This window comes from Chenopodium quinoa, unplaced genomic scaffold (genome assembly GCF_001683475.1).
Source record: "Chenopodium quinoa cultivar QQ74 unplaced genomic scaffold, ASM168347v1, whole genome shotgun sequence".
Taxonomy (NCBI): domain Eukaryota; kingdom Viridiplantae; phylum Streptophyta; class Magnoliopsida; order Caryophyllales; family Amaranthaceae; genus Chenopodium; species Chenopodium quinoa.
This window is the reverse complement of record NW_018743946.1, coordinates 665878-737966: the sequence shown is the minus strand read 5'-3', so window position 1 is coordinate 737966 and position 72089 is coordinate 665878. Positions and strand designations below refer to the sequence as shown.

The following is a 72089-nucleotide window of genomic DNA, read 5'->3' as shown; positions in this document are numbered from 1 at the left end:
TATTCCCTTCATCCCTGAATTAAAAAAAGGGACAGAGGGAGTATGACTTTGAAAAAAAAAACAGAAGACCAAAAAAAAAAGACCACAAACATACAAAACTGAACCTTAGGTTATGGTTTCAAGACCATTAGTTCCTTATAGATTTTGATCTCCTGAAACCCATTGTAATCCACTTATGAATGTCTCATGTTTTGAGAAGAGAGGAGGTGATTTTACTATATATTGTAGAGGAGTTACTTCTACTATATATCAATCCCAATTGGTTTTACTTTGAGATCTATTTGGCTTTGTTTGTGGACCAAACACTCCATCTGCTTATTTGAGTTGCATAGGCTCATTTTGTTTTATCTTAAAATTTAACAAATTTTCATTTCGGATATCTTGATTTTAAGGTATATGATATGATGTACCGAATTACCAATAAAGAGGAGCAATTGGCCCAATCCGAATGGCCCGACCTGTGATCCAAAACTTGAACCAAAAACAATGACCTAAAATCGGCTCGAAACTTGAAATCTACCCGACTGAAAAGTGGAGTTCGTTGACTTGATCTTGATCTGATACTCGAAACGACTTGTCCTATTGTACCCAGCCGAGGTTGACCAGACCATACCCGAAGTTGACCCGATCTGATTTTATCGCGAATTATCTGACCCGAACAGACCCAATACATGAAGTATCTCAAACTAAAATTACCTAATACCCGAACAAAAAAAGTCTAGTGCCATAAATGGCTCAAACTATTTCATCCCCATCCATAATAAAACTTATAATTTGGATAATATTATCGATTTGATATTGATCCACAATATCGAAACAAAATGAATGATCCGAACATTACCCGACTTGAATTTAGCCCGTTCCAAGCATGACCCGAATATACTCAATCTGAAATTAATCTAACGCGAACAAATCTGATCTGAATTTGACCCAATTAAACCTCGACCCGAAACATACCAAAATCCAAACTGACTTGACCCAAATATTAGTAGACCCAAAATAATCCGACCCAAAATTGAACTAACTCATACCTGACCCGAATGTCTGCTTGTCAGGTCTATTTTGGTGTATCACACTTGGCTAATATTAACGACGAAGACCCTGTTCATTTCACCTTAAAAAAAATATTCAGTAAAAATAATTTGAGTTCAGTAAAAATAAGTTCAGTTCAACAAAAATAAGTTTAGTTCAGCAAAAATAATTTCAATTCAGTAAAATAATTTCAATTCATTAAAATTTAGTAAACTTAAAGAAGAAATATAATAGAAAATCAGTAAAAAATAATTTCAGTTCAGCAAAAATAATTTTAGTTCAGTAAAACTAATTTCAGTTTAGTAAAAATAATTTAAGTTCAGTAAATATAATTTCACAGCTTCTTTGGATGAAGAGAAATGTAGGGAAGAGAAGGGGAGGGAAAGGAAGGGACGAGTTTTCCTCCATTTGGATAGCAATAATGGGAGGTGAAGTAATTGGGAGGAAGAGAAATGGAAGGAAATTATTTCCTTCCACAATTAAGAAACAAATCTTTCCAAATCAGAGAAGATTTGGAAGGAAAACTGAACCAATCTCACTACTGTTTGTCGCCTCCACCTACCACACTCCACAGGCCACGCCAATACGCCATTTTCGTCGCCATGTTCACCACATCAATTGCCGCCATATCCAAACTTTTCTTCTTCTGAACCAATCTTTCCAAATTTGGTTTTCTGAAATTGATTTCAAAGTATAACAATTTCAAATGTTGAGATACAAAATTTCTGGTTTTGATTTACAAAAGTTGATTTTTCATGAAATTTGGTTCTTATTTTCATGAATCAAGTTTCAGAAAATTGAGTTATGGTTCTTCACAAATTGATTTTCTGGAAAATAAAAGGATTTTTGATATTACGAAAATCTTTTTTTTTTTTATTTTATTTATTTTTTTTATTTTCGAAAATCAATTTTGTTTTGATTTTCGAAAATCAATTTTCAGAAATTTTGGTTACAATTTTCAAGAATCAATTTTCTGAAAAATTCATTGGAAATCGGGTAAATGATTTTTGGAATTTTTTATTTTGGAAAATTTATAGGTAAGAATTTATATTTCCAGAATTTTATATTTTGAAATTTTGATATGTGAATTATTGATTTTTAAAAATTGAATGGGAAAAATTCACAAGAACAAGCAAATTCTCTCACTCTCTCATCTTTTCTTTTCTCTGTTATCCAAATGAAGGATTTTGTTTCCTTCACCCCTCCCCTCCCTTCATCTTCCTAACCCTCCCTTTCCTTCTAAAAGTTCTATCCAAACACGGCATCAGTTCAGCAAAATAAGGTGAAGTGAACGAGATCGAAATGAATGTTTTATGTACCCGTTACAATCAGCAAAGTTCATAATGACGGATTACAAAAAGAAACGTCGAATAATAGTTTTGGTTGTCCACATAAGTAGCTTGATGGGCCTGTTTTATCTCCAATGCTCCAATAAATTCAGTTTTTGTGAGACCAAATGCCAAAATATGGATGGGCTTTATTAAATTCTTACACACATTTATTTTTGAAAAGAATTTCTTACACACATTGACACACATAATCAGCAATTTTGTGAGGAGAAGGCCCAGCAATCTATTTATTTATTTATTCGAATCTTAAGGCAGGTGAAAGGAATTGATTTCAAAATTTTTTGAAACCGGGAGAAAAGCTCTAACTATTCGATTTATCCCTTATTCTTAAAGGTCACAAATAAATACTAATAGTATTTAGGATCTAGAGCTGATAATTTAGGTATTCGTGTTTGATCATGTCAAATTTAGGGTTATTTTTAAAGGTGATCAACATGGCCTAGCCTGCTAGCCCGGCCTAATCCGACCTGAAAATATGACGGTTTGAGTAAGCCAACAAATACTTTTTTAGTTAAAAACCCAAACTCGACCCATAAAGCCCACTTTGACCCGTCAAACCCAATACTTGTTACGTATTTAGGCATGACATTTGATGTTAAAACCCAACCCAACCCGATTTATTGACCACTTGTAGTTATTTGAATTCAATACAATCAATTTTCTCGTTCATGTTTAGTTCATTTTTAAGTTTGGAAAATTTTGAATCAAATTTTGGACAAGTTTATGGATGAAAGATTCAGGTTTGGGTTAAGTTTTGGTTAGATGTACATTGGGTTAATCGCTTGAGCCAAAACCAATTCAAATGACTGGATTGCCATATCTTATTCACCACTATTATATTACATATAATTCACCACATCTTATAAAATATGGTTATACCCACTTTATAAAATACGTCACTTAAATCGCTATTAGGATAATAATCAAACAATAAACAAACTTCTCAACCATTTTAGATGTACAAAACAACAAAATTGCTGTTGCTTCATCCATGAGCTTATAGACTTTATATTGGTGCTTATATATAATGAACTAGATAATTATCCTAAGTTGTATGTCAATTTTAAAAGGCTCTCTTAGATCTTTCGTTGTCTCCAAAGGTTGCTTTATTGGCCCAAGTGACGCATTAACAAATTTTCAACCCCATATTTCGTAGTTGCTCATTAAATTTCTTTGATTTATATAATAAATTAATTATGGTACTAATTATTTATTTGAAATTTAGGCTATAATTTTGAAACCATAGGTTTGGTAAGTTAAATTATATTATTATTAGTATATATTTGAATAAATTGCGCGGTGCTTTGGCATGCCATACAATATAGTGCAATTCATGGTGGGATTAGTGTCTTCTAACAATAATTATATTTAACAATTTTTCTTATTTTTGTGGGTTGTGTTACATCACCAAAGTCGGCTGGGATTACACGCTAGTCATCACCTTAATTCATGGAACATGAATGAGCAAGAAAATAAAATAATTAACTCAAAAGGTGACATAATTTAGGTTAAAAAAAAAAGAAAAAAAAAAGGGACATAATTTAAGTAAAATGATATTGTGATTAATGTGGAGCTACCACAAAGGATAATTAAATCTGTAGAAAGATTAGCAAAACCCGACTAAAATTGATTGTTAATTGTCCCTTCATTGCACTAAAAATGGCCTCGTACTTAAAAATTCTCTTTTGGAACCCAATTCTATCCGAGAGTCATTTCAAGCTGAAGTGTATGTTGTTTTTTTTGGCTAAACTCGTACTCTTTTACAAATCTATCAAAGATGTAATGTATTTACCTAAATTTTAATGTATTGAACTTATTAGACTAGAACTTGATCAAATCTTTTTCGCCTTATATTTTCGCCGAATTAGACTTGATTAACCACGATTAGGACTAGTTAACCTAAGAATTATTTGTAAAGTGAAGGGAGCACACCCTTAATCATATTCTATTTTTGTGCAAACAAAGTTAATTAACAAGCCATGATCACTTATTATTTGACTTGTCTTGTTGACCAATAAGAGAGCTGGGAAGTCACCTAGTACTATAGTATGGCTAGTATCATCCCTTGTTACGATTTATGATTCATTCGTGGTCTTGGGGTATCTGAAATTCTGATGCAATATAAAGGTGGTTCAAATTAAAGTTGTTCTTATAATTATATTGTTGTATTTCATTGTAAAGTTAAGGAGTCCTTAAAAAGTTAAAAAATCAGAAAATTAAAACCGCAGTTGACTAAATTAAATATTGGCACTAATAGATGACAGTAGACTTTAGAGAAAAGAAAAGGCTAAGGAATGAAAAGTTGAAATTATTGCACTACTTTCTCTTCATAACCTAATTTTTTTGCAAACAAAGGATAGATAGTTTTTCACCAATTTTTATATGCGGCTGGCCATATCGTGTAGTCGAAATTACTCGAGTTATTCGGTTAGGGGTTACTTGAGGGGTTTAGTCATGGCTTACTCGAGAGGTTAGTTACCCAGCCATGGGTTACTTGAGGGCTACGGTCAGGACTTTCACGGGTTACTCGGTCAGGGATTACTTGTGGGGTTACTCAATTAGGAGTAACTCGAGTAATCCCTGACCGAGTAACTTGAGTAACTCCGATCACACATAAAAAATTCCCTAAAATAAAAGAAAGAATTAAATATGATAGTCTGATAGTACAATAGACGATGATGAGAGCTTATAGAAATCCCTTCCATAAAGATAAATAAATAAATAAAATAACTAAATAAATAATGAGAGCTTAAAGAAATAATAGAGGAATATGTCATTTATGTCGACTATAGTGAGTAATTTAAGGCGGTTTTTAGTATAACCCTTACTAAATTAAACACCCTTTTTTAAAATTTTTTATTTTTAATAGAATAACAATATGAAACAATTCTTGACTTCCTACAAGTTGACAAACTTTTGAAGGTTAAGTCATCTGTCCTTTCTCTTTCATTAGCGATTAGCTAAGCTACAAAGTCATAACACATTTAAATTTCTTTATGCAACATCAAAGATTCCAGTTGGTTCAAGGCAAACTTAAATTTAGAGCGCTTCCCTTAGAGGATTTAACAAACTTAATAATGGATTGCTTTCTTTAACAAGGCAAAATAAGCTCTCTAAAGTCATCGATTATTTATTATTAATACTACGTAGTATTTTATTTTTATTAGAGGCGGATACATGATTATTAAATTGGAGGGATGCTACTAAATGTTACTTTATGTCTCATTTTATTTTGTAATTTTTGTTTTAAATTTGTTTATGATGGTAAACATGTCATCCTGAATCCTTACTAGATCCGTCTATGTTTGTATGGTAATGCACCTCTTTTATCCACATTTCTAGCAATTTTTATTTTTTTTAAAAGGGTTTGCTAGAAGCCGTTTTGTGACTTGTGAGGGTGCATGGCTTGAGGGATATTTTGGAACCCAAAGCTAAAGACATCATATTGGATGATTAAGAAGTTAGGTTCATTTTAAAGGATGGAGAGATTACTAAGCCGATATATCTTTAGGTCTTTGGGTTTTCTAGGTTTTAAAGATAAATTGAACAATCATACGTACCATCATTAATCTTTTCCCTAATTCACATTGTAACTAAAACGCTACAGTGTAAGATTGAGAATCTATATTTATATATTAAAAGGCGTTCCTAATCAAGGATACACGCCACGTGGCACACCTTTCTTATATTAAAAAGATGTCACGTCACCAAGAAGAATTGGAACATATCAACTTAAAAAATGTTTATGTCAAGAATTGAACTCAAGTTCATTGGTAAATGGATAAGAAGCCATACCATCTTTGCAATCTAATACTTTTGTTTATTTATTCTTCTTAAATATAGTTAATGTATGGCATGAGATTCTTTTATATACAAATTATTTTCTTCATCTAAATCTATAATAAAAGTATTTAAGATTATTATAATACAAGAAAACTACAATTCATCAATGTAAAGAATATTTAACGTATAGATCCGAAGCATCACCCGGGCTAAATACTAGTTTATGACTAAATCCTGTTTCATCATACCATCATTAATAAATTCCTTATTACTTATTCCTTAATAAATCCAGATACTAACATGATTCTTACAAATCAAATACTAAGATGGATTCTTACAAATATCTATATGCCCATGTTTCATCATATGTATAAAGCATATATAAACATTGGTCAAAGTTGTGCATATGAATATTGTAAAAATCAAATTATACATTAAAAACACAGATAGAGTATTAAGAATTAATTATTAAAAAGAACTTTAAATACCCCTCCCCCAGGCCAATTTAAGACCACCCCCTATCGGTTGGCTGACCACATGCATTCAACGCACCTCCTTGTCCACGAACCAACTTAGACCACACCACAAACCCCTCCCTTACTCTCTCTTCCCTCCCACCGCTTGTCATCCCCCTCTCTTCATACATTTCTCTTTCTTCCCTCGCAGCCGCGCGCTGACCAAATTGCCACCCCTCAACAAAATTCCCCCCCGAATGCTAGCCAAAACCCCTCGTTTTATACATATCTCTATCCCTCCCTTAACCCCATCCTGACCAATTTCTCTTCCCCCTCCACGAACGCCGACAAAACACTACCTTCCTTTTAATGCCTCCCCTTTTTCTCCCCCTTCCTCAGCTCCCTGATCGTTGACCCACCTTGCTCCTCTGTTTCTCCACCAATAACTAACTCCCCCACCTCTCCCCCCCCCCCCCACCTTGACCCGTTTCTAATCTCTCCCATCCTCGCTCATCGGCGAATTTTATGGATGGGTGGCTTAGGGTCGAGGGTGGTCATTTGGTGGCTGAATTGGGGGGAGGGGGAAATTTTGGAAGAAAAAAATTAAGATAACTTTTTGGGCAGGTTGTAGGTCATTTGAACTAAAAAATTTATTTTCTAAAAAAAAAAACCTACTCTTAGGGCTTGTTCACATTTACTTAATTTCAGTTTACTTCAGTTCAATTTATAATTTCCCTCTCACATAAAATATTCATTTAAGCTCACATCAGTTTAGTTCAACTCCAATCAGTTCAGTTCAGTTCAATTCAGCTCCAATCAGTTCAGTAAATATTAATAGGCCTTAGTTCAAATGGTTGAATATTTTTAAGCTAATTGTATACAAAATTATTATTATTTTTTTTTTCAAAATTTTATTCCATTTATTAGGTTTTCTCAAAAGATATAAATACTCCATAATCAAATAGAATTATGGGCCACTTGGGAATTTGGATCATGTTTTTATTTTAGATTATAATCTTGTTGGTGGACACCTTTTAGGTTGGATATAAAGTCAACTAAATTAGAAAGTTTTCAATTTTATTCAAGTAAAAAACAATCCGAAATAGAATTTATATGACTGTTTTTTGGTTTAATCAGTAGACAGAGCTTCATAAGACAGGGATATAGGTGAGATTTTATTTCGCGACTTAAGACTATTATACGCTTCAACCAAGTTAGTTGACATCTACTGATTTGGATTACTATTTATGCGTTTTGTTCTATTATGCTTAATTTATTTTGGATTTCAAATAATTAGTTCGATGCTAAATGGAATGCTAACTTAATTTATCTAATTCGGATAATTGGATATAATTCTATAACAGTAGATGAACTTCACCCTCCAATTATAATATACTTCTTACAAAATAATAATTTTCAAAAATAAAAAATGGGAATAAAATCATTTGAAGAAACACACTCATACACACGTAGACATGTATCAAAACTTCCAAACTCTTCATACACCGACCGACCGGGCCAATCAATATATAATAAACAAGTAAAATTTAATTTTTTAATTGAGAATTCAAACCTACACCTTATTACTTCATCCGAATCTATTTAGTTGACACGTTTGAGGAGAGAGAGTAAGATAGAATGAAAAAACAAGTGAGGTAGCTTGTAAATGCTAAGATAAAAAATTTACTGAAACGGAGGTAGTATATACCATCTCTGATCCCTTATATTTGGAATCTTGACACTATTACTAAGTTGAGATAACCCTTAAAATTATCCCGATATGTAGTCAAATAGTCATATTAAATCAACTCCGTATTAAATTTGTAATTTGTCTCAATTAATAATTTATGAAAAATGTTATACATAACCCTTAGGGGCTACATATAAGAATTAAAACATTCTTGAAATTTTTTTAAATTTAGAAAATTATGATAAAAATCACGCTAATTACACTGATCAACGTGTGTTGTTGTCATAAATTACTAATTTTATACAATTTTCAAGAGTGTTTTTAATGCTAATACATAGCCCATGTAAAACATTACCCATTATTTATTACTCAATCCGTTTCATAACATTAGTCACATATATGAAATCAATCACATAAATATAAGAAAAGAAGAATATTAAGAATCTAACATTAAAGTACAAAATAATTCATAATTCGTTTACCTTATTTAAGTGTTTTTTAATTTTTTTGGAAATCATACGTCATAATTAATCATAAGCCATAATTGCATAATTCAAGGTAAATATTTCTTATTTAGTGTCATACGATCAATCCACAACCAATTATTTCCAAAATAATTAAGTTTAGAATGAAAAATATTCAATATGAGTAGATCTTTTTAGAACACTCAAAATAATATATGTGAGTAACGTTATAAAACAAAAGGAATAATATTTAACTATTATATATATATATATATATATATATATATATATATATATATATATATATATATATATATATATATATATATATATATATATATATATATATATATATATATATATATACGGGGAGGTTCCGCTAAAAACAGAGCTTATGGTGAAAACTAAAAACAAGCAATCTTAGCCATTCATTACTAGCACAAAAGATCAGACGGTTCTAAAGCCCTAAGATCATTCCAACCTTACATATAATCAATTCAACCGTTTAAAAGGTCACTACATGCTTAAAATAAGGTAACTTCATCTAAATTGACAATATTTACATAGAGTCACTATATATAAAAATAACGTAACTATATACAAAAATAGGGTAGCTATATCAATTTTTACAATATTTACATTAAGGTCACTATATACAAAAATAGGGTAACTATTTCAATTTTGACCATATTTACATAGAGGTCACTGTATACAAAAATAGGATAACTATAACAATTTTTACAGCATTTACATAAAGGTCACTATATACAAAAATAAAGTAACTATATCGACTGAGTTTTTGACACCATTTACATAAAGGTCACTATATACAAAAATAAAGATCACTATATATAAAAATAAGGTGACTGAAACAAAATTTAAAGCATTTCCATAATTCTAAGGTCATTATATCGAAAATAAGGTAACTATATATGAACTTCGGGTAATTATATCAATTTGACACCATTTACCCAGAGGTCAATAAATATAAAAATAAGTATTAAAAAAGTCCATGTAGGATTCGAACCTACATCCCGTGATTACACGGTGCTCGACCAATTGAGCTAATAGGCTTTCAACATGCCAAAACAGCCAATAAAAGCATACCAACATCACAGACCAACATCATACAGACTTCATACAGACTAAAGCAAAACAAGCTTGACAAGATCAACGTTTTAAGGACAGAAGCAGAGGCAAATGAAAGCATACCAGGAAATCATGATACGAGCAAGCCACCTGTATATGAGGAATCCCGACAAAATGTAGATATTGAACAGGCAGGCACCAAAAATCATACAATCAAAGATAAATCTTCACAAAGGCTGAAGAAGGTTACTACACTAACTCCAGCTGACAAGGTAAGATCAGGAATGATAGAGCTCGCAATAACGCAAACTAGCATACTCGAGTTCTAGAAATAAATTTCTAAAGACACACTTCTACCATTTAACTAACATGTCCTTTACCCTGCATGTTTCAGGATGATAATAAAGTATCAACAGTTATTGAAGATCAAAGGGAAAAATTGATACCTGGTGAAGTACAAATCATGCATCAGATAACAGAAAAAGGTAAGCAATTACATGCCTAAAATTTTCAAGAGCAATTCTTAAAAAAAGACTCCAATTCCCCAATAAAAGAATATACCATCAGAGACTAGAGGATATGTATCCTCTACAAGTTTCTGATCCAAACAAATCTATTCATTTCTTGTCCATATTCTTTTTTCCATTTGATTCTTACACATATATATTACCATGTTCAAACACCATTTAAACCACAATTGCAAGAACAACCATCAATGCTCTTGGTTAAAGAAAGAAACAAACAAGCTTATCAAACATCCTATAGTTCATCAAATATTATCTTCCTAATATCTGATCAAGAAAAACAGATTTTCAAAACTAATTTATATGTTTTAACGAAAAAGAAATAGATACTAATCCTTCACATTTTACACTGCAGATGTCCAAGAGGAATGCGATAATAACTCCTGTAATCAACAACAGAAGCACCAGGAGCCTATAAAGATGGTAAAACAAGAGCCACTCACAGAAGATGAGTTGTTCTTGAAGTAGAAACTCATAAAGAGCTTATCAAATTCTTGAATATTCCTCAATGATTCCAACAAAATGCAAATACCATAGCAAATCAACGCAAAAATCACAAACAAAAACCAAATCCAAACCCTAATTAACAGATCTACCAAACAAAAAAAAGGAAAAAATTAATTAAACCTGAGCAACCTTGTAGGCTGTGAGAATACTCTCAGCGGCTTCTTTCCTCTCAGCACCAGTCTTAAACTCAGCCGCAAATACCTATGATAATCTCCCATCATCTTCAAATAAAAGACCTTAGAATCACCACTACTAGCAGGAGGAATAAGCTTAATGTCCAGAAGCTTCAAAATACCGTCACAAATATCAGAAAGCTAATTCTCAATGCGAGTGAAAAATCGTGAAAGCTGTAGATCTTCTTCTACTTAGATCTCCGTCTCATCTATCGGTGCTTCCTCTTCAATCTCCTCATACGCTTCTTCTTCCACTGCAAAAATCAATCAAATCAACAAGTTGAACTTCAAATTAGTTAACAATGGTGGAAAAACTCAACTGAACCGAACAAATCAATGAAATTAAGGAAGAAACTAAAGTTAATCGATTAGTAAAACAGGAAATCGAACTAAATTGAACAAAATCGAACAGAAAATCGCAAAATCAAACAAAATCGAACAAAATTGATGAAAATTTCAAAAACCTTAAAACCTCAAATCATGCAAAAAATAGCGAAATTAACACAAAGAACTCACCTGATAATAGATCGTAGAGCTGAAAAATTGCTGAAATCAAAGTAATTGAAGCTGAATTTGAAAAAAGTAGCGTGAAAATTGGGGAAAAAAATGTCGAGAAATTAGGAGAGAGAAAGCAGGAGAGAGGAGGGAGAGGAGGAAGAAAATAACGGAGGAGAGAGAAATTGTTTCGTGGGAGGAGAGAGAAAATTAGTATATAAACGTTAGATGTCATCCGCTAGATTATAATCTACGGCTAGGATGAATCGTTTTCAGTTTTCACCCTAACATTTGTTTTCACATGATCCATACTCTATATATATATATATATATATATATATATATATATATATATATATATATATATATATATATATATATATATATATATATATTTATGGGAACTATTATAAATATTTTTATTATTTATAGGATCGGAGGGAATACACTCGGTCTTTGGCACACAAGACCACGTCGGCAATGAGTATAAATGTGAATCACAAAAAAATTCCTTGTATTTTGTGTAGTTGGCTACTCAGCTTCAGAAGACTGCTTCTTCTACTCCTTCCTAACTCTTACTCACAGAAAATGGACCCTTCAACAACAATACCTTTCTTCATTCTTCCTTCAATCTAACAAACAAACAAATTATCCCTTATTTTCCTCTTAAACCCTGTCATACTGCAGAATACCTCCTCTTACTCTCTCTGTTTGCTGACAAGTTCTTTTCTCCCCCCTTTTTTTTTTCTCTCTTTTTATTAGGTCAAATTTCTGATTCTTCAACCCCTTTTTAATTTCCTTGTTTTTCTCACCAACATTTATACCCTTTTTTCATCAAAGTCAAAATCTTATTTGGGTATAAAGAAAAATTCAGAGGAACAATTATAAAACTTTCCCCTGTTTTTTACCTCTGTTTTTCCCCTGTTTTTTCCCCTTCTATTTTCTGTTTTTTAGATTGAATTTTGTAATGATGGGTGTTCAAAAGTTGTATTTTCCTAAATCCCAATTCATTTTTCTTTTCAGAAAAATGATTTTATTAATCAGGATTTTATGGGTGTCTTTCTTTACTCTATTTGGTATGACAAGGAAATGTATTTTTAGGTAATTTTCCTGTGCTTTGTTTTATATAATTGATTGCAATTTTGATTATATGATGATTTAAATTTTATACTTTTTTTTTGTTGCAGATTAATAAATCATCAAAAGGATTCGAATTTTAAGTTGATTCAACCACAAGAAGAACATCAAACTAATGACAAAATTGAGGTTGAAAGTAAAATTGAGGAGGAATCAGAGCCAGTTCTCAGGTTTCGTTTTCCAACTTTTGAAGAATTTCTTCAAAAAAATGATATTAATAATAATGATGCTCAATCTACAAGTTACTCAAAATTATGTGAAAATTCAGATGAAAATGTTGTTCATCACGTTGAGTCTAAAGATGATTGTGTGGAATCTGAAATCGATTCGACTGTGAAAGCTTCCCATGAATTCTTACATGTTGAAGAGATTTCCAAGCGCGGAATTGGTTCAGAAAGTGAGGTTTTTGGTAGTGAGAAAAATGGGATTATATTTGATGAATTTCTTCATGTTGAAAATGTTATGGAAAATATTTTAAATGAAATGAAAATTGAAAATGGTGAAGAATTGTGTGAAATGGTAAATGATTCGACGAATAAGATGAATGTTGTGAAAAATGGTAGTGAGGTTCCTAGTGATGCTAAGTCCTTGGTGAATGATTTGTGGAATGATGAAGATATCATGAGAAGTGGCAGTCATCTTCCTAGTGATGCTAAGTCCTTGGTGAATGATTCGACGAATGATGAAGATATCATGATAAATGGTACTGAGGTTCCTAGTGATGCTAAGTCCTTAGTGAATGGTTCGAAGAATGATGAAGATATCATGAGAAATGGTAGAGGTGATGCTAAGTCCTTAGTAAATGATTCGATGAATGATGAAGATATCATGAAAAATGGTAGTGAGGTTCCTAGTGATGCTAAGTCCTTGGTGAATAATTTGACGAATGATGAAGATATCATGAGAAATGGCAGTCACCTTCCTAGTGATGATGAGTCTCTAGTGTCGGATTTGAGCAGTGAGTCTAGCTTTAGGAGTTCGTTTATTGATTCTTTTAGTGATGAATTTTTGTCTGATATTGATTTCGAGAGGGCATTTGAGGTTGATACTTCGACGGAATTTGGTTGGAATGAGGTTAATTTAACTAAGGAAGCCTTAGAACAAGAAGATTTAGAGTTTCAAAATTTGAGCAAAGGGTATGAAGCTGATGATTTCGATGATGAGGATGATGATATACTAAACGAGCTCAAGAAATTAGAGTCCAATTTAGAAGGTGATGATAATGGTGATTCCAACAAAGAGCATCAAGCAAACATGGAAACTGAACCAGAAACCAAACAAGAGGAAGAAAAACAAAGTTCAGGAGAACAATTATCTTCAGATTCTGATGAGCAAAATGGGCTTGAAACACAATGGGAGCATCAAGATTTAGTAGAACAGTTAAAAATGGAGATTAAGAAAGTTCGAGCTATAGGTCTTCCAACTATCTTAGAAGAATCTGAGTCCCCGAAAATCATGGATGATTTAAAGCCGTGGAAGATTGAAGGGAAGTATAAACCAGGCGGTACATTGGATGAATTAAACAAGTTTTACAAGAGCTACAAAGAAAGGATGAGGAAATTGGATATCCTTAACTACCAAAAGATGTATGCAATTGGTAAGTTAATATATTATTTGTTTATCACTAAGAATTTTATTTGTCAATTAATGTACTAAGTATTACTTGTTAAATACCACTTTCAATATTTTATATACTTTCATCAACACAAGCATGAATTTAAGCATTTTTAAGGTTGCCCCTTCGAGTACTCAGCTCTTCTTAGAAGCTCTATTTTGGCCTTTTTCAAACTTACAGACAAAAAATAGAGTATTCTAAGAAGGAAACTTTCTAGATATCATTTTCTCAATGTTTGTGAAATATTACCATATGTGATCAAGAAACTGATTGAATGTCACACTTTACCTTATTTAATATTACTTAAATTTGAAGTTTTTGTTGATTAAGCAAGTTGAATTGTCTGCTGAGTATGAAATACACCTGAGATATTACGCGGTATTTGAATGTGAAGAATATTTGGGTGATGTGGAGAAATTATCCGTCTATGAAAGTTTACCAACCTATTGTTGTCATCTCATTTCTTGCTTGAGTTGAATTTTGCTAGAAAAGTGATGCTTATGTATATCTTTCATGGTTTATATCATATTCGGAAATAACTGCATTAGCTGTGTATTTCTGTACAGATGCTTGATTTCGACATGAAACCTACTGCATATGAATTTAACTTGATTGAGAAAATCTATCTGGTAGATGAGTTCAGTAAGTGCTAAGCCATATAATATACTTGTACTTAATATATAATTAACTTACTTTATCTTATCAACTTTTGAGAAAAGTTTGATCAAAGTACATGATCATAATTCCAATAATGGCTTCCTTTTCAAACAACAATTGAATGATTAATAAAGTCCATTGGACCACATATTTTTTTTAATGTTCATATGATTAATTATCTCAATGGAAAATATCAGGATTTCTTCGGCTGAAAGACCCACTTAAATCAATTTCGAAGAACAGAATTTCAACCCCGGCATTGGCAACAATTGTTTCCCTTGACTGCTGGCCTTGTAAGCCGAAAATATCAACAGAAATTAACCAGCCAGTTATGAAGAAATTCAGCAGAGAACTAGAGAGCGACTTGGAGATGGTGTATGTAGGACAGATGTGCCTGTCATGGGAGTTCCTACGATGGCAGTATGGTAAGGCATTGGATTTATGGGAGACCGATCCACATGGTATACACCGGTACAATGAAGTTGCTGATAAATTTCAGACATTCCAAGTTCTTCTGACAAGATTTTTAGAGGATGAGCGTTTTCAAGGTCCAAGGGTGCAGAATTATGTCAAAAATCGATGTGTTCAACGAAATCTTCTCCAAGTTCCTCTCATTCGAGGTCAGACTGGCCTTTTTTTCGAGTGTAGCTCATAAAGCAACAGTACTTAAACAAATTCCTAATCGAAAACAAGTAAATAATAAACATGTCTAACAGGATATAGAACAAGACTAATTCCAACTACAGTAGGACTGATGAATTGCCAACTTTGTTTTATATTGACTAGTTGATACACTGAAATGACTTCTGCTTTTGGCTATTTGCAGATGATAATGCAAGTAGAAAGAAAGAAAAAAAATACGTCAGCAGCAAAGATGCCGTAACAAGTTTACAGCTTGTTGAGGTCATTGAGGATTCAATTCGTGTATTATGGCGGTTTATCAAATCTGATAAAGACACGACCTACATAGGTCTGTTAAAATGTCGAAAAAACTCCAATGTTGAACTCCAAAATCCTGCAGATGCCAGTCTCTTAGATGAAATTCAGTCCAGTCTTCAAAAGGTTGTCGACTTTCTTAGCTGTACCTAATTTAATCACTTAACACTGTTAGTTGCGTGTTCTAAATGTTTGTCGTTGAACTTGGATTATTTTTGCAGAAAGAAAAGAAGCTCAAAGATCTAGTAAGGAGCGGGAAGTGTGTACTGAAAAAAATCCAGAAGCATCAGCAGGAAGAAGGTTCAGACCATGTTTTATATTTCTTTTCGCAGGTTGATTTGAGACTCGTTTCAAGGGTATTGAACATGCCAAGAATAACTACAGAGCAATTAGTTTGGTGCAGCGATAAGCTTAACAAGATTCGCTTGGTTGACAGAAAATTGCACGTAGATACCTCAGTAGTTTTGCTGTTTCCTTGTTAATAGTGGTAAAACCAATGATATATTAAGTGGTAAAAATAAGGATGTTGCCAAGTTAGATATATAGAGATTTTTGTATAGTTAGAATGTGAATAAAAAGAGGTTCTTTTTTAGTATACCTTTGGAATACAGAATATGAATAAAAGAGTTGATAGGAAATTAAGTAAAAGATGTATAGTTTTTTGCATCTTTGCATAAATGCATGCAGAAATTTTGGAATGCATGATAGATTGTATAAGACTTGATAATGTACATCAAATACCAAAAAAAACTGCTATAGTTGATCCTGTAACTGTACTGATTTTGCGTTCCCTTAATGATGTGTTAGAAGGCGTTGTAGGGTGATATGCAAAACAGCAAAAACATACAAAATCTATCTTACAGCGGGTGCACCCAAGGGTGTTTCTAGGTTCATTTGATCAATTTTACTATATTCAAATTGTACTCCATAAAATTAAACAATATTGATCAAATGAGCACAAACATAAAATAAAATATAATAACACCATCTGGTGAAACTTTCTCTGGGTACACTTAGGTGTGAGATAGATGTTCTTGCAAGAAATGGGACTAGGTTGCAACACAAGCATTTATACTGCTGTTTAGGGCATTTTATTATTGCAAAATCGATTGTGCAAGTTTTCAATACCAAATATACATAATGGGGAAGCTCAGCCATCCTGTCCAGATATTCAAAATCCCCATTCAGCAAATTGGACAGTATTTGTGTACAATGAATAATCTGCAAGCCACTTTGTATTCCCTGCAGGTTTGCTGCCTTCAGACTTGAAAGTATCGAATTTTGATACCCTGAAGGTTTGCCTGGCAGGAGAGGAGTGCCCTGTATTCCTTCCAATACATGACATCAAGAAATTTTCTATATGACATTTAAAAGATAGGGATGAAGGATAGTCCATCTTCAATTATACGTTGCATTACTTGCATACACAACTGCCACTTTGTTAGATCAGCAACAGAGGGGATAAGTAGTGTTCTTTCATCAACACGACGTTAGTAGATATAGTTTCATCATTCCCATTTGGACTTTCACTTGACAGAGGGGGTCTGTAGATATTACTGTGTTGCTCAAGAGGTGATTCTGCTCTAGAATGAGAGGATTTTATCACATACTCCACATTGTCTGTTTAATACGAAAATTAATTTGATAACATGTATAGAGACTGCAAGTGCTTTGCCAGAAAATAGAAAAGAGCGTATACTTAAAAATGAGAGAGAAAACTGTTGCAGGAGCAGTGGCCAGGAAAAAAATGTCAGGAACTAAAATGAGCCGCCTCTTGGAACAATGCTTGACAGTAAGAGAACTTATACAGTAAGAGACTTTATGCTACACGGTGCTGGTTTAACCAGGATAGAGTTCTTATAGCAGTTACTGTGATGCTTTTATGGTATGGTTAAAAAAACATTTTGTATAGAGGGCTTCTAATTAGTATAATAGTATGGACTAAGAACATTTTGTATTTCACAGGTAAAACCATGTTTATGTACTAGTTGCTCAGTAGAGGATATGCATGAATTGAATTATTTGGTAGAAATTTCACCGGTAGTTGAAAGACAAGAAATAGCTCTGTCTAGAAAAAATCTATAAAGATTAATTCGAAAATAAAAATGAGTTGATGTATGAATTCAGGAATGAGATCAGAGATAGTGAACCAGATACATAAATCCAGGAGAACTTTTATAAACTTTTCCTTATTTTTTTGGTTGTAAGAGACTGTCAAGAATTACTCCTATTGTAGATTTCTGACAACAGCACAATGTTGACTGCTGAAGAAAATTTTACAGCCAGCATTCCTTTGATTGCAACGTGTTGTAAACAGAATTTGATTGCAGCATAATTTTTTTTTGTTTTGTCTTTTTTTTTTTTACTAAGAACACCTTATTATGTTATGACACTAAAAAATAAGTTGTTGTCCGAGGATGAGAAAAAACACCATCATGAGAATTCAGGAGTGGAGAATTTAACCTGTTTATTAAATCTTCAAATTCTTACAATAGTTTTTGGTTAGTGTTAAGGATTATGGCATGGTAGAATGTATTTTATAAGTCATGCCGAATTAATATTCAAGAGGTTTTACACACTAACACCAACATCAATCAACAGAAACTTATGTCATTTCCCTTTCTGGACACAAATTTTACAGCTCAAAATTGAGACTCGGTAGCCTCATAGAAAACTGGTGACAAGAAAGGTAGAGCTTTTGCATATGAATTAACAACAAAAAAATTTAACTTTTAACTAAATAACTAAACTGCACTCTAAAAACTACTTCCTCCTACAGCTGATCTAACTTAAGCACCTAAATGACACTAAAAAAAACTAACTAGATCTCCTACATTCAAATCCATCTCTAATCTACCTATAGCATTTGTTTGAGGAATAACTTGTTGACAACTCGCTAGGGCAAGGAGCTGAGTCCCATGATAAAGTACCGGAGTTTGAGACAGAAGACGGCAAACTGAAAGGAAAACCAATTGATCTGATGCTGTTCCACTGCTGATTTTGGTTCTTCCTGTACCCTAACTGATCATCTGCTTCAATAATATTCTGTGATAAATTCATAGGAAGACCATTAAAAAGCTGTTGTGACCCACCAAAGTCTATAATATCTGAGATTTTACCAACTTCTGAGGTGAAAGCAGGGGTGAGGTTCAGGAACATGGCAGAAACTTCACCTGATGGGAAGATCAAGTTATTTTGGAGGTCTGCAAAGGAGGTTGGGATCACGGATACTTTAGAGACCGTTGGATTAGTAATCGGCTTGTATTGATCAAGGGTGGAGAAACTGACAGGGGAAGAAGTAGTGTTCTGCAGGTTATTGTTGTTGCAGGGTTGTATGGATGAATTCGCTCCTTCGGTTGTGCATGATATATTATCTGGACTAAAGTGAGAGCCTATAAGATTCGAAGCTTGATTGAACATATCACATGCTGCAGTAGTTTCTGTTAATGGAGATACCCAAGAGTGTGTAATAGCTCTTTGTGCCATGGTGTTTATCTTCTTGAATATTCGACAGATTGCCCATGCATCCTGTAAGTCACAGAAAATATTACAAACTTTAGGGTCACCTTTCATGAAATATTATAACTTATGTTAGGTTCTGCGACCTGGAAAGTCCTCATGTTGGTTCATGTAGCCGACCCCACTTATGGGATTAAGGCGTTCAAGTAGAAGAGGATTTGTTCAAAGGAAAATATAATAGAAAGCTAACCAAGTCTTTTTCATCATGCAAGAAGCAATACAAGAAAGAAAAGACAGGAGGGGCTTACATTAGCAGGAAAACTTCTGTCGAAAAGCTTCTTAGGAGGGGCAGAATCATGCAGAGAAGGTAACCGGAACTCATGCATCATCCAATCAGTCTTCATCCCTTTAGCAGCTCTGCCTCTGTAGAACACAAGAGACTTCTTCAAGCCTATGCACTTAGCACCATCAGAGGAATATATCGGCCTGTCAGTCCCAGTCGCCTTCCAAAAACCAGCACAGGTTACTCTATTAGGCCTCGAGCTGTTTCTGTATTTCCGGTCTCTTGGACAGTAGAAATACCACTCTTTTTCTCCAGTAGACGCCAACTCTATACATATATTTATACACATACATGGTTAGTATGTGAAATCAATATACAAGCAATATCAAAATAAGCCGAAGATAATAGAGTTTATACTTACTAGGAAGATCCCAAGGATCGTATTTGTAGATGTCAACTTGCTTAATAAGCTCAATAGGTAAAGATTGCTGAAGTATCTTCCTTTTGAGGTAGAACCCAACAAGCTCTTCATCAGTTGGGTGAAACCGAAAACCCGGCAAAATAACATCATCAACCTTATCAACCTCATGTTTCTCCTCCATTTTCTCTACTCAGTGTGCTTAGTTATAGAAATATGATTAGCAACTCAATGACAGAAAAGTGGTTTTAACCAGAAATAGCATTGTTTGGAAGAGCTAAAGTGAAGCCATAAGTAGAAATTATTACAAAAAACTGTTCAACTCTTAGAAGTGCACAAGTTTGTGGAAAGATTAGTGTGTCGTACGATTTACACACCATTCAAAGCCATTGAAATGGTTGCTGGAAGGGGGCTCTGAATGCGAAGCCCTCGGCCGCGGTTTGTGGTTAAGTCTTCACTGAAAACTGTGTTTATGTGTTACTTACGACAACGCACGAGGAAGAGAGTTTAATTACACTCAACTCAAGTGAAATAGAGAGTTTAAATAAGCTTAGCTCTACTGAAGCAGGAGCACTATTTCTTCAGTTTGCTGGTTTTTGTTATCAGCAATTATTTATATTTTCAAGAGTAAATATTTAAAAGGATAATTTTCAAAAAACCACCCAAAAATGTGTTGAATTTCTAACTAACCACCAAAAAAAAAATTATTTTAAAATACCACCCATTAAATTAATTTTTTGCTCAGATTCCCACCCAATTTGAAAATCCGGTGGTTTTTTAGCTTGTGGGGCCCACATAACGGCTAGTTTATGCTTTTATTTGTTTTCTTCCCCCGATTTTTCCTATAAAAGTGTATTCCTTATTCAATTTTTGCAATTAGAAGCAAGCTTTTGCAAAAATTGAATAAGGAATACACTTTTATAGGAAAAATCGGGGGAAGAAAACAAATAAAAGCATAAACTAGCCGTTATGTGGGCCCCACAAGCTAAAAAACCACCGGATTTTCAAATTGGGTGGGAATCTGAGCAAAAAATTAATTTAATGGGTGGTATTTTAAAATAAATTTTTTTTGGGTGGTTAGTTAGAAATTCAACACATTTTTGGGTGGTTTTTTGAAAATTATCCTATTTAAAACCACCCAAACCAATTGAATTGAACCCGAATATGTTTGGACCCGAAAGCTATACGTATTATTATGTTTTGACTATACATTATTTTTTAAGTTACAAGAGGGCGAATGATACTTTTCAGTCGTAAAATCCAATTCAATAAAATTAGAGTTAACAAAATGACCTTTGATACGTCAATATATCATCACAATAGCTAGACACAAGTCGCACAACCAAAAAGCAAGAAAAAGGCTTATGGTGTTCGTTTGTTACATACTTACATTAATGATGATGATAAAGTGAAAAAGAATAATGCTCGACCAAGATAAACAAATAGCTAAGTCTCGATAATCCTCAATAATCAGCAAATTAATTTTTAAGTCAAATTAGTATCATAGACTCGGATAATTATATATGACCGATTAAATTAAGTATGAAACCGAATAAGATGCTCGCCAACTAGACTAAAAATAGGAAAATGGGAACAAGTTGTGATGAAATTTTCAATTCAAATTGCTTTGACATCTCCTTTTCTAGGCTCATAAGAAATAATAAAACCAAATTTTTTTGTTAAATTTTTTTCTTATTGGGGAAACAAGCTTGAATTAATGACAATTAATTGTTTATTATATAGGAATGCAAAGGATTCAGTGCAAATACCATAAAGACCCTTTTCCTTTGAAAACAGTAAGTAATGATATAAAAAACAGTTTAGGCTTAGGGATTCCTTGATCCAAAATTTCTATTCCATTCTTTAGAATTAGAAAGCTTCTATTCCTCTTTCATTCCTTTTTCCCAGATAGTTTTTAAGTTTGACTTGTCAGAGAAAAACAACTTGCTTAATACGGGGACTTCTATCTAATTTCTACGAGTAATTTTTATTGGATTTGTTAAGTTATTGGTGGCGTTGATTATTATATTTAGAACCACTTAATAATTAATTTCTTACCTCTATTTCAGGGCTTTCCAAAATTTGGTAGTATTGTTGTCCTTTATTGCCTTAAAAATATAGGTGCTCATTTTTTCCCCTTGTGTAACTTTTAAAGGCGATATCAGATATTTGATTTCATGTCTTGAAGTTCTAAAGTTCTAAGCAAGGATGTGTTTTATGTATATGGGGTGATATCCAACACATGGAATCGAATCCTTTTTATAGTAGGCTTTCTTTACACCAAAAAAAAAAAAATGTGTTACTCCATAAATATTTGAAATATTTTTAATTTGATATGTTGTTCACCTTTTTATTCATAGCTCTGGGTGCATGTCGAATGTTTTTATCTCGATCTCAAGAGTTGTTCACCTTATTTTTACTTATTTTAATTCTAATAAGTTTAGATAAATTTAGATAAGATATGTTTGGAAAAAATAAATTATGATAAGCTTATCCAAATTACTCTGTATTATAACTCACATAAGTTTTAATAGGATTAAATTAATAAGTTAGATAAGTTTGATTGGTGTAAATAAAGAAGATCACAAACTTTCATATGTGGCTAGCTACATTGTGTGACCAATTATTATGGGGGTACTTTGCTAGTGTTATAGGGGTTACTCACTCGATGTGGGGTTACTAAGTTGCGGTCAAGGGTTACTTGGTCGGTTAGGGGTTACTCGGTCAAAGATTACTCACTCAGTCAGTGGTTACTAAACCGGCCAAGGGTTATTAAGTCGGTTAGGGGTTACTTGGTGTGTGTCAGCTGGGCACACGGTGTGCCAACCACACACAAAAGTTCTTGAAATATCATTAACTTTAGATGATTGAAAATCGAAATAGAACATACCTCACATTTAGAATTAAACAATATAGGAAAGTATGCGGCATGTCTTTCAATCAATGAATTAAGGCCCTGTTCACTTCACTTTAAAAAAAAATATTAAGTAAAAATAATTTCAGTTTAGTAAAAATAAGTTCAGTTCAGTAAAATTAATTTTAGTTTTGTAAAAATAATTTCAGTTTAATAAAATTCAGGTTTTTTTAAGAAAAATTATAATACAAAATTAGTAAAAAGAATTTCAGTTCAGCAAAAATAATTTCAGTTCAGTAAATAATTTAAGTTAAACAAATATAATTTTGTTTCAGTAAAAATAATTTCAGTTCAGCAAAAATAAGGTGAAGTGAACGGGGCGTAAATAGAGAGAAAATGTTCAAGAATGTACCTTGATCGATTTCCTAATATATTTTTCTTACCTTTACAAAAAAAAAAAACAAAACAAAATGATCCATGAAATTGAAAAATACTGAAAATCTAAGCCCCAAATAAATGCAAATTAATTTAATCCCTTCTCAATGCAATTAAAATTTTTTAGGCATCCCCTATTATTATAGCCCTTCTTATGGGGAAATGTTTTGGACCATCATGGCGGATTTTAGTTACAAAAATATTTGAAGTTTTAAACTTGATTAGGGTACCAAATCTAATTGACTTGTGTAGATTGAAAGTTAAATGGGAATAAATAAATATAATTTGCATGATGAAAGAGTGGTGATTTCAGAATTCGAAATTCATGTTTTTAGTAAGAAGAGCAGTTGAACAAATTAGTTGACTGTTTGACTATTGATGTACGGTTACTTCAAATGTGTCAACCAACATGTAAAAAGATGTTCAAGTATTTGGCACTCCATTACTCTTTTGCTTAGAAATTAGGTCTTTCAAAACTTGTGCAGAAATGAAATAACATAACATAATTTTGTAACTGACTCGACTTGACTTGTGTATACAATATGATAAAAAATTTATCTACTAGTAGTTATTTTGATGAAAATTTAGACATATCTTACCAAATTCAAAATGAAATGAATCAAACCAAAGCTAATTGAAAGGATTCGTATTTTCGGTCACTAACTTTATAAACATAAAAACTTAGATGTGCAGGAAAAAAAAAGGTTTCATAATCCTCGTCAAATTCAACATTTTTCCATGAAGTTTAGATAAAGCTTACACAAGTTCAACATACAAGAGTTAATAAATGTTTGAATAAACTCATCCTAATTTCAAAAAGTTCATGTGAATTACTGTATATCTTAAATTTAGATAATTCAATTTTCATGTTTATAAAATGTAACTTCAATTTAAACTGCGTACGTTTTTCATTATTGTCATCACTACTTAATACCCCCATCAAATATAAAAATTTGTTTTCTATCTATGCGGTGAATTAAGAAAAATGATATTGTTGATGAAACATCTGTGTTAACTAAATGTAACACCTCCTTTTATGCTACCATTAGTTACATCTCTAATGTAGTAACTAGTAACACACATCCATTATGCCAAGTGATGTTATATTAATTTATTTATACTAATATAAATAGTTAGTCTTGCAAGAAGATGTATCAAAGTAACAATATAAGGGCTGGATCTCTATGCATCTTGTGTGTTCTTAGTTTTTTCCTCATGTTGTTCTTTACATCTTGCAATCAATACTATATCAGATAATGAATTTTTGTCAATTTAATGTGAAAATATCATGTCATAATTCTTGATAATGCAATTTGATCTTGCATTGGTGCGCTTATAATTTATTTTAAAGTAGAAACACACAAATTATGCAAAAAGCTAGCATTCAAAAGTTGGCCTAACTCAAACCTGAGAAAGAATGACCCAAAAGGGTCCCAACCAACTTGACTCAAAATCAACCCAACACTCAAGTTGATTTGAGGATTCAAACCAAACTAGTATGCATCCTAACCAATCATAATTCGACCCAAATATGATGCGACCTATTATAAATTCAAACCTAATAATAATTAAACCATAACCACTATTTATAAATGTATATTCCACACAATTTTGGAACACCATAGTAAATGGAAAATATTAAAAGGAAATTTATAAAGCTCTTCTTTTTTTGATTTAGATTAGTTAACTATGGAGATATTTTCTTTTTATTTGCTAGGAATAATTTGATCGATAAATCTTTTAAATGTTATTATGTGTTCTTGTTCACATGTTTTAAAAATAACATGAATTTTCTTATAAAATAAACAGAATTCGACATGTCACCCTTTTATAAATCGCAAAGTAAATCCAATATATTTGCCTAAAACATATTAGAAACATTTATGTAAGGCCGCCTTATCATCATAAAACGACTTTTGAGAGTCATTGCAGACATGTGATCTTACATATATCTTCCATGTTCTCTCTTCCCTTGCCCCATTGGTAATACCAAAGTATAATAAAAATCACTTACAAGGTGGTCTTACCTTAAGAAGATCTTATTTTAAAATTAAAGTAAACACAAATTATTTCCTTATATATATGTTATATACACAAATTTCACACATATTATTGTTCACATAGGATCCTTTGGAGACCCTTATTTATTCCTCTTTTGAGGCTTAAAAGTTAAAACCTCTAATGACATTAGTGGTTTTAAATGAAAAGCCATTGGTTGTTTTTATTCAAATATCTTTTAATATACATAGATATGCGATAGTCTGCTTTCATCCATAACTTTTGTAAGCAACTCCACTTATTAATATCGCTAATATATTTGACAGTTTTAACAGTATAATTGCTGAACACTATTGTGTTAATTCAATAAGATGTCTCATATCGGTAATAGTTTTAAAACCAATGCAAAATAGAGATATATACTTGGTAGTTTTAGTACTACAATTGCACACAATACATCATTGTACAAGGACATTGCTTAAGCTAGCAACTAATGTTTGCTACATAGTTGACAAATGAAATTATGAAACTAATGATATAGGATGATCTTGGAGTCAGAGAAACTGAAAACAAACAAAAATAGTGTGGTAAACTTCAAAATATTGCAGAAATTAAAGCTCCTCGTTTAAACACAAATTTTGTCAATTTGCAATCCTTGACCTTTGGATTAGCACCAAATCGTGCATAACCTCAGTCAATATCTTCAAACTAAAGTTTAATCTTCCTTCTTTCAGTGTATTAATTGATTAATTAAGTAAATTACTAGCTCCAATGTGTAGCAAATCCACATTAAAGTCATTAATCCAACTTACTCTCTCTAATCCACATTCCACATTGGTGTCACTAGCTAAATTAATTGATATTTTAATTACTCATGTCCCAAAGAACTTGGTTCAATTTAATTTTATTTCTAGAAATTATGCTGTCAACAATGTTAACTTAATTAGTGGAGTAGTAATTTGGCAGAGACATATATTGTGATGATAATTTGGACGTCAAAAACTTTGAATCTTTGTACTCCCTCCGTCCCTAAATTACATTCCTCTTTCTAGCATTTATTCCTCACATAATAGAGAGAAAGAAGAATGTAATTTAGGGACGGAGGGAGTAATTTATTTTTATTATTCCCTCCGTCCCTTAATACAATGCCTTTTTTGAGCATTTATTCCTCACATAATAAAGAGAAAGAGGCATTGTATTAAGGGACGGAGGGAGTATTATTCATAAACTCTTATCTATTGATTTTATTAATCAAATGTATGTCTAGTAAGACACTCTTATAAGTACTCCCTCTGTCTCCTAAATTAAAAGCCTATTTTTCTTTATTATGTGAGTAATAATTTTAGAAATATAATAGGGTTATTTGTTTCAAAATAATATATAATAGGCTTATAATAGAGAGACGGAGGGAGTACTCAAAGAGTGAATTATATATATATATATATATATATATATATATATATATATATATATATATATATATATATATATATATATATATATATATATATATATATATATAAAGCTAAACTTTTAGCCATGTGACGAGACAGCGACACTTGGCGTTTCAATTTTTCGCCAAGTGTCACGCCACACAGGATAGAGTTATATAAAATTAAATTTGTAGGATAAAAAAGTTAGTTTAGAATTCTATTTTAAATCAAATTTGTATAGAATTTTAAGATAAAATTGTTAATTTAGAGTTTTATTTTAGATAAAGTACCAATATTTCATATGTACAAATCTAATATATATTATATATATAAAGGGGAGTTTTTTCCCGAGTTTTTAAAGAGCCACGTAAGATTTAATTTTCTTAGAACAACACGTAGGATTATAAATTTTTGTTGTAGCCAATCAAATAAGAGATTATTAAATTCTTTTATAATTAAATAATTCAAATGCCACGTAAACAAAATTGGCGAATGAAATTTTTAAGTTTAAACTAATTAAATATTATTTTTTGATATTAAGAATTTTATCCAAATATATAACAAATTTTAGCACATTAATACAAAAAAAAAATCAAACAAAGATGCACGAGCTTCATCTAGTTGAATTATAATTTTATTCAAAAAATATATATATTATATATAAAGCTAAACTTTTAGCCATGTGACGAGACAACAACACTTGGCATTTCAATTTTTCGCCAAGTGTCACGCTACGTAGGATAGAGTTATATAAAATTAAATTTGTAGGATAAAAAAGTTAGTTTAGAATTTTATTTTCAATCAAATTTGTATAGAATTTTAAGATAAAATTGTTAATTTAGAGTTTTATTTTAGATAAAGTACCAATATTTCATATGTATCATAATATTTTTTTGGAGTGAAGGAATTAGTACAAAATGTACTACATCCATCATTTATAATATATTCTAATCAATTAAAATAATATACTTCACAATCTAATGTAATTTTATTACTGTGTGTAGACCTATCAATCAGGTCGGGTCACGAGTCATTTCGGACATGGTCATTATTTCAAGTTACGGGTCAAAAAATGTTTTTCACCAATATTATTATTATTAGTCCCACTACATTATATATCAACTAGATGAAGCCCATGCGATGCACGGTTTGTTTGAATTTTTTAAAATAATTTTTATATATATATATTTATGTGCTAAAATTTGTTATATATTTAGATAAAATTCCTGATATCAAAAGATAATATTTTATATTTAATTAATTTAAACTTTAAAATCTCATTCGTCAATTTTGCTTACGTGTCAGTTAAATTATTTAATTCTAAAAGAAATTAATAATCTCGTATTTAATTGGCTACCACTAAAATTTATTATCCTACGTGGCGCGTTGAAAAAATTAAATCCTACGTGGCTCTCTAAAAACTCGGGGAAAAACTCCCCTTTATATATATACTAGTTTGGTGTCTCGTGCGATGTAAGAATTGTTTATTGAATTTTAAGATAATATTTGTATTTATGTATCAAGTTTTAAAATATATCATTGATACAAAATTAGTTAGGAATTGTTGTGATTTTGTGCCAATTTAAATTATATAATAGGCATGTAATAACTAATAATAATATTGCTGAAAATGTTTGCTTTTTTTTAAAAAAAAATAATAAAAAAATTGAAATATTAGAATTTCTAATAATTAGCCAAAAATAAAGTAAGCAAAAAAAATTATTCTAAGCCTATTGGGTTGAACCGAACCCGAAACTTTGTGCTAGTGTATGTAAACATTTCTTAACCCGAGTCCTGAAGTGACTCGACCAGAAATGACCTGTGACTCAACCTGATTGACAATTCTACATAAAGTAATAAACTCATATTAGATTGTGAAGTATTTTATTTCAATCTATTAGGATATATCATAAATGAATGTTGCTCCAAAAAACTTATAATATTAAAATAAATATATATGATAAATTATCTAATTGTTGTGGTGTCGTTGTGATCTGCTAATTGTACCTATGAAATATGGGTAAATTATTGGAAAAAAAAACTCTAAATCAACAATTTTATCCTATAAATTTATCTAAATTTTATTGAAAATAAAATTTTAAACTAACATTTTTATCCTAAAATATCTATTCTAGTTTTATCCTATTAAAAAATACAAATTTTTTATTCATAAAAAATATATCCAAATAAATCATACATGTCATACTAATATTTAATTATTGCTTACGTGGCATAGTGACACTTGGCGAAAAACTAAAGCGCCAAGTGTTGCTGTCTCCTGACCTGGCTAAAAGTTTAGCTTTATATATTAGTTATATGATATTAGATTCCTAAGTAATTTTGTATCAATGATATGTTTTAAAATTTGACATATAGATTAAAAATTTATCATAAAATTCAATAAACAACCCGGGCACAAAACTAGTATATATATAATTATGAAAATCGGAAAATGATATCTCATTAAATATTGGATAACCTACAAATCTACGATATCATATGAGAAAATCCAATTATAACCGGATGCAAATCAGGTGACAATTATGGGATTAAGTCAACAAAAATTCACAGTTAATTTATAACTTGGCACTTGATACAAATTTCAAAATTTGCCATCTAATTTGCAATTTTTGTTTCAATTTGTTTATTATGGTGGTAATTTAAAGCTTAGCTTGCTCTAATAACATACTCCATTAAGTATACTTTTTTTTTTTTTTAGTGTTTATTACATATACTTTGTGAAGACAAAAGGTTACTTTTTTTCTAATATATAATGAGTAAAGGATCTTGCTCACAAACATTCCGGACGTTGAATAAGCATTTAAAATATGGCTATTTTACCAAATGCCACTAAGCAATTTAAAAATTCGCCAAATGCCATCGGACTTTTCAAAATTCAGCAAATGCCACCGAGTTTTAAAAAAATTCACAAAGTGCCATTATTGTCTAACGGAGTTAACTCCGTTAATAACCAGGGCTTAATCATGACACATGTGGACACGTGTCAGTCAGCTATTGGTTTCAAAAAAAGTACATAAAAATAAAATTAAAAATTTTAAATCTTAACCCTAACCAACCCCCACTACAATAACCACCACCCAAAGCCAACCGCCATAATCCCCTAACCTCCCGTCGAAATCCGCCGGAACCCCCTAACCTCCCTCTTGAACCCATTGACCCCACCAAAACCATTGACTGCACTTAATCCCCCTTTCCTCCTCCCGATAAATCACCCCAGCCACCGCAACCGTCTCACACAATGCCCACAATTCCGCTTGCCCGACTCTAGCATCTTGACGACGACCTACAGAATTTCGCCTACCCGACACCCCCGCTGTGATCCCCACCCCAGTCCCCGCAACCACCTCACGCGCCAACATGATGCATCACCATAGCCACCGAAATCGACCATGGAAACCCAAAATAGAACCCGACTATGGAAACCCTTCACCCTCAAACGGCCGAAATCGACCATGGAAATTCAAAATGGCCGATTTCGTCGTTTCAAGGGTGGAGGATATGAGTGGTTTTGCGCGGTAGTCATGTTGTTGTCAAAGCTCGTGCTCGCTGTTGGATTTTGGGGTCGGGGCAGTTTGTGTGGGTGATTTTGGGGTCGGCGGTGGGTCGGGTGGGGTGTTAAAGGGCCGGCCGACCGATTTTTGGTGGTTAATGTGGTGGCCGACCGTTTTCCGACAAGATAAGGGGAGGAGCTAGGGTTTGGCGGTGGTGGGGGTGATTGGGAAAATTTTGGGTTTTTTTTTTGTTTTAATTTTTATGAATTAAGATAAATGGACCAATTATATCATGACATGTGTCATGATTAACCCTAATGACTAACGGAGTTAACGGCCGTGGGTCATCAATGACACTCGGCGAATTTTTATAAAACTGGGTGGCATATGGTGAATTCTGAAAATTCTGATGGCATTTGGTGAATTTTTAAAGTGCTCAGTGGCATTTGGTGAAATAGCCGTTTAAAATATATTCCATTTTCCCTAATATATATAAGTTCCATTTTTCCTAATATATAATGAATATGTTCAGTTTAATTTAATCTTTCTACTTTTAGTTAACTTATCCAACGCCTCAAAGACATTCGTTACTTTTGCCACGAGTAAATTGCTGTTGATTTTTTTTTTCCAAATTTAGCAAGATACTTCCGTTCTTTCTAACTCATCCAATGTGATTATACGGTTTTACATCTCTCTCTTCTTAAGGCCCTTAGCCAGTTAGCCCTATTTTCTCTTATTGATAAACAAATATGTTTCTCAAATGACAAAGTTGTAAAGTAAAGCAACTATTTGCACTGTTTATCGATATACAACTGCTACTTGAATTAGCATATTTACCCCAACACCGGTACTAATTATACCAAATACCCAAATTAGCAATTATACTGTCTCACCTATAATATTGCACTTTTAGTCCCTTGATAAATGAGCATTGTTTCACAAAATGAGAAACTCGGGCAGCCTCCATGTAATTTCTATAGGTCAAATTGCCCAAATGTATTATTCGTAAATATCAAAAATTAAAATTCGCTACAATAATTACGGTCTTGCAAAAAGAAAGAAAACAGAGGAACTATCAATAGATTCATATAATTTACATTATTTGATTATAAGGTTTACAACTCAATCTAAACTCACAATGCTATAAGAAAACAAAGAAAAGAAAAAAAAAAGGAATATTAACTTATTCAGGAGTTTGTTTCCTCCAATTTAAGTGGTACCTCTAAGGTTTCACTATCCCTTACAATCTTCAAGATCACTTCATCTCCAATATTGTAGTCATCAAGTACTCTCACTAAATCAGCTTTACTTCTTACCTGCCCATTCAGAGAATAAATTACACACAAAGTACTACATTATTTTGTTCTACTGCATGAACCATGCGACATACCAAATATTCCTTTACATTCCTTTCACCTAATGAACTATTCCTTTACCAGAACTTTGCTTTCACTTCTTTTCACTGATATAGTTGGTATCGTAGAAATTGTGGTCTAATTCTTCATTGAACTACATAGGTTCACATCTTACAACAATGGTGATGATGGTCACAATTAAACAGCAACTTGAACACCTGAACTATACATAACTAACAGATAATAGGACCAAGGGACTTAGCAAGGAGTCAAGGAGATACTTCAGTTTGGTAATGATAGCCTTCATAATATTTAGGTATATCTGGAAAACATTTGCGTCTGAAAATAGCTAGTAAGATTACATTTTCAAAATATTGCTGTCAAAATTGAGTGATAAAGAGATAACGCAGAAACACATTGGCATATGGACTACATATTGCCATATTGGTGAAATTTTGTATTTCTTAATTTTAAGTGTATGGGACGATAATACAACTTTGGAGATACATTGTAAACTTCATAACATCTATTACTTCAAAGGAACATATCTAAACAGAAAACGGCTTTTAAACTTCATTACTGGTAAATAAGACTATAAGGTCTGTAACTTCCATTGTTATGGTAATTAGCTAGTAACATATAGCATTTCATTCTCAGATAAATATTAATCTGTTCCTTCCTTAGCCAAAGTACTTTCTAGCTAGTAAAATATATATATCCCCAACTGACAGCTGTAAGGGCGGGCTTCTATCCCTTTTCTTTAAGTTGTTTCAGTTAAAATAGCCCAATCAATTTACAATCTGAGACCTTCATAGGCTGTGTTCCGTAACATAATATCCTTTTGGGAAATTATCAATGGTACACCCAAAGTTCGGGCTTTTATCAATGGTACACCTACTTAACTTTTGTTTATTATTGGTACACCCAAGGTTTCCCACACTCATCTACAGTAACCCTAACGTTAATCAAATGTTAATTTTAGGTTAGTTTTAACAAAATGGAATTAAATTACTAAATTGCCCCCTACCCCACATACATTAAATCTCTCCCTCCAAATTCCAACTACCTAAATTAAAAACACCCTAATTCAGAAGATCGTTCGTCTTTTTCTTCCTTCTCAGTCTCTCCTCTATTTATGCTTCTGTGAGGTGCCTAAATTGACTTACGTTTGGAACAAAATTCCTGGGAACTCTGCACTTCATTGTTGATTGTTAAAGGTAAGTGTTGATCTGAGCCTTTAAATTTTTGAATTTCGCTTAAAATTGTTTGGTTTGTGGAAGTATATGAAATTTTGTCTAAATGGTTGAAATATGGTTACAATTGCAAGTAACTGATTTGAACCACAAACCCCTACCAATCCTGTTGCTAGAAGACCCCATGCCAGAAGAAGCCATTCAGATTCAAAAAAAAAAAAAAAAAAAAAGAAGAAAGTAACGACGGAAATTCGCGTGAAGAGGGAAAAAAGTGAAGAGGGAAAAAAATGAGGGAGGGAAACAATATATACAATTAGAGGGGGTGGGTGGGTTAGTTTAAATAAAAAAGGGAAAGTGAAGAGGGAAAAAAAGAAGGGAGTTTTTCAAGTTAAGAAAATCGAGAAAGCCAAAATTAACGTTTAATTAACGTTAGGGTTATTGTAGATGAGTGTATGAAATCTTGGGTGTACCGCTGATAAACAAAAGTTAAGTGGGTGTACCATTGATAAAAGCCCGAACCTTGGGTGTACCATTGATAATTTCTCTATCCTTTTTATTTCCAGATGGTTCTTTGCATTATGGACTAGATTAAATTTCCTTAAACTCCAGTATCATGAAACTGCAAAGGATATGAAGTTAATGGGAAAAGGTATACAAACTTACAGGCTTATTGTCCACCGCAGCAATTATATCTCCCAGAATAATTTTCCCAGCAAAGCCCCTTGTGGTGGGACGTAGTCCTGCCTTTGCTGCTATACTGTTCACCGGAACCTACAAGTAGATTTAAAAATTATTAACTCATTTATTCATTTGATGAATTAAAGAGATAATGATAATTCTTTTTCAATAAGTAACTTGGAAAGTGCTGAATTGATGACACTCAAACAGTTATCTGTAAGGGGAAAATAAACTCGATGCACAAACCTGCAACACAAGAGCTCCATTCCGAACGTTTAGCTGACTTGCTACCAAATCTGGAGCAATCTCAATGTTTAGACCAGCTCGAACAACCTTCAACAGCACATCATCAGCATGTAGAAGTTCTATATACAGGCAACTGACAGTTGAGTAATTACAAGTTTATTTATCTTTCTATTACTTTATTTTTAAAAGTAAGAATACCTCCTTTCTCTCACTCACATTCCTATATTAAAATATATCCAACTCAATTATCATGAGACGTCTGAGAAAAAGTCACTTACTTTGCCAAGCTGAATTAACTGAGGTATTATCTTGAGTAGAGTTGAAGAAGGAATAGCAAACCCCACCCCAGCTGATGTACCTGCAACCAAAAACTCCTATTAGGTTCAAATAATTTTTCTAGGTATATCTCTTAATCATCCATTAATTCAAGGTACAAAATTTTTTGGGCATGTCCCTAAATTATCTGGGTATGTAGTCTTTCAACTTGAGCAAGGATGATTTTGTTAGGTTTTGCTGATTTTCTATTTCCCTGGTGTTGATTAAGGCCTGCTACTTGAAACTTTGTAGAGTGATGTTAATTAAGTCATCAGTGAAGATCAATCAAATCATTTTCCTATAAACAGTCCCTTTGTCGAAAACATGCCAAGGAAGTATATTAATTTACTTTTAGAAAATGAACAAATTTGATAAAATATTTTTTTTACTCCCTCTACCCCACTAAGATTGCCCCATATACTAAAAATGGATTTCCTAATGAGTTAACCCCATTCCATTTAGTATAATTTCACAACCCATGTGCAACCACAAAAGTACAAAAATACAACCTCACATGCTTTTAATAAAACCAACTCTTAAGAAAGTGAACTAAAGGATATGGGGCATTTTGAGTAGGACGGAGGGAGTATTAATCTTTAAACTAAACACATCCAAAGAAAATGGATTAATCATGGGAGATGTATAGATTAAGCTAAAAGATAATTTACATACGTAGTACATTAAAAAGATTCAAGCACATTCTGCAAATAAATCACTTCGCATATTTTTTTTTTTAAATAAATTTTTTAATAACCATTAAAAACTCTTCACAGATTAACATAATAAAACGGTTGGACCTCATATTTAGTTCACTCTACTTAACATCTTTCCATAGAGAGTTCATTGAAACTGACAGAAAGTTCATGACGACTAAAAAGGTAGCTTAATGCTGAAAATTTTGGTAGCCAACATTAATAAGTTCTGGCAAACTAGTTGGAAAAAGATTAGGGGAAAATACAAACTTGAATCCCTATCCAGTGTAGTGTCCCTTCACGAAATTATCATATTCCATTTAGGTAAAGTCCCATTGGAATTCCAATTTTCTTTTTAGGTATGGTGTCACTCTCATCATACAAAGAACTATAAACCCTTCTTTCCCTAACAATAAAAAGGAATATTACTCTTTCATTTATTATGGGTCCCCAATTTCTATTTTCTCCATTAGAAAACGATAAAATACTTCCTTTGACTCAATTTCTTAATCATTCTTACTCTCTTAAAACTGTGTACCCAAAAGTTTAAGGGATGCAGTACTCAAAAGTGGTAGGAAGATTAGCTGAAGAAGTAGCTCAATTCATAAGCTACATTCACAGATTCAGTAGTTAACAGTACTATAGCTTCAAGGCTTGAAGCTTAAAGATAATTAATGACTAAATAAAAATATTTAAATGCCATCCGTTAATCAGAATGAAAAGCTCACCAGTCTGAGTAAATATAGCTGTATTAATCCCAATCAAATTGCCCTTTGAATCTAGCAGAGGTCCTCCACTGTTGTCATATACACAAAAAAAAAATGAAAAAAAAATTAGAAACCAGTTAACAGTTCAACAGAACTGATGGGAAATTGAAAAATATATATAGATAACCAAACAAACAAAGATAACTGTAAATTAAAAAAGAGAAACTGTAGTAACTATAAGTCGTGTGACCTAGCATTTAATCAGACTTTAGGATCTTCAAGTAACGTGGTAAAACAAAAAAAAACAAAAAAAAAAAAAAAAAAAAAAAAAAAAAAAAAAAAAAAGATAACCAAACAAACAAAGATAACTGTAAATTAAAAAAGAGAAACTGTAGTAACTATAAGTCGTGTGACCTAGCACTTAATCAGACTTTAGGATCTTCAAGTAACGTGGTAAAACAAAAAAAAAAAAAATCATCAATCGGTTAGATGGAGTTAGAAATCAGACATACCTATTCCCAGGATTAATTGCTGCATCTGTTTGGATGGCTCCACCAATTGTAACTCCTGTCTGACTAAAGATATCACGATTTAATCCACTTATAACACCAACAGTGAGTGTGTGATCAAAACCAAAAGGATTTCCAATTGCCAAACACTGTTGGCCAACTTTAAGGGAGGATGATGGCCCCACATTGATGGGTTTCAACAGATCTGCAGCTGCTTCTACCTGAAAGTATATAGATTGATCATCATTCAACAAACATTCGTAAATGTAATGAATCATTTGTAATCAATGTATATGAAACTGCTAAAACAGGATTTCAGGCATTCTGTACTGCTGTTAAGTCCGTACATTCCAAAGAGATGGTACACACCAAATTAATAATCCGAGATTAAGAAACAAATCTAGACAACATTATTATAAGAAAATACATATAATTTAAAATGTTGGGCAGCTACCATAGAGAAGCAACATTATAAAGCCAATATTATTACTACTAACTAGTTATGTGTAATAGTGTGTACATACTAAACTCCTAAACCTTTTCCAAGTTTATTTAAAGAAATATCATTTGTGGTGAGAAAATGAGAACGAAGACAAGAGCTTATATTAGGATATTTGAGAATTACATAACTCCTAGATGTACTGTATCTCTAATGCGTTGTTTAGTACACTAATCTTCTACTTCCATTTTTCTTAAAGTTGCAAAATTTTGATTTTCATGTTTTACAACAATTAGTAATAATTCCTCCGTTTCATATTATTTGTAACAATTACCAAAATTGGTTGCTAACATTATATGCTACAAATGTTTTCTTTCCTTTTTAAGTTGTCAATTCACTTTATCTCTCTTCTAATCACATGCATCTCTAACTTTCTCTCACCATTTAACAGTCACAAACAAATTTCACATAGGAGTCTGTATTAAGGTCTTTGTTGCACATAATATGAAACAGAGGTAGTATCTATATTCATATTAATGAAAGTTAATATAAGTTGACATTTAGAGAATTTACTTTTAGATTAATCTAGAAACAAATTACATAATAACATTTGTTTTTAACAATAGGTAAAATAGTAAAATATATGGTTAAATTTAGTACACGAATAGTTCAAAAACAAATTGTTGCAACAATAGGGAGAAGAAGACATATTATTCATATTTAAATTACAAAAATGAGATAAATTGAGGCTTATGTTACCAAGACTTGGTAACAATTCTATTCAAGATTCATAAGAGATATTCCTATGATTGAGCTAGAACAGCTCCAAGTGGGCCTTGATCAATGAACAACCAAAATTCAATTTACACTAAATATTCAATAGCTCGTATGCACTGTAGAGTATATAGAATAATGATTTGAACTTACGATAAAAACAATTAAATAAAAAAAGCATCAAATTTGTAACAGATGGAGACATCATGATGTGTGCAAAAGAAACCAACTATATTCTACATATGAAGATTACTAGTGACAACTACGGAAAGCATAAACACATGGTGTTAGTCTGTTAGATGATATAAAATATTAAAAGAAAGCCAATTATCATTATCAAAAGAGTAAACCTTCAAGACAGCAAGATCCTTTGCACGATCAGCTCCGATTAACCTACCCTCAAAGCTCTTTTGAACCCTGAAAGAAGGTCATCCACATTAAGAAGCCATGTAATTCAGTCATTCTACTCTAGATAAATAAATAAATATAGTAGCATTTATGGTAAAAGTGGGTATAGTAATTTTACCCATCAGAAGCTAAGACATTAACACGTGCAACAACTTGTCCTGGGCTAGGATTATTTGAAAGCGAGTTACCTATCACTGGATATCACCACAAAAGTAAACATTATTTTATATCTTTCTTTTATCCCCCCCTTCCTTGTATTCTTTCTAATTGCTCTCATGGGATTTGTAATATAACTACATGGTTTTAAAGCCAAAAGGAAAAATACCAAAAGCAATCCAGCATTGCAAATTTGCAAGAGGAAAAGATTTAGCATTGTCAACATTTTTGTCTACCAACATTATATAGTGAATATGTCAATCATAACTACTGTACAAGTTAACATAAACACTTCTTTGGAAGTTTATTACTTGTTACTTATGGATGTAAATACGTAATCATACAACATCTATCAAACAAACAAACAAAAACAGAAATTTATCTACCAGCTTGACAGAATAGGTTAGTATAGTGGCCACAGCCCCACACCACACTTACCAACTAGGTTGCACGAATATGGGATACAAGGACGTATATGAGTACGAGGAAGGAAAACAGCAAATCCAAAATTTTCAGGATATGGGTACGGAAAATTTGTTTACCATAAATTATTAAAAAAAAAATCTGAAAAAAAAGTACCAAAACAAACATATGATAAATTAAAGATTTAGCATTGTCAACATTTTTGACACCATATTCGGCGTACTAGTTAGGGGTCTGATTGAATTAGCCAAAACACCACGACGGTCGGCTACTCTGATGATACAGCTCTACTTACTCCTAGACACAGAAACACCACTAGGAATAATTGAGAGAAACCTTGGATACAGAAACACCACCACGGGATTAGGGAGGATGGTTAACCTAAGAACACTCAAAGTGTAATATATTTCATATGCAAAGCTTGAGTTTACGGGTTACAACTATGGCTATTTATAGCCTTGATTCAGTACTATTACAATTGTCAAAGTTGAACTAATTAATGCAAGAACCTAGCTATTGTTGAGTTGGGATATTGCCGACATGAGCTAGCTATTGCCGACACGAGCTTCTAGCAGTGGTCAAATTGGATGGAGGGGCCGGCTTCTAGAAAGAGTATATGAACCTTAACGGGCTGCCGGCTTCTAGAAAGAGTACTTTAACCTTAACCTTGTCAAACTCCCCTTATTGGAGAAGACTCAACCTCGAGTCTTTGCTCTTCCTCATCCTCGTAATATGGGGATAAATCAGCGACATTAAATGTAGCGGAAACATTGTATTCCCCCGAAAGCTCAATCTTGTATGCATTTTCCCCGATTTGTTCTAGGACCTTGAATGGTCTATTATCTCGGGCTTGAGTTTACCATGTGTTCCTTTGGGAAACCTTTCTTTCCTTAAGTGGATCCAAACAAGATCTCCTTCCTTAAAACTAGCCGATTTACAGAACTTGTTCGCTTGTGATTAATAGCGTTGATTTTGCCTTGTAATTTGAGCTCGAACCTTCTCATACAACTTCTTGATTTCTCTAGCTCGTTCATCAGCATCATTGCTAAAGTGGTCAGGAGAGGGTAGTGGAACAAGATCAATTGGCGTAGTTGGATTTTTACCATAAATGATCTTCACCAATGGTTTGGCTCGGAGAACAATTGTAGGCGAACTCGGCTTAAGTTAACAACACATCCCACCGTCGGATGTTCTTGCTTACAAGACTTCTCATCATATTCCCAAGAGTCCTATTGACAACTTCAGTTTAACCATGAGTTTGAGGATGTGCGGCTGAGCAAAATTGCAACTATGTTCCCAACTTTCGCCATAAAGTTCGCCAAAAATGACGCATGAACTTAGACATCTCAATCAGAAGTGATAATCTTTGGTATTCCATGTAGCCGTACAATTTCTCGAAAATAAGATCAGCAATCTGCGTGGCATCATTAGTTTTATTGCATGGAACAAAATGAGCCATCTTCAAGAATTGATCAACAACCATGATGGAATCTTTGTTGCGTTGGGTACGAGGTAACCTAACAACAAAATCCATACTAACATCTTCATGAGCATCAGGCACCACCGACAATGGTGGGTGGGTAAAGACAGGTGTTTTGACCTCGGGCTTTGGCAATATGACACGCTCGGCATCGCTTGACATATCCATCGATGTCACGAACCATGTGGGGCCAATAGAAATTTTCTTTAACAATGCCTAATATCTTATCACGACCAAAATGACCAGCAAGACCACCGGCATGACACTCATGTAGTATCACCTCACGTAGTAAACATCTTAGCAAGCACAATTGATTTCCCTTAAATAAGTAGCCATCTTGTTGATGAAAATGGCGGTGAAGGCCTCCTGACCAATTATTAATTATGTTATTAATATGTTAAAAATATTATATTTAAGTGCATACCACAAGCTTTAATTAATTTTTTTTTAAAAAATATATAAAATACTCAAAGAAAAAACTCAATAAAATACTCAAAGAATATATGCAATGCAACTATTACACGTACCTTCTGGAGACAAAAAGCCTTCCAAATTTTTCCATAATCTTCATCATCTTCATATAAGTATTTGAGAACCTCGAAACCAATGACTTTGACTTGGAGAGTGGAAAACAAGGCACGTCTTCTACTTAGGACATCAGCAACCTTGTTTTGTGTCCAAGATTTGTGCCTGAGGACAAAGTGGAAAGGAGAGAAGAACTCGCTCTATCTTGCATGACGATGTTGGAGTTTGGCTATGAAGATGCTCAGTGATTCGTGATCTGAGTAGAGCACAAACTCTTTAGCTAAAAGATAGTGACTCCAATGATCTAAGGTACAACTGTATAGAGCTCCTTCTCATACGTAGAGTACTTGCGCCTTGATTCATTGAGCTTTTCACTAAAGAAAGCAATCAGTCGTCCCTCTTGGACGAGGACTGCACCTATACCAACTCCCGAAGCATCACAATCTACCTCGAAAAGCTTATCAAAATCCAGCAAGGCGAGAATTGGTGCATGGGTGATCATGATCTTCAATTTCCAAAGCTTTGTTGAGCGGTTGAGGTCCACTCAAACTTCTCCTTCTTCATTACTTCAGTGAGCGGGCAGCAATAGTGTTGAAATTTTTGATGACTAGGCGGTAGAAAGCTGCTAGACCATGAAAGCTGCGAACACCATGTATTGATGGAGGAATTGATGGCTTTAATCTTGCTAGGATCCATCTCGATCCCATTGCCAGCGATAACATATCCAAGGAATACCACTTTATCGGTGAGAAAGTGACATTTCTTCAGATTGGCATACAACTTTTGTTCACGAAGAACTTGGAAAATTTGTTGTAGATGATCCATATGCTCTTCTGAACTTCGAACGTACACAAGGATATCATCAAAGTAAATAACTACGAACTTGCCAATGAAAGGGCGGAATACCTAATTCATCAATCGCATAAAGGTTCTAGGAGCATTGGAAAGACCGAACGACATGACCAATAACTCATACAATTCATCTCTAGTCTTGAAGGTAGTCTTTCATTCATCTCCAGGTCGCATCATTCGGATTTGATGATATCCGCTTCGTAGATCAATCTTCGAGAATACAACAGCACCATATAATTGATCAAGTAGATCATCGAGGCGCGGAATGGGAAAGGATACTTGATAGTGATTCGATTGACGGCACAAGTATCAATGCACATGAACCACAATCCGTCTTTCTTTGGGACAAGGAGTGATGGAATTGAGCATGGACTCACACTTTCACGTACCAATCCTTTTTGCATGAGATCGATGAGTTATCGTTGGAGCTCTTCATGCTCTTTTGGACTCATTCGATAGGCAACCTTGTATGGAATGAGTGCTCTAGGAACAAAGTCGATGCAATGTTGAATATAACGCATTGGAGGTAAACCATCAAGGAATTTCTTTCGACACAATGTCACTGAATTCGCTAAGTAAAGGTTGGATCTCGTCCGCCATTCCTAGATCTTCTTGATTTTCCTCGAGCATGACTAAAACACAAGCAACAACGGATTCTTCCAAGGCCATTGTAAACATTGATTCTGACACAACAGAGCTCTTCTCTTGGCTTAGCCTTGTCAACAAATCCCTTTTTAGTGGTGTTAAAACAATTTTGACACCATCCTTTTCAAAGGAATAAGTATTATGAAAGCCATCATGAATTGCACGACGATCATACTTCCATGGGCGATCCAAAAGTAGGTGACAAGCTTCCATAAGGATGACATCACACCATACCTTATCTTGATATTTCTTCCCAATGGAGAAACAAACGAGGCATCTCTTAGAGACCTTGACATCATTCCCCTTCTTCAACCATGTAAGCTTGTAGGGATAAGGGTGATCCTTCGTAGGCAGCTTCAATTTTTAGACCATGGTGACGACAATCACATTCTCACAACTACCACTATCGACGATGACATCACATATTTTGCCATGATATGTACCTCGAATATGGAAAATGTTGCGTAACCATTCATCTTCTTTTACTGGGGTGGCATTAAGGATACAACGAATGACTAACGATTCGTCTTTGTTAGCGTGCAACTGTGCAAGACCTCTTCATTGTTGTCATTCTCAAGGTTATCTTCAACATGTTCTTCTTCTAATAATTCCTCTTCAACAAGAGACATCATTCGAGAATTTGGACATTCAGAAGCAATGGGCCCAAATCCTTGACATTTAAAACATCTTCTTAAAGTGGAATTATTGTTACCTTGCCTTTGCGATTTACTTGTTGCAATTGGATTCTCAATCTTCTTCGTTGATGTGCTAGAGTTCGCCTTCAATGGAAACTTTGTTGAAGTATTTCCACGATAAGAGCTCTCCTTAGAGACAAACTTGAATCCAGTTTTCTCCTTTGCTTGCTGGCTTTCAACTTTCAAAGCAAGCTTGGTGACGTCGTTGAACGACCAATATTGTTGGAGTTGTACGACTTTAAATTTTTTTTGACAAGGTTAAGGTTCAAGTACTCTTTCTAGAAGCCATCCCCGTTAAGGTTCAAGTTTTTTTTTGTAGAAGCCAGCCCTCCACCATCCAGTTTGACCACTTCTAGAAGCTCATGTCGACAATATCCCAACTCAACAATAGTTAGGTTTTTGCACTAATTAGTTCAATTTTGACAGTTGTAATAGTACTGAATCAAAGCTATAAATAGCCATAGTTGTAACCCGTAAAACACAAGCTTTGCATATGAAATATATTACACTTTGAGTGTTCTTAGGTTGAGCATCCTCCCTAATCCTTGGTGTTGTTTCTGTATCCAAGGTTTCTCTCAATTATTCCTAGGGGTGTTTCTTTATCTAGGAGTAAGTAGAGCTATATCGTCGGAGTAGCCAAACGACGTGGTGTTTTGGCTATCAGACCTCTAACTAGTTTCATACACCAAAACGAAAATGGTTCAGACCCTTGTAGCAATCCAATTGTAATAGAAAAATCTTTTATCAACCCATCACATGTCCTCACATTTGTTGACAAATCCCAATACATGTTCTTCTAGGCCCACGTACCTTTGCGGTATACCTTATCATAGGCCTTCTCAAAATCAATAAAACCATATAAATGTCCTTCTTTACCCTATAAAACTCCATCATTAGCCTTATCAAATGGATCCCTTCAATAGTAGAACTCCCAGGCATAAAACCAAATTGGTTATCCGAAATGCTTATACAAGCCCTCAACCTATGTGCAATCACCCTTTCCTAGTTTCCCACAACTTCATAGTGTATCTCATAAGCTTGGTCCCTAGATAGTTAGATTAATCTTGAATGTCTCCTTTGTTTTTATAGATTGGGACCAAGGTGTTCTTCCTCCAATCTTGCGGGATTCTTGTAGCTATCCATATCTTGTTAATGAGATTTGTTAAGCAATCAATACCAATTTTACCCAAGCACATCCACACTTCTTCCGATATACCATCAGGACAAACTGTTTTTTTAAGTGATTCTAAGACAAATTCAAGAAAATTCTCATTGATCATAATTGGAAAGTGGAGAATAAATTGGAATTACAGCTGTGTCAAAAGATTAGTGTGAGAAAGCAAACCCAAAAACATGCATTAACTTAAACTTCTTTGTTAAATACATAAATTAATTTCTCCTGAAATTTTTGATGTTCCATTCTTTAGAGACAAAGGTTAGAAACTTATGAACCCAGCACCTAGTTTCTTTTTACTCGTCCACAAATCTTAAATTGTTGCTTAAAGTGTGACAGCCCTTGTGTCAAAAAAAATTGCACTTTCCAACATTTTTTACTTAGTTTTATCTGATGTAACCATTTTCAATTGGTCAGAGAAGATGTAGGTGAAGAGTCACATATTCATAATAATGAATTCATTTCTTATCGAACATCATCCTTAAAGAAAGACGGACAAAAAAAAAATTATAATAATGTATGCAAAAAACATGGCAAGGACCATTAACTTTCTCAAACATACCGTTGGAAGTTGATACAAAGAAGGATAAATTATAACCTGGATAATTATCTAAATAATTTCTCAAACCTTACCATGATAGTTCGTGACAATGTGGCCCTGTCCATCCCAAACTACTCCTGAACCGTTTCCTTCAGGAACCTGTTCAACAATTATAACCATGTTAAAACTGCATCACTAGAGAGTCAAAACTCAAAGAATGCCAAAGTTGAAAAAGCAGAAAGCTGATTAGACTGCACATTTATTGAATAGCAACAGCTAATCACGTACACATGATGGAACTAATCAGTAATCACATAACCCTGAGTAATACCAATATTTGCTATGAGTAATTACCTCAACCACACCTGTAATATTGAGCTGGGGACGCAATGTTACATCAAAGATGTTCACCACAGAGTACGTATTCTTCTCAAATAGCTGAACAACTCTTTCCTGTCAAGTACATAGATATCAATTCACCTGCCATGAACATTCAGTAAATAAAGTGTAGAAGTCACCACTAAGAACATAATTAAACTAGAGAGACAGTAGTTGAATTGCTAAGGAAAGCAAACCTCAGCGGGTAATAGAGGCCCAGAAGGGGAAACTGAAGGTGTTACTTCTTCAATTGTGACAGATGGATCCCCTAGTGCAAAAGCTGTAAATCCATATGCAGTCAAGGCAATTAGAAGCATAAGAAAATATTTCACAAAACATTTCTTAAAAATTGCAATAAACGATACATTCAGGTTTTACACAAACATTTGAAAATCTGGGTTAGAGTTGTGTAAAAGGAAAGTTCAGGTGAGAGCACTAAGTTAAGTGCAAACATATCTATGACTATGCAAGTGAGGCAGCACCCTCATAGGTTCAAGGGACTGATGATGCACAAAATTGACTGAGGCAAGAGCTGATCAGAAACACAAGGTACAGCAGGTAGAAGAAAATCAGTAGAGCTTTGATCAAGAATCTCAAATAAACTCCATTATACAAGACCCTATCCAACTTCGAAACACCCTATAAGGAACATCTTGCCAATATCACAATGTAACCCCACCACCCACCCCTTTTCCCTCAATACATAGGAAGTACTGTAAGGCAGTTTCATCAACACTCAATTCACAATCTTGAAGCTCATGCAGGACAGGTGGAGACGAAGAAATTTTGTCATCATGTTTTAGCAAAACATGAATCCCAGTAGAATCCATTATTTTTCCAAATTATGACCTTGAAATCCACCCATAATTTTAATCCTTTTGGACAAAGGTACAAAACAATTAAGTTCCAGATCTTGAGAAGAACATCCAAGCATTGTCTCTAAAGATCCCCTTCTCCAAACACCTCATTCTCTCATCCTATTATTCACCATATATCATTGCAACCTTCAATCTCTTATACAAATAAACATACTTCTTACAAATTGGTTTACACGAGCAATGAAAATTGTGTTTTCATCAATGACCCATTTATATTCAAATGATACTTTTTGCTAGACTAGAGTTTAGTGATGATTTTTTTTTTTTTTTTTTTGGTGAAGAGAGTTTAGTGATGATGATGTATTGACACGCTTCCAAAGTATGAAAACTCCAAGAATGCTTAACCTATTGTAACCCCTTAATTGTAAATTGACCTTATCTTTCACAATTTATCTTATTAACCCTTATTTGAAATTTTGAACCTTTTTTGTTTCCAATGTTGAAATTGGTGTCGCAACTTGTATCAAAATCCCAAGCAAAAATACTTCAATAAAACAAAATCAACATATTCTCAATTTACAATAAAATAAAATCAACACATTGCCGCACTTCAATTATCATCAACCTCATATTTAAATGGAAAATTCTCAATGCAAATAACATTAAAAAAAAAACAAAAAAAAAACAAAAATCACCATAAAATTTCAGCAACAAACCTGGAAAATAGGTAGAAAGATAATAACAAGAACAAAACCCCAAACTCCGAATCAAAGCCCGCCTAGTTGAAAAGGGAAAATTTGACCGAATTTCATCATCAACTAAATTATTACTTCCGCAATCATCAATTCTGCAAGAATACAAACAAAAGTCGTAAGAAATTCAAACCCATTGAAATTTCACGAAATTGGAAGAGAGATAAAAAGGAATAACCTTTGGGAAGAAGAAGAACAAATGGAGGAGACCCCATCGAAGAAAAGGTCTCTGCGACTAAGGCATTTGGTGACATTGGTTGTTGGGGAAGAAGGAATGGTGCAACAACCTGAAATTGAGAGCACCTGCATTTGTAATTTATGTTGTGGTATGATAAGTCTGTTGCTCTTCTAGTAGGGGCATCAACCATTGGAAGCCAAAGAGGCAAAGACATTATCATCAATTCATTTATCGATGTTGTTTTCATTTTGTGGAAAGTGCACTCACAAGTCTCAACACTCGTAACACATATTGAGGTGTCAATTCGGATAAATGAGTTGGATTTAGTAAAATCGAGTTAAATTATTTATTTTCAAGTTTGATTATGTTAAAAAGAATTAAATAAATAATTAAATAAAAGTCAAAAAAAAAATAATTAAATCATTTATTTTCAAGTTTGATTATGTTAAAAAGAATTAATTAAATCATTCAATCATGTTAAAAAAAAGTAAAAAAAAAATTGAATTATAATAACGACAGCCAAGTACGTTAAGTTGCAAATGAATAAATACCCAAATTTTCAATTCACGAAATTTTGGTTTTTAAATACTTGTCAACTATTTAGGATGTACAAATATACAACGGTCTTGGTACGTTAGGAATGTCTTATCAGGATCTTGTCTCATTATACAAGTACATGGATATGATTTGCTTGTTGATTATGGTCCAATCATGGATTAAGATATCAGGTGATCCTAATTACGAAGTATCTTTTTACCATCGTATAAGGTAATTGATAGAGAGGGAATACTTTTAACCAAAAAAAAAAATAAAGAGGGAATACTTTGTATTTTTTTGGTGTTCCACCCAGTTCACAATTTGAGTTAATTCACATTCGGTTCTCATCAATTCTCAGTAGTTATTATTGTTTTATGAGAAAAAATATGAGGTCCTCTTTACCAAGTGTAGCTCAATCACCACTATACCAATAACCAATTTGGTAATTTATAACTAGGGAAATCCTATATGGTATCCTCTCAGTTTCAAAAATTTCCATATGGTTGCATTACAAAACTTTTGTTCCACAAAGTGACACCCTACTTTGTAATAATGCACCTAATGACCTTGTTAAGCAAATTTTATGGTTATTTCATCATTAAACACTTACGGGGTAATTACTAACCATATTATGTTACTTTACTAACGAGCCCCTTTAATTAGGCCCTATTTGATTCACCTTAAAAAATATTATTAAGTAAAAATAATTTCACTTCAATAAAAATAAGTTCAATTCAGTAAAATTAATTTTAGTTCAGTAAAAATAATTTGAGTTCACTAAAAATAAGTTCAGTTCAGTAAAATTCAGTTTTCTTAAAGAAGAATTATAATAGAAAATCAGTAAAAATAATTTCAGTTCAGTAAAAATAATTTCAGTTCAGTAAAATTAAGTTCAGTTTAGTAAAATTAAGTTCAGTTCAGTAAAAATAAGCTCAGTTCAATAAAAATAATTTCATATCAGCAAAATTAAGGTAAATTAAACAGGGCCTTAATATTCCCTTTTCAAAATGCAACTTCTAATACTCATAACATTCTACCATAACAATACATATGAACTAGAAATTTACAAAAAAAAAAAATCTAATGAGAAGTTGAGCAATGAGTCGGATCATGAAAATGAGCTTCAAGTTAATCAAATCAATATATTATGGCTTAGATCTTGTTCCATTCCTATTGACTTGGAACTTATTTGGTTGACTTTATTTAATATTATCTGATCTGGTCTGATCTGATTTGGCCTGAATGTCAGGTCGACCAAATTTTGACTTAAATATACGATAACATATGCGGAAAAAATATATCAATCGGGGTCTTCTTAGATTCGGAATAATGTGTATTTTATTAATATGTGAATTTCATAATTTTTTCATTACAAAATTAAAAATATTTATCGATAAAAACTGCACATAAAACAATGATCTAATCTGATTTTTTTTTATCTGATTTGAACTTATTTATTCTGAAATAAGTATAAATATGGTGAATTAAACAAGACCTAAGGTAGTAAATTTCACGTAGATTCCCAAATATTCGTAATCAAAATAAGAAGTGGGGTTGGTAAAAGAATAAAGTACTAGCTCTGTTTCTTATAACACAAAAGTTCAAAAAAAGCCGGTTTACAATAATAGTTATTGAATGGCGATATTGTAGCCATTACCTCTGTTATTTTTCCTGCATTTATTTTGCCTCCTGCCTTCAAGCGATAGTGATGATTTTAGTAGGAGATTTGTTACCTCCCTTTAATTTCTTTTAATTTTGTTTTTTTCTATCTCCTTTGTTCTTCAATTTCACTCTCCATTCTCTTTCCTCTTTATTTCTCACCCAACTTTCTCTCTCTTCTGCTCTCAATTTCTCTTTTTTGTTCCCAGTTTCTTTCTCTTTTGGGATCAATTTTTCACCATTACAAATCCTCTCAATTTTCTAGGTTATACTCTACTTTTCGATTCCTAATTTTAATTTTTTGCATTTTTCTTTTGATTATGAATTTCCAAACGTATCAATGAAGAAGATTAGTACAAATCCATCACATGCAAATATGTTTTTTGAATTACTTTACGGTATATCAATATGATTTATATGGTTTTGCTATTGTTGAATTTTGATTTCAATTTTTAATTGCATTACTTTCGTTGTTTTTCTATACATTTTTACTTGTAAATTGTGGAATGAAGAAGACTAGTAATCTAGCTTCAAATAAATGAGGGAGATCTATCGTGTATTAAGTTTTGTGAAAATAAAAGGGTCACTTTTGTGAAATAAAAAGAGTAAAAAAGGGTCACTTTTGTTGAAAAAAATGTCACTTTTGTAAAAAAAAAGGTCACTTTTGTGTAAAAAAAAAGGTTTATTTTGTTGAAAAAAATGTCACTTTTGTAAAAAAAAAGTCACTTTTGTGAATAAAAAAGGGTCACTTTTGTGAATAAAATGGGTCACTTTTGTGAAAAAAAAGGTCACTTTTGTGAAAAAAAGGGTCACTTTTGTAAATAAAAGGGGTCACTTTTGTGAAAAAAATGGGTCACTTTTGTGAAAAAAAAGGTCACTTTTGTAAAAAAAAGTCACTTTTGTGAATAAAAAAGGGTCACTTTTGTGAATAAAATGGGTCACTTTTGTGAAAAAAAAGGTCACTTTTGTGAATAAAAGGGTCACTTTTGTGAAAAAAATGGGTCACTTTTGTGAAAAAAAGGTCACTTTTGTGAAAAAAATGGTCACTTTTGTAAATAAAAGGGGTCATTTTTGTGAAACAAAAGGGTCACTTTTGTGAAAAAAATGGTTACTTTTGTAGAAGAAAAAGGGTCACTTTTATACGAAAAAGGGTCACTTCTCGCAAAATGTTCGATGTACAATAAAATTATTGTAAACCAGGGGCATGCAAAAGGGATTGTTCTTATTATGTGCAATAAAGGGATATTATTTGTGAGATATAAAATATTTCTTTGTTACACATAATAAGTAATGGAAGTAGTATAATAGTTGGGAGAAGAGATGATCCAAAAATATCAAAATATTCTTGTAAAAAAAATATATCAAAATATTAAAGTATGATAGTTTGGGGTCCACTAAGAGAGAAGAACTTTGTAAAATATTGTGAAAATTTTTCAAAAAAGAAAATTGAGCAAGTAATTAAATACGGTCGCTAAATGTTAAAAGTTTCTAACAAAAGAAATTGTGTAAGTAAAAATTACTGCGCAAAACAAAAGTAGAACAAGTAATAAAATACGGTGGGAATATTTGATTGCTTGCTTAGTTACTTCCGATTTGAGATCCTAAGTCGAATCGGATTGTCACTTGGGCTTATTAATTTCACCTTATTTTTTGCTTATCTGAACTTATTTGATTTGGTCTGATTTTATTGTCTAATTTTACCAAACATAGACTTAAGTGTACGATAATATATAAGATAAAAATATATCAAGGTTTTGTTAGATTCATAATAATGTGTATTTTATTAATATGTAATTTTCATAAATTTTTTTCATTACAAATTTAAAGATATCTAACAATAAAAAATTACAGATAAAACGATGATCTCTAAACTTATTTTTTCCGATTGAATATGATCTGAACTAATTTTTTATAAAATAAGGAAAAATAAAGTGAACTAAACAAGGCCTAAATCAATCGGAATGGTTTTTGCGGGAAATGTTAGAGAGAACTTGGGGTGAAGGCTAAGAGTTTGTTAATATGTTCAATTTACAGGCAGCAAAAAGCTGCATTTGCATAGAACAAGTCTGTTTGGCCTTGGCAAAATCAATTGCAACTTCTAGGAGAAATAAGGGAAATTTATTTACTCCAATGCTAAGAAGCAACTTCATTTACATTGATTTTCCAAGAAGTAGGAATTTTGCTACCTATTTTCAGAGTACTAACCATGCTAACTGCAGTAAGGATACTCACTGCTTTACTACTGCCTATACACCCCGTAATATGCCAGGGTGTTTCCTGCTACTTTTGATTTTTCTACTTCCAACCTCCCATACATCACCTTACCAAACTGTAAATGTGTTTCAGAAACTCGTTAAAGCAAAAAGGGAGGAGTAAATGTTAGTCTTAAGAGCCAAAAATTATACATCAGAAAACAAACTTGTGCACCTCCTGTCAGCATCCAAAAGAAGAATCCTTTACAGTGTCTACACAGCTTGTTGAATGAACTCGAAAAATTCTCTTCAAGCTTGAAGTCTTTGACTGTGCAACGAAAGAACAAACATATATCAGTATCACAGGGAACTTTATAAGCATAATCAACAAAAGCATTGTCTGAATAATGTTTAATCTGTTGTGCAAACAATATACTAAATCTCATTTTTAGAGCTGAGACACTTCCACGACTATAAAGGTTTTATCGAGGTTAGTTGATGCATTGATGCAAGATGCAGAAAGTTCATTGTTGGCTTGCAAAGTTGATACATTTCTCATGCTGAACCCTCACACTTTCTGTGGCCTGGAGGGGAAGTGTGTTTGTGTTCAGATTAAATGGATGCAAAAAATGATTTTAAATAATAGGTAAAATGTATGGAAGCCACAATTTAACCTTCTCAGATAAGCAGCATGAACGGGAGGGAATTCCATGTCCTCGTAGCTGTGATGTTGCCTTCTAGTCCAGGGTATCAAATCAATCTTTTCCACCATCTCGTCACAAACTACACATTTGTGAGTTGAAGTACCGACTGCAGCAATCCTCATAGCTACAACCTTGCAGTCACCGCACCACAACAGATGCTGGCATGGGTAATTAGCCCACATCATCTTCTTTTTTTCACAAGCAAAGCAGTTGCCTTGCTTGAGGCTATTTGCATAGTCCTGGAACCATAAATAAGGAGATATTTAAAAGGTTGAATTGAAGAGAGCTGTTAATGCTACGAAAGGTCAGAAAAATTGTCAGATCTTACATCGTAGAACTTTAGGCTCTTGAGGAAGTAGACTTGTTTCCTCTTCCGAGCAAGGGCCTCCAAAATCAAATGCTTTCGCCTGCATTGCTCGTCGGGAACCTTGAAGCCACCAGTCCCAAGCCATGTTCGAGCAAGAAACACAGGGTCTGGTTCCAAAAACTGCAGTAGCCTGGAATGCTCCAGAGGCAATGTAACACTACGATTAACTTTTTCTGTCTTTCCACAAACTTCTTTCACAGCAGTAACATCAAGATTTTTCTCAGAAGATTTGTCAGATTGAGTATCACAGTCAGATTCTTTTTTGGTTGGACCAACAGTCCCACAATTAGATGCAGCATCATCATGTACAGAGGCTGGCGTGACTGGGCGGGACACACAGAAGTTTTTCCTTGGTACAAGCAGGGGTGGAGGTCGGGCCACATTAGGCAAGAGGATCATGTGATTAGGAACCTGACCACCTGTGTGGACAATCTTAACCCTGCATAATTCAGGGTAAGACTTTATAAAATCACTCAATTTAGAGTATCCAAGAGAGGCATGGTCAAGCTCCAGCCCAAATATTGCCTTAAAATCGGCTTTCAAAGATGACAGGGAATAGAATTCTCCTTCTGAATTCCTTGACATCTTTCTTAAAAACTGAGGAAGCCATTTCTTCAAAGTAGCAAACCATCCAGGCATATTTTGGCCAGAAAGTTGTGGTCTGTGGACCTTGAGCTCATTTCTTGAATCTTCTGGTTTTTCTTGACCCACTCGATCAGCCCAAGACATCTTCCCAGGTATGCCCGCAACTAAACTTTGATCACTTTGGCTTTGAGCTTGACACTGGTTTTGGTTGCTTTCTTGTTGCACTGGCTCTTGCTTAGGTTCATCTCCACGCTCTTCTTGGGATGATAGCCATTTTGGAACTGCACTTTTCATTTCAACTTTCTTGCCCCAGATATAGGTATAATGGACCTCCAAAGCTGCAGCTACAGATTTCTCTTGGTGGAAGGTAATAAAGCCAAAACCCCGGGACATTACTTGATCTTCAATTTCCGTTTGTAATACTTTGGCATCTGCCACGGGACCAAATTGCTCTTCCATAATATCAGCTAATGATTCTGCCTCGCAAAATCAGCATAAGATCAAATGAGTACCACTACATGCCATCTCCTTTTCAAATTAGTTGTCAGAAAGTGTAAATTACAATATCAATGTGGCAATTATTTCAGAACATAGAGAAGGATGTTTTAATTGACTGAAAAATTGAAGGGTTAGTCTTTCATGGATCACACAAATTTCTTACCAGAGTCCAAGCTAGGTGGTAGTCCTCCTACAAAAATCTTTCTCTTGAATTCTGCTAAAACAGTAGAACGAGCAATGCCAAGTTTTGACTTTGGATTTCCAATGTCCCCTTCACCATGGCGGTAGAAGCATGCAGACCCTCTAGCACACCCTGTTGGTGATGCATAGTATTTGCAAATATCACTATCTGCACTTGAGTCGACACTGGATTTCACAAACATGAAACATAATTTTTGGTTCAGTACTAGGAATAATAAAAGGACATTACTACACATGGTGCCTAGGTCAAACCTAAATACCTCTCAGAAGTAGAGCATGCTTCCTTCCAAAGCGCTTCACAGGATTCTGAGACCACTTGATCATTGTGAATGCATGCTGTGTATTTCTGTTTGGATGCCCTATTGGCTGTGTAAACGGTGGAAGGAATGCGATTATTGATTAGTCTAGCTTATGTTTGAGTAAGAATCAATTTGTGCCACACCTAATATAAATAAGTAGGGCGAACTTACTTATGACTATACTGGTTCGGGTTAAAGTAGAGCGCATGTCCTGTGATTTTGCCAAGTCTATAGGTCTTTCTCGACTGAAATTCACAGATAAAACAAGGGAGAAAGAAGCCTTAGACAATAACATCTAGTTTAGCTGAGCTTTTGGCAATGATTTACAAAAATTGGAAGTATATGAGCTTCAAGTTCAAAGATAGGACAAAGCAAGCTAAATCACCAAATTGATCACTAAAGATATACAGTGAAATAATAAGAGTAGAATAGGAAGGAGTAATGTGAAGCAAGATTTGTACTGCTAACCGCAAATTATGGACGTCTGTGGTTGCTCCATAACTCAGCAAGAGTTGAGCACAGTCTATGAAGTCATTTTTTGCAGCTAAAAACAAAGGAGTTTCCTTCAATTCAGATGTAACATAAACGCTGTCAGGATCGTGAATTAGCAGGATCTGTAATAACCATTGCAAAGAAAAGATACAGTCACCAGTCATACATCAAAATACCAAATTGAGTCTGAATATCTTAGCATTATAAAGCAAGCACTTCTAATGTACCTTAAGAGCTTCAAGGTTCCCATTTGCAGAAGCAATGTGAACTGCAGTCAATCCCAGCTGATCTTTTTGCCTAACTCGAGCACCATGCTTCAGAAGAAGCTCCAAGATTCTAGATAGAATCCAAATTTTCACATCTCAGTGATCAACTTCTGAGAAAGTCGCAAAAATCTCTGGTATCTAAGAAATATAAAATACCTGATATGCTCAGGGCTTGACACTTTTGACGCTTTAAGAGACCAATGCAGGGCTGAGTTACCTTCTGCATCAGCCTCACTCACATTTATGCCTGTCTGCAGAAGCAACTTCATTACAGTTTCATCTCCGGCCTTCAGAAAGAAAAGAGAAAGAAGAATGAGAGAGGAGTCCACAGGAAATTTGGGGGGGGGGGGGGGAAGGCAAGTCTCATTCTAAACAATTACTGTTCTGCTGATTAACTTTGGCAGCATATCTTATCTTCTTAGGTTCTAATAATTTTGTATTTCAGTTATTATCACTGAATTTTGGTACACAGAAATCCCATGTTGAGATTGCAGCCTCATCTTATTGGTATCAAAAAAACACTTAAGGATCACCCTCTGTCTAATTGGGTAGCCTGCCTATTTTTGTCAAAGGAAGAAACTAAATCTACTCTTATTATTGTAGTCCGGATAAACCCAATGGAGAATATGTGATTAAAGAATGATAAGTGCTTCACAAAATAGCACTACATGGAAAAATAATATACAAAGTACCATCTATATTTTGTAAGATAGTAGCATAGCAAGGCTCAACGTGGATTTTAATACAACTAGAACCCAAACATCTTTAAAGGTGGTATTGGGAGGATATGATTACTTAACTAAAAAATAAGAGACGATCAGGGAGAAGACTAACACTAACACTGCATGGATATTGGCATGTGATTTTCCTTACAAAATAATACACAATGTCATTGCATTACCATGAACCAGGAAATCAAACTGCCCTTCCAAAATCACATACTTCATCCGTTTTTAATAATCTCAACGTTACAAATTTCACGCTTGCCAATGCAAATTTTATACGTTTTACATCTTAAGTTATATTTTAGTTAGAATTATAAGAAGTTTATATTATGAAAGTATATATCAAGACGGATATAATAAAATTTAAAAATTAGAGGATGAAGCCACGAGGGAGAGAAAACGGGGAGATGAACTTAGTGAGGACAGCAAGGTTACCTTAGAAGCAATTATAAGAGGAGATGTGGCTTTTTTGTCCACACACCTATTATGAGGAGAAGCCCCAAAGAAACGGAGCAGCTCCATCTCCCTAAGTAGTATTTTCCTCCTTTCCAACTCACCACTATAAGAGCCATTCTTGCTTTCTTCTGATAGTTTAAGCTTGCCCTTACTGCCCATATAAATTGATACAGCTTCCCTGATCACACCACTATACACCGTTGTCTTCTCCGCCAATATATCTGTGTGGGTTCGGACTTCCAGCACCGACCCGTTAACCTTCTCTGCAGCCACCATCAACAGCGCAGCCAGTGCTGTCACCCGTCCTTCTATTGCTATACTGTACGCTACCTCTCCTATGTCCTTTGTCTTTTCAGAAAGCACTCTTATGGCTCCCAAATCCTGCATTCATGCAACTCTTGAAATCAGTCAAAACATGACAATAGAGACAGCTAATTTTTACTTGTGTGAATACATATGTGAATGGTGATTCATCATCTAATCTAGTGTCTGATAAACTTTTTACTACCAAATATTTATTTTCATATATTTTCAAAATACTCCCTCCGTCCGTTATTGATAGTTCCTTATGGGTAATTTTCACGAGAATTAATAAACATAAATAAAATTAGTAAAAGTAAATTAAAAAGGTAATAGGTATGCAAAAAAATAGAGAGAGAAAGTAATAAAAGCATATGAAAAAGCAAGATTTGCATGAGAAACTTGAATTTTCAAATGAAACTATCATTTTGGGACTATAAAATTGTTATTAATGGTACCTTGAAAAAAGCAAATAAAACTACTCCCTCTGTCCCCGATTGATAATCACTTTTTGAAGAAAAATCACGGGAATTAAGGAGAATTAAAGAAAATACATTGAAAAAGTAAATTTACATTGAGTATGTAAAAAAGTAGAGAGATAAAGTAATTAAAATATATGGAAAAGTAAAATTTACATGGAAAAAGTTCAATTTGCACAAATATTTTTGTAAATATTAGAGAATTTTAGTAAAAAAAATAATATTAATGGTACTTGAAAAAAGTAAATGTGACTAACATTTTGAGTCATCAAAAATGGCAAAAGTGACTATCAATCGGGGACAGATGGAGTATCATTTTGGGACTAAAAAATGGCCATAAGGACTATCAATAAGGGACAGAAGGAGTGAGTAATTTTAGTGGATAATGATATATATTTATGTTCATATATTTCCAAGATTTTGGAAAAAAAAAAATGTAATTATAATAGATAAAGGTGTTTACAATGATGTGAATTCCACTTCGGCAATTTAATGATCATTTACTAGTGTTGTTATAAATTATTCGGACTTAAGGATACACATATTTAAAAATCTTAATCCAAGTGATTATATATTTATGATAGTGATTGACAAGAAAGTCTAGGTGTTGTACAATCAAATGTTTACTTTCATATATTTCCAAGATTATGATAAATGATAAATTTATATGATTAAAATACTATTCATAAAGCTGGCTACTCTAGTTTACGAAGTATTAAGAAAAATTCGCATATTACAAAAGAAATATAATTTGATTAGATTAATTAGGAGTACTAGTACTCAATTATTACAAATATTGTGATTTGTATATAAATGGCCGTATATCTCATGTATTTGAGTAAGGCTGGGCATGTATTTGAGTAAGATTAGTGGAATCATTGTTATCATATAATCCCAAGATTAATAATAGTTCAAACATATCCAATTCTGGTTTCAAAAAAAAAAACATATCCAATTCTATTTATGAATATAATTTTATTAATTTTGCATTATAACATAACATGTGATAATAAAGTTAAAGTTTTTTTTAAAAAAGCTGCCATACCTTTTCACTGAGCAGCAGCAACAGCTCGTCTAGAGGCTGATCTGGTTCCCAGTCCACTTCCATCCTTCAAAATTAATAGAAATGATAAGGCCTTCAAAACTAACAAGACCCACACACAAAAATTAAAATTAAAAAAAAAAGGTTTTAACAAAAAAAAGTTGAAAATTTATTAATATAATCTAGATGCATTTAACACAAAACCTCAATAAAAACCAATATATCAAGTGTTGTAGCCAAGCCTAACAACTTGGTTATGGACATTTCGTTGGTTCAAGATGTAGCATCATGTTTTGATGCTATGTATTCTATCCTTGGGCAGCAAGATATTCAACCCCTTGAATATCTTGTTGTTCTTATTAACTAAGTTTATTTTAGTTCTTTTATGCTTTGAATAACTTGTAAACTTTAGTCTTATTTTAAGTTTGCAAATTAGTTGTGTTTCTTTAGTTCTTTTTAGCTGATTAAGGTTCGAAAGTGTAATGTCACATTCACATAAAGTTCAAGTACAAAATACATTACAAAGGCAGCCATTTAAGCTTGGGAAAGAAGCCTAGATTCCGAAACTAATTTGGAGGAATTTCAAGGCTTTAACTTGGGTGTTACAATCAGCATCAATGAGGAGTTACAAGCTTTCAATTGAGTCTTCAAGTGGCCGTTTACTTCAGCCAGCAACTGGTACATTCAAGAGGCGTCCAAGTACATCCTTGACCACATACATTCAAGCTTAATTCAAGGCTTGAAACAAGGAGGAGTTACACTTCACTTGCTGTTTGAATTGGGCGTGAAAAGGGGAGCTGTTTCATCTCCAAGCTGCTGCTTTGTGGGCGTGAATCAAGGGGGTGTTATACTCTCTTGTTTCTGATTTTATTTCACTCATAACTTGGAGGTTACAAACCGCCATTTGCTCTTGATGTATCTAGTTAAGTAAAGCTTCTTTTATTAATGTATCTAGGCTACAAAAAACTGATATGTACTTAGTTTGGACGTGTAACAAGTGAGCTAAAAACCACTTAATTCAGCTTGTACTTAAGATGTTTGCTCACTATAAATAGCAAGCAAATGTGAATGAAAAATCAGATTATTTCGAACAAACAACTTTGTCTTTACATTCGTTTCTTGGATTAGAAACAAACCTGAAATTCTTGGATTTAGGATTTCGTTCCTTTGCTTAGTTAGCTAGTTTAGGCTACTAGTTGGCTTGTGATCTTAGGAATCCAAACGTTTCTTAGTGGTGTGACTTTATCTAAGAAGCCTTTGGTTCCTTAGCCTTATCTATCCCTTGGTTTATCCCTTGTGTATTTCGAGTGTTACTCCAAATATACAACATTTGGCGCTAGAAGGAGGGGGGTCTAGCAAACAAATACCCAAACACAATACCCCAAACACATACCCAAACACAAACCATGGCCGACATCCCACCCCCTAATTGGCAAGAATATGTCAATAAGGTTGCACAAGAGAAAGAAGATATGGAGCAACGAATGCAATATTTGCAAGGTCAGTTAAGAGACCTTTCTATTAAGTTGCGCCATCAAAAAGAGGGTTTACCCAATCATAGTGATGAAGAAGTGAATGAATCTAATTTCAATCACAATGATAGACCTTATCATGAAAGAGAAAGGTCACGGCCTAACAATGACATTAAGGCTGACATTCCGGAGTATGATGGCAAACTCGATGCTGATGAGTTTGTAGAATGGCTTAGAACGGTGGAGAGAGTGTTTGATTACAAGCAAACACCGGAAGAAAAGAAGGTGAAAATTGTAGCCTTGAAGTTGAGAAAATATGCCTCAACTTGGTGGGCTAGCGTGTGTGCCAAAAGGGAAAGGCAAGACAAAGAGAAAGTGAGATCGTGGATCAAGATGAAGAAGTTGCTGAAACAAAAGTTTCTTCCCACATACTATGTGCAAGAAAACTTTTCCAAGTTCCACAACCTCGAACAAGGTACAAAATCAGTAGAAGAATATGCTAGGGAGTTTGAAGGGTTTGTCATGAAATGTGGAGTAGAGGAAGATGAACCTCAAACATTGGTGCGCTTTTTGGGAGGGCTTGACCCAAAAATAGCCAATGTGGCCGAACTACATCCTTACTCTACCCTTGAAGAGCTCATTATCTTAGCACATAAGATTGAGCAGCAACAAAAAGCAAGAGGCAAAAGTGAATCATCACGTTTTGCATCTCAAAACTCATTTCCCAAAAAAAAGCAAACATCCAATTTCCCACCTTTCAAACCCACGTCCAATCAGCCTACTTCTAAACCACCTTCACAAAACACCCAAAATTCCAACCCAAAACCAGCCCCAAGAAGATGTTTTCGGTGTCAAGGCCTTGGACATTTGGCTAGTGATTGTCCAAATAAAAGGATTGTCACTTTGATTGAGCATGAAGAGGAGGATGAATTAGAAAATGAAGTGGACAGCAACCTTGAGGAGAATGATGAGTATGCGTGTCTTGGACCAGACGAAGGAGAATGCTTGGTGGTTCGACGCACACTAAGCAATATGGTTGGCAAAGAAGGAAGTTTGCAACGTGAGTCAATCTTTCACACTCGTTGCACCATTGGTGGAAAGGTATGTACATTGATTATTGATGGAGGTAGTTGTACCAATGTAGCTTCACAAGTAATGATAGACAAACTGAAACTTAAAACCGTTCCTCACCCTAAACCTTATGTGATTCAATGGCTAAATCATGGTAAAGGGATTCAAGTAACACAACAAGTCTTGTTATCATTTAGCATTGGTAAAACTTATGAAGAAGAATTGTGGTGTGATGTTATACCTATGGATGCATGTCATATTTTACTTGGTAGACCTTGGTTGTTTGATAGGCGCGTGATGCATGATGGGTATAAGAACACCTATTCCTTCACTAAGGATGGACGGAAAATACTTCTTACCCCCCTAAACCTCAAAAACGGTCACCCCATATCCACACCCCCTACTTCCCTTACCACTCTCATAAAATCAGAATTGCATGAGTATAAAGCTCACAAACAATTCATTTTAAGCCAACTTGATGCCCCTTCCAAACCGTCACAAGAAGAGCCACACCCACTCCTCACCCCTCTTCTCAAAACCTTTTCCCATGTTTTCCCCGAAGACATTCCCCATGGCTTACCCCCAAAACGTGACATACAACACAAAATTGATCTTGTTCCCGGATCAATGCTCCCAAACAAACCAGCCTATAGAACCACCCCAAAAGAAACCGAAGAGATTAGGAGGCAAGTGGAAGAATTACTATCCAAGGGTCTTATTCGTAAGTCTCTTAGTCCATGTGCTTGTCCTACTTTGATTGTGCCTAAGAAGAATGGAGAATGGAGAATGTGTGTTGATAGTAGGTCAATCAATAAAATCACTATCAAGTACCGGTTTCCTATTCCAAGGTTGAATGATTTACTTGATGATTTGCATGGTTCTAAAGTGTTCTCTAAAATTGATTTGAGAAGTGGCTATCATCAAATTCGAATTTTCGAAGGAGATGAATGGAAAACCGCTTTCAAGACAAAGGAGGGCCTCTATGAATGGCTTGTGATGCCATTTGGTTTGTCTAATGCACCATCTACATTTATGCGCCTTATGAATCAGGTTATGCAACCTTTCATGGGTAAATTTGTTGTAGTTTATTTTGATGATATCTTGGTGTATAGTAGGGAGGAAGAAGAGCATTCTATGCATTTGCAACAGGTTTTTGAAGCCCTTGAACGTGAAAAGTTGTATGGTAACTTAGAGAAGTGTCATTTCTTCACTTCCCAAGTTATTTTTCTTGGCTTTAAAGTTTCATCACAAGGCATTGAAGTTGATGAAAAGAAAGTTGCTGCAATTCGTGAGTGGCCTACACCACAAACCGTCCAACAAGTTCGAAGCTTTCATGGACTTGCTTCTTTCTATAGAAGATTTGTGCGGAACTTTAGCACTCTCATGGCACCTATCACGGAACTAACTAAAAATCAGAAGTTAGTTTGGAATGATAAGGCTCAAAAGGCCTTTGATGAGGTAAAACATCAACTTACTAGTGCACCTATTCTTGCTTTGCCTAACTTTGATGAAGTTTTTGAAGTTGAGTGCGATGCTAGTGGAGTTGGTATTGGTGCTGTTTTGTCACAAGTTGGGCGTCCCCTTGCCTACTTTAGTGAAAAACTCAATGAAGCACAACGGAAGTATAGCACCTATGATAAGGAGTTCTTTGCTCTTGTTCGTGCTTTGGACCATTGGAGACATTACCTCATTTCCAAGGAGTTCATCCTTCATTCAGATCATGAAGCCCTCAAATATCTTCAAAGCCAACAAAAACTCCAACCTCGCCATGCCAAATGGGTGGAGTATTTGCAAGCTTTTCATTTCGTGATCAAGCATAGGAGAGGCGCCATGAACAAAGGAGCTGATGCGCTTTCAAGGAGATATACACTCTTGAATTCTTTCAAAGCAAGGGTGATTAGTGTTGAGGATGTAAAAGCAAGTTACCAAAATGATCATGACTTTGGTGATTTGTTTTTAAAATGTTCTAATCATGCTTACAAAGATTATTACATTTTAGATGGCTATTTGTTCAAAGGAAACAGGTTGTGCATTCCAAGATCAAGCCTAAGAGAATCTCTTATCAAAGAGTTTCATGAAGGAGGAATGGCGGGACACTTTGGCGTAGAGAAGACTACTCTTCTTGTCCAAGAATACTTTCATTGGCCTAGGTTGGTCCGTGATGTGGAGTTCATTGTGAAAAGATGCGTGATATGTCAAAAGGCCAAGAGTCATAGTCTACCTCAAGGCTATCTTTTGCCCTTACCTATTCCACAAGCACCATGGGAGGATATTAGTCTTGATTTCGTTGTGGGACTTCCTACCACCCAACGAAAGAAAGATTCTATAATGGTTGTTGTGGATCGATTTTCTAAAATGGCCCATTTTATTGCTTGTCATACAACTTATGATGCTACTCATGTTGCTAACTTGTTTTTCAATGAGATTGTTCGTTTACATGGTGTACCTAAATCCATGGTGAGTGATCGTGATCCAAAATTTCTAAGTCATTTTTGGCTTACATTATGGAGGAAGATGGGCACGAAATTGAACTTTAGCACTTCAAGTCATCCTCAAACAGATGGTCAAACCGAAGTGACTAATAGAACTTTGGGATCCTTGCTGCGGTCTTTGGCTACTAAACGTCCCAAGCAATGGGAAGAGATGCTTCCTCATGCGGAGTTTGCTTACAATCGTGTGCCTAGCAAGACAACAGGTTTGAGTCCTTTTGAGGTGGTGTATGGATTCAATCCGTGCACTCCTATTGATCTCACTCCCATTCCCTCACCAAACAAGTTCAGCAATGATGCCGAGGTGCGCGCAAAAGAAATCAAGTCTATGCATGAACAAGTTCGTTCCAAAATTGAACAAACTAATGCAAAGACTAAGGCATACTATGACAAGAAAAGAAAGGAGGTCCGTTTTCAGCCCGGTGACTTAGTTTGGATTCATCTTCGAAAGGAAAGATTTCCTTCCAAAAGACGGTCCAAGGTTAGTCCTCGTAGTGATGGTCCTTTTGCTATTGTTGAAAAGGTGAATGATAATGCTTACAAGGTTGAGTTGCCCGGAGACTATGGTGTTTCTAGCACCTTTAATGTGGCTGATTTATCACCTTACTATGATGAGTTTGAAGAGTTGCCGAGTTTGAGGGCAAACTCTTTTCAAGAAGGGGGGAATGTTGTAGCCAAGCCTAACAACTTGGTTATGGACATTTCGTTGGTTCAAGATGTAGCATCATGTTTTGATGCTATGTATTCTATCCTTGGGCAGCAAGATATTCAACCCCTTGAATATCTTGTTGTTCTTATTAACTAAGTTTATTTTAGTTCTTTTATGCTTTGAATAACTTGTAAACTTTAGTCTTATTTTAAGTTTGCAAATTAGTTGTGTTTCTTTAGTTCTTTTTAGCTGATTAAGGTTCGAAAGTGTAATGTCACATTCACATAAAGTTCAAGTACAAAATACATTACAAAGGCAGCCATTTAAGCTTGGGAAAGAAGCCTAGATTCCGAAACTAATTTGGAGGAATTTCAAGGCTTTAACTTGGGTGTTACAATCAGCATCAATGAGGAGTTACAAGCTTTCAATTGAGTCTTCAAGTGGCCGTTTACTTCAGCCAGCAACTGGTACATTCAAGAGGCGTCCAAGTACATCCTTGACCACATACATTCAAGCTTAATTCAAGGCTTGAAACAAGGAGGAGTTACACTTCACTTGCTGTTTGAATTGGGCGTGAAAAGGGGAGCTGTTTCATCTCCAAGCTGCTGCTTTGTGGGCGTGAATCAAGGGGGTGTTATACTCTCTTGTTTCTGATTTTATTTCACTCATAACTTGGAGGTTACAAACCGCCATTTGCTCTTGATGTATCTAGTTAAGTAAAGCTTCTTTTATTAATGTATCTAGGCTACAAAAAACTGATATGTACTTAGTTTGGACGTGTAACAAGTGAGCTAAAAACCACTTAATTCAGCTTGTACTTAAGATGTTTGCTCACTATAAATAGCAAGCAAATGTGAATGAAAAATCAGATTATTTCGAACAAACAACTTTGTCTTTACATTCGTTTCTTGGATTAGAAACAAACCTGAAATTCTTGGATTTAGGATTTCGTTCCTTTGCTTAGTTAGCTAGTTTAGGCTACTAGTTGGCTTGTGATCTTAGGAATCCAAACGTTTCTTAGTGGTGTGACTTTATCTAAGAAGCCTTTGGTTCCTTAGCCTTATCTATCCCTTGGTTTATCCCTTGTGTATTTCGAGTGTTACTCCAAATATACAACATCAAGTCATCATCAACAGAAAAAATGCATTCAGAAACAACCAAGAAAGTTACACTCATCCAAGAATGGAAATATTGGTACATGAAGTTTAATAAATACTCATACTTTTACCATCCACGAACATATTACTAAAATAATACAATTTCCGCCAAAGCATCTTCAAATATCTCCACATCAGTCAACAGAAAATAATGCATAAGGAAATAACCAAGAAAATGATACATTTCTAAAATTGGAAATATTTAGCCACAAAGTAAAAATAGACACTCATACCATAATTTATTTAGCTACTGAAGTTTCCATGAAATTACATGCATTAATACTGAAAAAATATTTCACCTAAAAGAAAAAAAAAAATAAAAAAAAAATCATGAAATCTTTACTCTATCAAGAAGCACATTAAGAAAAGAGAACACACGCAAAAGAAACAACAAAAGAAGAAGCAGAGGTTTCCAAAAATAGAAAGTTTCCATTCTTTTGTTCGTTTTCTCGATCAATTCAATAGCAAACAAAAAGAACAACATATTTTTATTTTTCAAAATTTACAAAAAAAGTATTCCGTACTAAAAGGAGAAATACTATTAAAATAAAACACAAAAAGCAATAGAATAGTACAAAAAAGTTTAAAAGTTTTTGGACGGACCTGCTACTGCGCAGAGCCAACTCTAGGGGGAGCAGACGTCTGGCACCACAACAATGTCCACTACCACTTCCTTCACCTGGCACTGCACCTGCTACAGCTGCAGCACCAGCACCAGCACTCGCACCAATCGTAGCAGCAGTTTTACGCTTGGTTTTCACATCCGTACGTGCTCGTTTACGGAGGAGAAGCTCAATGCAGCGATGAGCGTGGTTTTCAGCGGCGGTGTGTATCGGAGCGAAGCCGGAACCACCGTCGATTTCGTTAACCGAAGGAACTACGCTGCTGCTTGTTATTTCGCCGCTGATTATGACTTCGGCCGAGTTTACCGAGTCGAACTCGCAGCATAAATGGAGGAGTTTCGACATTGTTGCTCGATCGAATGGTTCGGAATCGTTGTTGATTGAGGAGGTGATGATTTGCTTTGCTTGTTCGATGAGTTTTGCTTTGTCGTCTCGGATTATCGCCTTCATCAGTGCGTTTTCGACGCTTGGAACGGTTGTTTTTCCGGCGATTGGTGATGGATAGATGTTTTCCGGCAGTTTTTCTTCAATCCTCTGCAATTTTACCTCCATTTTCAGTCAAAAAATTACGAGAAAAAAATTTGATCATTTTTTATTTCAAAATTTTCTTCGATTTTGAGCTTAATCTTTGAAAGAATATATATTAGATTAGATGATTTTCTTGAAACTTAATACAAAATCAAGAGTTGAAACCCTAGCATTTGAACTAAAACAACTCAAAAATCGACTGAAATGAAAGCTGTTAAGCTCAAGATTTAAGAGAGAGAAAGTTAGAGAGAGAATACAGTTACTGTTTTGTTGCCGAAAGGTGAAGAGTAGAGACTGTCAGGAAGAGAATGAAGAAGCTGAGAAACGTCGAATCTCTGCATTTGAACCTCCATTTTTCTGCAGAAAATCAAGTTTAAGGCAAAAACGAACTCTTTTTTACTATTTTAGGACAGAAACAGCGAGTGAAATTCTCAAGAATCGAGATAATCGAAGCTTTTAGTGAGGTTCATCAATGGCGGAAACCCTAAATAAGTTGTACTGCATTTGAGGTTGTGAGAAATGCAACAATGGCGGTTGAATTGAGAGAAAGAAGAAGTTGAGGAGAGAGAAAGAAAATGGAAGGAAAGTAGAGAGAGAAAAATGCGAAAGGCAGGAAGAAAGGATAGTATTTATAGTCCTAGATAATAGGGTCCCTGATAATATCTCTTATCCCCACACAGCAGGGGAGTATAAAATTGATGGTAAGTTGATGTACTTGATGCTGATTGTGACTATTATGCCCTTTGTAACAAGTGTTTTTTTATTGGGTAATGTTATATGTAGCCCCAAGGGCTATATATAAGCATTAAATATACTCTTGGAAATTGTATAAAATTAGGAATTTATGACAAAAACACGCGTAAATCAGTTATAAGTGTTTATATTTTGATGATTTCTTAACTTTTTACGATTTTCAAGTGTAAAGTTAATGCTTATATGTAGCCCTAAGGGCTAAGTATAACATTTTCATTTTTATTTTATGAATTTTTTTTATAAGGATCTTGTTAACGAATGCTCCCCGGGCGTTGGATAAGCATTTAAAATCTTACCTAAAGTGGTATTAATTTGGGAAAGTGTTATGGGTAAAAACCGCAAGAGATAGTCAATGAAGGTCAATGACGAAGACTCCCCTTGACGAAGCCGCAAGCTCGGCGACGCATTGTCAGAATCGACGGAAGACAATGTCAAGTAACGACTCCCTATTTTTTAGGAAGAAGATAAGCAAGGACTTAGTCCAAACTCAGCCAAATCAGTCCGGTAGAATTCAAAACAGAAGAAGAATATTTTCAGCAACTAGAGTCCGAAAATCATGGGCATAATCCTATCTCCTTGCAACAGCTAGGGTTCAACCTAGCAAATCATCTATATAAAGGGTTGGACAATGACGAGTAAAGGACATTCTCACCCAACGATATACATCCTACATCACGTCTTGTAAACTGATATTATTATTTTTTGCATAGTGAAAGTTTGGTAGATCCTCATTCTACCCGCGGTTTTTTACCTTCATTGGGTTTTCCGCGTCACCAATTCCTCGTGTCATTTATTCCCTTTTTAGTCTTGTCTTACTTTTGATTTTGCTTAGTTGATCCGTAGCCTAGATTTTAATACTCAATCCCACCTAACAAAAATTAGCATAAACAATTTGGCGCCCACCGTGGGGCTACAACTAGGTAAAATCTAAAAAATCCTTCGTTAAACCCTCTAATATGTCAGCTGACGAAATGACCCCAGAACAGCTAAATGCTGCTTATGAGAAAATTCAAGCCGATCTTAAAGCAGCTAGGGAATCCAACGAGCGTCTCAGCAAGGAAAAAGAAGCGTCAGATTCTGATGCAGCTACTCTCCGTCAGCAATTGGAGTCCGCCCAGAGCAATCGTCGTCGCCGGCCAAGGCAGTTAGACCTAATCCCTAGAATGCCGTCGCTGGATGTCATTGAGTCTCCACATGACACTGATATTGAATCCAGTGAAGGAAATATGAATTTGGACCCCCTAATCAGGAACGCCGGGCAAGGGTTCATTCGGACTTTAGGAGACGACCAAGGCTACCCGCAGCCGGACCAAACGGAAATCCTGCTCCGGAGGTTGGCTGCCTCAGAAAAGCAGAACTCCAGGGTGTTGTCGATGATGAAGAAGATGCCCGGCGTGCCGATCTCCGTCCAGCGAGAAGCTCCAGATGGATTCGCAGCGACCCCATTTTGCGACGAGTTGGCCCTGGCCCGGATTCCCAGGAGATTGTCGCTCCCGACGTTTACGTCGCTCTACGACGGAACGACCTGTCCCGAGAAGCATGTCGAGTACTACAAGCAGCGGATGTGGCAAGCTTCGATCCCATTCGAGTGTTGGGAAGCGTGCATGTGCAAGTCGTTCGGTGCGACGCTGACAGGCCCCGCCCTCAAATGGCTCGGCAAACTCGAACCAGGTAGTATAACTAGTTTTGCTATGTTAGTTAACAAATTATATTCCCATTTTGAAAGTAGCAGGCAGTTCGACAAGCAGACGAGCGATCTGTATCGGATCGTCCAGGGTCCCAAGGAGACCATCAGAACTTATTGGTCTCGATTCAACAAGGAGAAAGTCTCAATCAAGAATGTCGACAATAGGACTGCCATTGAAGCCTTCTTCCGCGGATTGCATACGGACTCGGACCTGTACAAAGATATGGTCAAATATCCTTGCTCAACATTTGAAGAAGTCCGGACCAAAGCCGTGGCTCAAATGCGCTTTGACGAAGATATTGCCAATCGCAACTCCTACCCAAGTTCCAAAAGTTCATCCGATCGGAAGGCCCCAAGCAACCCAAGGGGATCGTGGCGACATCAGTCTTACGAGGCAGCAGGTAGATCACGCTCTGTTAATGCTGTGCAGGTCGAAGATATCCTCGACGCCCCGCAATACCCCGAAATATCGGAGTATGGCTTCGATGTGAATATCGTAGCAGTAGTAAAAGAGTTGGAGCCCTTGGGAAGCAAAGTGCGCTGGCCGTCAAAGAGCAACAAGCCGGAATCGGAGAAAGATATGAGCAAATGGTGCGAGTTCCATAGCGATCATGGCCATAAGACGGAAGATTGCTACGCCCTGCGAAGAGAGGTCGCCTTCCAGCTAAAGAGAGGCAACCTCAAGCATCTGTTGGGGAAAAAGAAAAGCAATGACGCAAGTCGCCATCAGCCAGAAACGTCGACGACAGTCGGACCTCCAAAGCCCCCTGTACCTAAGGTAATAGTTAATGTTATCACTAGTGGTTCCGATATTTGTGGACTAACCTATTCTGCAGCAAAGAGGATCACAAAGTCGACGATAGATAATGCAGATGTCCCGGACGAAATCAGAGACCCCTTGGAAAAGAAGCTGGATGCGATGTCAATTACCTTCGATGATGACGACGTCAACAACATCAATAAAGAGCATGAAGACTCTTTGGTAATTTCTTTAGTCGTCGGGAATTGTCTGCTTCGAAGGGTGCTGGTCGACGGAGGGAGCTCCGCAAATTTCCTGTTCAGGAGAGCCATGGAAGACATGGGATTGAAGGATAGCGACATCACCAGAAGTTCGACGACTCTGGTCGGTTTCAGTGGAGAAATCATGTCAACTCTCGGAGACATAACCCTTCCAACCTATGCAGGAGGCCTAAACCCTCAAACCAAATTCAACATCGTCGACTGCTCGTCAGCCTATAATGCCATACTAGGACGGCCCTGGATTCACCGATCGAAAGCCATTCCTTCCACCTACCACCAATCAATCAAATTTCCCACCCCATGGGGAGTCCAAGAAATTAAAGGAGAACCCCGCAAAGCCAAACACTGCTACAAAACAACCCTTAAACTAACCATGAGGACCGCATAGCAATTACAACATGGCCCGACACCAAACAATCCTAACGACCTCGAAATTGACGAAATACCTTTAGACCCCGAAAAGCCTGATCAAACCGTCCGTGCCGCAGCCAACTTAACACCTGAAATAAAAAACAACATCCTAGCCTTTCTCCGAAAGAACAAAGATTGTTTCGCCCGGTCTCACAAGGACATGACTGGTATAGACCCGAGCATCATCTCGCATAAACTGAACGTCGACCCAAATTATAAGCCCGTCAAGCAGAAGCGTCGAAAGTTTGCTCCGGAAAGAAATAAAATCATCAACGACGAAGTGCAGCAGCTGATCGACATGGGAAAAAATAAGAGAAGTCAAGTATCCGGATTGGCTCGCAAATGTTGTCGTCATTATTAAAAAGAACGACAAATGGAGAGTATGCATTGACTTCACCGATCTCAACAAAGCATGCCCTAAGGATCCGTTCCTTCTCCCGCACATCGACGCCATGGTAGACGCAACAGCAGGTCACGACCTCTTAACATTCATGGACGCCTACTCCGGATACAACCAGATCCTAATGCATCTCGACAATTAAGAGAAGATGACCTTTATGACCAACAAAGGTATATACTCTTATAAAGTCATGCCATTTGGACTAAAAAATGCAGGTTCGACGTCCAGAGGCTATTTAACAAGATGTTCAAAGACCAGCTAGGAGATACGATGAAGGTATACATTGACGATATGCTGGTGAAATCTAAGAAGTCGAAGGACCACGTCGATCACCTCAGAAAAACCTTTGAGGTATTGCGAAAATATGGTATGAAACTTAACCCTACTAAATGCTCATTTGGAGTGTCCGCTGGAAGATTCTTGGGCTATGTAGTAACACAAAGGGGAATTGAAGCCATCCCTGACCAAGTCAGAGCCCTAATAAATATTCAATCCCCCCGAAATGTTAAAGAAACCCAAAAATTGACAGGACGAGTGGCATAATTAAATCGCTTCATCTCTCGATCGTCAGATAAATGTCATCTATTTTACAAAGTTTTGAGAAAAAATAAAGGATTTGAATGGACTGACGATCATGAGAAAGCTCTGCAAGATTTAAAGAAATACCTAATGACGCCACCCCTCCTATCGAAACCCAAAACTAACGAGCCTTTGCAGCTTTATATTGCCGTCAGCACTGTGGCCGTCAGCGCAGTCCTAACGAGGGAAGACGACGAAGCAAGGAAGCTCCCGGTTTACTATGTAAGTAAAACCCTACTCCCAGCTGAGGTAAGATACACTTCCCTAGAATAATTAGCCCTTGCTTTAATCACTGCTGTTAAAAAGCTAAGGCACTATCCACGTAGTGGTGATGACTAATTATCCGCTTAAGTCTGTTTTGAGAAAACCAAATCTGACAGGACGTTTTGGGTAAGTGGAGCATTTCGTTGAGCACGATGGACATCGAGTATCAACCCAGAAAAGCAATAAAATCCCAAGCCCTAGCAGATTTTGTGGCTCACTTCAGCCCCGACTTACAGGCTATAGCTGACAAAGAGGTAGGAGAAATCAACAACGTCCATAGCGAAAGCAAATGGATCTTGTTCGTCGATGGCTCGTCCAACCAACGAGGAGCTGGCCTGGGAATGGTGCTAAAGTCACCACAAGGGGACATGATAGTAAGGTCTGTATCTTGTGATTTTAAAGCAACTAACAATGAAGCAGAATATGAAGCTTTGATTGTAGGAATGACCGTTGCGAAAGACCTAGGCGCCACAACCTTGGATGTATACAACGACTCCCTCCTCGTCGTCAGCCAGATAACAAGTGACTTTGCAGCAAAAGACTCCAAAATGTCAGCGTACCTCGACATAGCCAAAGAAAAAGCCAAACATTTTGATCCTTTTACCATCTCTCAAATTCCAAGAGACCAAAATGCCCAAGCCGACGCATTGGCAAACCTAGCCTCCGCCCTCAAAAAGACCACCTTCACAAACATCCCCTTAGTCCATTTGCAAAAGCCATCCGTATCCTTTAAAGAAATCCTACCAGTCGACGACGTCAACAACGACGACGACTGGACCAGACCCATCATAGACTACCTAACCAAAAATATCCTACCCAGTGACAAAGCAGAATCACGAAAACTAAAATACAAAGCCTCCCGATAACACATCATTGACGGAGTCCTGTTCCACAAATCAGCGTCGGGGTTATCCCAATGATGCATCCAAAAACATGAACAACAGTCCATCCTTAGCCACTTGCACGATGGGATATGCAGTAGTCACGTCGGAGGGAGAAGATTAGCTAAAATCGCGAAACGACAAGGATACTTTTGGCCAACGCTTCATGAAGATGCAGTGAAATACGTGACCAAATGCGACAGCTGTCAGCGGTTCACCAATACCGTCCATAAGCCGTCGGAGCCCCTCCACCAGACATTATCTCCATGGCCCTTCATGAGGTGGGGAATGGACATCTTCGGGAAGCTACTTGCGGTACCAGGACAAAGAGTCTATATATTAGCACTAACCGATTATTTTTCTAAATGGATTGAGGCAGTTGCTTTGAAACAGGTGACGGATAAGGAGGTCATTACATTTATATGGACTATTATTATATGCAGATTTGGAATCCCGTCGGTGATCTTCTGTGACAACGGGTCACAGTTTATTAGCGACAAAACTCGTTCTTTTTTGCATAAATTCCGTATAGAGTTGAGGACGTCGACACCAAGGTACCCACAAGCCAATGGACAGGCCGAGTCCAGCAACAAAGTCTTCATGGAAGCCATCAAGAAAAGACTAAAAGCAGCAAAAGGAAAGTGGGCCGACGAGCTCCCATCAGTCCTATGGGCCAATCGGACGACGCCAAGAGAAGTAACGGGGCAAACACCCTTCTCCCTCGTATATGGATCCAAAGCCGTTCTCCCAGTAGAGGCCGACTTTCCAACGTCAAGATTCGGTCTCATGACGGAGGAAAGAAATCAAGAGGAAATGGAAGATAGCTTAGACGCAATTGAAGAATTAAGAGAAACAAGGCTAATAAGAATGGCAGCACAACAAAAAATCATCGCAAGAAGTTTCAACAAAAACGTCAAAGCCAAGACATTTCAATTAGGAGACTGGGTACTAAGGAAAGCATTCCAGAATACAAAGAATCCGGCCGACGGAAAGCTCGCTCCCCCATGGGAAGGACCATACGAAATTACCCAAGTCTTCGGCAACGGTGCTTATCGATTAACCGACCAGCAAG

At 34.8% G+C, this 72089-nt stretch overlaps 4 protein-coding genes across 4 annotated transcripts; 1 reads left to right on the top strand and 3 right to left on the bottom strand.

The window, feature by feature from the left end:
• Positions 1-12040: 12040 nt before the first annotated feature.
• On the top strand, positions 12041-16499 carry LOC110688950. The gene is made up of 5 exons (XM_021865697.1): positions 12041-12662; positions 12749-14295; positions 15168-15590; positions 15797-16032; positions 16128-16499. The coding sequence occupies exons 1-5, from the start codon at positions 12529-12531 to the stop codon at positions 16386-16388; spliced, it is 2601 nt and encodes an 866-aa protein (XP_021721389.1). The 5' UTR covers positions 12041-12528; the 3' UTR covers positions 16389-16499.
• A 1709-nt stretch (positions 16500-18208) lies between these two features.
• On the bottom strand, positions 18209-20643 carry LOC110689062 (putative NAC domain-containing protein 94). Its single transcript, XM_021865807.1, has 3 exons — positions 20070-20643; positions 19674-19975; positions 18209-19434 (listed from the first exon to the last, which is right to left on the bottom strand). The coding sequence occupies exons 1-3, from the start codon at positions 20248-20250 to the stop codon at positions 18760-18762; spliced, it is 1158 nt and encodes a 385-aa protein (XP_021721499.1). The 5' UTR covers positions 20251-20643; the 3' UTR covers positions 18209-18759.
• Positions 20644-30543: 9900 nt separating this feature from the next.
• On the bottom strand, positions 30544-46503 carry LOC110688948 (protease Do-like 8, chloroplastic). The gene is made up of 13 exons (XM_021865696.1): positions 46232-46503; positions 46018-46148; positions 44681-44763; positions 44460-44558; positions 44198-44264; positions 37733-37808; positions 37557-37623; positions 35997-36214; positions 35506-35573; positions 34049-34128; positions 33771-33857; positions 33510-33617; positions 30544-31614 (listed from the first exon to the last, which is right to left on the bottom strand). The coding sequence occupies exons 1-13, from the start codon at positions 46360-46362 to the stop codon at positions 31486-31488; spliced, it is 1344 nt and encodes a 447-aa protein (XP_021721388.1). The 5' UTR covers positions 46363-46503; the 3' UTR covers positions 30544-31485.
• Positions 46504-51618: 5115 nt separating this feature from the next.
• Positions 51619-57255, bottom strand: LOC110689032. Its single transcript, XM_021865782.1, has 9 exons — positions 57037-57255; positions 55192-55593; positions 54188-54318; positions 53993-54101; positions 53742-53887; positions 53445-53518; positions 53235-53340; positions 52937-53139; positions 51619-52751 (listed from the first exon to the last, which is right to left on the bottom strand). The coding sequence occupies exons 1-9, from the start codon at positions 57097-57099 to the stop codon at positions 51619-51621; spliced, it is 2367 nt and encodes a 788-aa protein (XP_021721474.1). The 5' UTR covers positions 57100-57255.
• Positions 57256-72089: the final 14834 nt, after the last annotated feature.

What these genes read in the sequence shown, in the direction of transcription:
- LOC110688950 (XM_021865697.1), top strand. Translation starts at nt 12,529, where the DNA reads ATGATGGGTGTTCAAAAGTTGTATTTTCCTAAATCCCAATTCATTTTT. An exon ending in ACAAGGAAATGTATTTTTAG is followed by an intron (nt 12,663 to 12,748) that starts GTAATTTTCCTG and finishes TTTTTGTTGCAG; the next exon opens with ATTAATAAATCATCAAAAGG. An exon ending in TTCAGTCCAGTCTTCAAAAG is followed by an intron (nt 16,033 to 16,127) that starts GTTGTCGACTTT and finishes TTATTTTTGCAG; the next exon opens with AAAGAAAAGAAGCTCAAAGA.
- LOC110689062 (XM_021865807.1), bottom strand. Translation starts at nt 20,250, where the DNA reads ATGGAGGAGAAACATGAGGTTGATAAGGTTGATGATGTTATTTTGCCG. An exon ending in CGATCCTTGGGATCTTCCTA is followed by an intron (nt 19,976 to 20,069) that starts GTAAGTATAAAC and finishes ATATATGTATAG; the next exon opens with AGTTGGCGTCTACTGGAGAA. An exon ending in ACAGAAGTTTTCCTGCTAAT is followed by an intron (nt 19,435 to 19,673) that starts GTAAGCCCCTCC and finishes TGTGACTTACAG; the next exon opens with GATGCATGGGCAATCTGTCG.
- LOC110688948 (XM_021865696.1), bottom strand. Translation starts at nt 46,362, where the DNA reads ATGCAGGTGCTCTCAATTTCAGGTTGTTGCACCATTCCTTCTTCCCCA. An exon ending in GGCCTCTATTACCCGCTGAG is followed by an intron (nt 44,559 to 44,680) that starts GTTTGCTTTCCT and finishes TGTACTTGACAG; the next exon opens with GAAAGAGTTGTTCAGCTATT. An exon ending in CTGCGGTGGACAATAAGCCT is followed by an intron (nt 31,615 to 33,509) that starts GTAAGTTTGTAT and finishes CTGAATGGGCAG; the next exon opens with GTAAGAAGTAAAGCTGATTT.
- LOC110689032 (XM_021865782.1), bottom strand. Translation starts at nt 57,099, where the DNA reads ATGGAAGTGGACTGGGAACCAGATCAGCCTCTAGACGAGCTGTTGCTG. An exon ending in CTCTTATAATTGCTTCTAAG is followed by an intron (nt 54,319 to 55,191) that starts GTAACCTTGCTG and finishes TTCTTTCTGAAG; the next exon opens with GCCGGAGATGAAACTGTAAT. An exon ending in ACAGACGTCCATAATTTGCG is followed by an intron (nt 53,519 to 53,741) that starts GTTAGCAGTACA and finishes TGTGAATTTCAG; the next exon opens with TCGAGAAAGACCTATAGACT.